Source organism: Anguilla rostrata, chromosome 15 (genome assembly GCF_018555375.3).
Source record: "Anguilla rostrata isolate EN2019 chromosome 15, ASM1855537v3, whole genome shotgun sequence".
Lineage (NCBI taxonomy): Eukaryota > Metazoa > Chordata > Actinopteri > Anguilliformes > Anguillidae > Anguilla > Anguilla rostrata.
Window position 1 is genome coordinate 12,951,448 of NC_057947.1, and position 72,089 is coordinate 13,023,536.

The window sequence follows — 72,089 nt, forward strand, 5'->3', positions numbered from 1 at the left end:
ATCGAGCACGCGTGCATGCGTGTACCAGCCTTTACATGCGAGCGTCTGTGTGGGATCGAGCACGCATGCGTGCGTGTACCAGCCTTTACATGCGAGCGTCTGTGTGGGATCGAGCAGGCGTGCGTGTACCAGCCTTTACATGCGAGCGTCTGTGTGGGATCGAGCACGCGTGCGTGTACCAGCCTTTACATGCGAGCGTCCGTGTGGGATCGAGCACGCGTGCATGCGTGTACCAGCCTTTACATGCGAGCGTCCGTGTGGGAACGGGCCCTTGCAGTCCGTAACCTGTCCTACTTTGTGTCATTCTAACGTTACAGGAATGTGAGGGAACACAAAGGGAGAGAAAGAACCATTTACTCGTGTTCGCTGCCACAAGCACTTTGAAACGCAGAAGAGTGGGGAACCACCAATTCTATTGTTCCCGATGGGTCACCACACACCTTTAAACTACGAGCAACTGTGTTTAGAGGAAAAATAATGTTTTCATAAAATGGAGTAAGTGCTGTTGAAATAGAAAAGACACCTGAATGAAACACGCTGCTTTGAATCGCACCCCCCGCATTGTGATCAGGAATGCCCCGTCACCCCTCCAAACTGCCTGTCACACAATGGAGATTCCAGCCTCATTGTGAGCAGGCTGCCAGTCTTCAGAGAGGCCGGGGCGCGTTAGAATAAAGCGTGCAGAATTAAAATGATGGGGTCAGGACTCTCTATACGGAGAGGTCACCTGTGGAATAACGGACAGTTCTAAGGACTGGCCTCTGTCCCTGCAGGGGAGAGAGAGAAGAGACAGAAAGACTGAGCAAGGGAGAGAGAAAGAGAGAGAGATAGAGATAGAGCGAGTGTGTGTGAGAGAGAGAGTAGGAGAGAGTCGGAGAAAAGAGAGAAACAGAGAGGGAGAGAGAGAAAGAACAAATTATCCCCTCAAGCTCCCATTATTATTTTAATACCATTATTGATAATACAGATATTACTTATGCACTTTGACATTGCAATTTTAATTTTCCTGATTTGAATTTGAATGAGAGAGCGGTAGGGCAAGAACGAGAGCGAGGAAAGGGATCCTTAGCCTTGTAGATGTGAGATTTGCACGTGATTAAACTCTTTCTAAGGTACATTCTACCCTATATTACAGTACACACCTGTCTGTAGGGTACCCTTATGCAGGTCTGTTATGTTATTTACACTGCTAACAGTTTCCCTCCAGTGGCAGCCTGGTAAGAGAGCGCACACACGGGCATCACCTGTTTAGCAGATTCCAGACATGGAATCCAGCACCCAAAGGAGTCAGACTCCACTAACAAGAATCCTGAGTTGGGCCAGGTCCACCAATCAGAGCATGGCATTGTGCCAGGTCCACCAATCAGAGCCATATTGCAACGACACAAAGATCTCAGAGAATAAAGGCAGCCCTCCAGCTCTGGCTGCTGATTTGGCAAGGAGACACGTTTTACATGCTCTTGGATCTTCAAACACAGTTTCCTCCAAGTTGCCAGTTATGTGTGGGATTAAAGGAAGAGAGACTACACCAAGATCACAGCTTCCATAAAATTCTCCTAAATAAGCTTCAATTTAGCAGCAAGCGACCTCCTGACACATACGCTTGGCCCTCTGAATCAATAAACACCCGGCACCCCAGGTGTAGGACACACACACACACACACACACACACCTCTAAACATATGGAACCTCTGATTATTCCTGTGAGAAAGATATATCTCCTACAGCTGTGCCTCATAATGTCTCATCAGGATATGTTAAAAGCCCTATATCATTAAACAATGCTCACTAACATACACACATCGCCAGTCCAACATTCAGACGTGTGTCATTATTAATTATGGATATCACCATTTTCACTGAGGGTCACATTTTTGCACAGAATCGAGCCTGTTTTGTATTCATATTTGTATTTAAACTGCATGAGTGCACATTCCCCGAGAAGCCATCAGGCATTACTTGTGGTCTGCATGTTTGGCCCAAATTTAATGTGTCTGGGGCTCCCCAGCTGCCCCACGACTCTCCTGGATGATGAGCTCATCCCCGGAATGGTGCTGCTAAAATGTGCTCGCAGGGCAAACTCTGCTGAGACGCATATGAAACGCAGGCAGTCGGTGGTAATAAAATCATCGCTAAATCTTTTAATAAAATCATTCTCCATTATGCACAGCTTTTCTGAGGAATTAAAATGCGAAACTATAAAAACCCAGCCATAATTAAATGATTTTTTTGTTTGTTTTGCTTTGTTTTTTGTCAGAGTGCCCTTGATAATCATGAGCTAGCAGAGACTGAGGCTGGAAAATTCACAGCGTCAATCAACTGCAGGACAATTGAATTATTATAAAATGGGCTGTTATGGGCTTTCCACGGTCTTTTCTGACTGTGGAAAATGAGGACATCTGAGCTGAATTCATCCAAAGCCCCTGGCCTGACATCAGGAGGGAGGGGTGGGGAAATCTGAAATCCAGGGATGAGAGATCACACAGGATTACACGGAAACATTATGCAGGACCTCCAAATGATACGTATCATGCCTCTGCTCTGCAGAAGGAACTTCAAGTTCCTGTTGAGACCTCCCCTCAATATGGCAACCCTCCCGCTATCTAGGTGGCTCAGATTACAATTTCGACCTCACACGTCAAGCTCGGAAACAGGCAACAGATTACAGCAGAGGTAACCCTTAAGACCAAAAATATGCAACTTTGATGCAGCAATGCATCATAGACACTTTTAAAAACATGTTGTTATCTTAGCAGGATTATCCAGTCCAAAGCAGACAGGAAGCTGTTCTCCACAGGATTAACACAGCCCACCTCAGTACACTGCTCTCACTGTTACCAACTACAGGGATGCACACGCTGCAAATCATCTGTGAAGGGTACGTGCAGTCGTTTTCCCAGAGTGTGTGAAAGTCTATGCACAGGCATACACATAAGCATGCCACACGCACACATGCATAGATAGTGAAAGAGAGTCGCTGCCCGGGTTTTACTCCTGTCAGATATTAAAAGTGGTCTCACATCTATGAAGCGTGCGTCTCCAATAGGCCAATGCAGGTAGCACTGCTGCCAAACCAAAACAACGTCTTGTTATCTGTGCATCAAACACAATGGATCTCATAACAACAGCAATTATCTCTGAAGATGCTCTCCCTCCTACTGGGCCTGAGAGAGAGGTGCGAATTACAGATAAGGGCAGGGGCGTGGGCCGCTCTCTCTCTCTTCTCTCTCTCTCTCCATTCTCTCCTCCTCCCCCTAACAAAACAAAGGTGGCTCCAATGACATCACCCTCAACTCCAACAGGAAGGAAATGAACACCATGTTATTGTTTTTTTGTTTGTTTGTTTGTTTCCTCTGTAAACTAAGTCATTAAGATGCTGCTACCCCATTAAGTACTTATTGTTCAAGAGTCAAGCCTAGGAAAAAAGAAAAACTGTCAAGTTTTAGCATCAGGATCTCAGCATAAAGAAAGAGTGAAAGAACATGAGGTATAAGCAAAGTTTTTTGGTGAACTATACAATCATGCACACACAGATGTGCTACACAATACATACATACATACTTGAACACAGTACACCACACATAGCACACACATACCCACAGAGCACATTCACACACACACACACACACGCACGCACACATGCACACATGCACACACACACAGGTTCAATGCCTAGACTCTCTTTGTGAGAATTCTTTTCCTCCCAGCTCTGGTCAGTGACTGCCAGACCACCTGGGGGTTCCCCATAAAAGACTGAGCCAGAGGAAACAGCAGGAGGCATGATTATCAAGCCTGGCACACCACAGAGGGGACGTCCCGGCATTTTTCTGGAGTCTACCAAGTCTCCAGCTCCACCATGCTGCCTAACCGGCTTTAACGACCTGTTTGGCCACGCTGGGGAGTACAAAGAGAGTGGAGGGGAACATATCAGCCCCACTGGGAGAAGTTTGTGTCCAAAGAGCAGCTCACCGATTTCCCTGTGAGGCCCACCACCCTGCCCAGACCACTCTTCCTCAAGGATGCCTGGAGATCACAGGGTTAAGAAAGAAAGAGGAGGACAGAGAGAGAGAGAGAGGAGAGGAGGGAAGGGGAGGATGGGGGAGGGGAGGAGGGGGGGCTGGAAGATGAGAAAGAGGGAAGAAAAGACACTCAAGCAAGAGGTAAAGGATTTCGAAAGTGAGGTGAAAACAGGGGAGGTGAGAGGGGGCGCGGAAAGTGGGAGAATGGAGGAAGTTGAGCACTAGTGGTGGGTTTCCATGGTGACTGTTCTTGCACGCGTCTCGCCCCTCCGCTTTTTCATCTTGAGCCCCTTCCTCCTGACATAGAGACCCAGCAGCCCCCACTTTCCCGACAGCGAGACGGTAGCATGCTGCTTTCACACATGGAACACAGAAGCTGTCCAGCAACACTAGTGGACTCTCTGGTTCACACTACAAAATGACTACCAGGCTTCATTCACACATAATCCTTAAATGGTAACATTTTAGTACCTTGCCAGGTAAGGTTAAATGTGTAACAAGGGCTACAGACTTACTTTCAGAGAAACTAGGAATCACTGCCTGAGAAACCAGGAGTCTGAAAGAGTCAGACTCAGTGCAGGAGAAACCAGGAGTCTGAGATTGACAGACATAGTGCCAGAGAAACCAGGAGTCAGAGAGACAGACTCATTGCCAGAGAAACCAGGAGTCTGAGAGACAGACTATGTGCCAGAGAAACCAGGAGTCTGAGATTGACAGACTATGTGCCAGAGAAACCAGGAGTCTGAGATTGACAGACATAGTGCCAGAGAAACCAGCACTCAGACACAGTTGGAGAAAGTAGGAAATAAGGAATCACATGGCTGGTTGCACACACATGGATTAAGCCTAGTGCTGGACTGAAATGGTCTTTCAAGAGTGAATTAATTCAAATTGGCTTACACAAACATGCATAAAATAGTCCTCGATTTAGCCTGGTCTCGATTTAACAAATCCGGTTTTATGGAGAATGAGTAGAGCTACCCCAGGACTAAATGAGGGCTTAAATTAAATCTCTAAGAAAGTGTATTCAGATTAATGTTATTGGTCAATGGCAGTGATAACCATCTGAGGCCAAAGAACGTAAATGCTGATTAGTCCACCATTTTAATTAATCATAGCTAATGGTTTTTATTACACATTCAAAATTCACACTTTTTCTAGTGTTGATGCAGAATCCCTTGTTTAAAATATTTTGACATTCATATTGTTTTTCTAATGTTGTCTAATATTCTCTGTAATTTGTTGGTTTTGATATCTCACTCGAGTTCCACTTAGGCAACACAAAGTATTTACATGGCTAAATAAATTTCAGGGTTTTGTGGAACCTTTCCACTCCTGACCCACTCCTGAGCTATTCCAGATTTCCAGATTAAGGACTGCTCCTAACTTCAGCGGTGTCCATGCAACCAGCACAGAGAGAGACAGAGTAGAGCCACACACGCTGACTATGCAGTAGTTTAGGGCCACAAACAGTTTTATTTATTTATTTTTTATTTTATTTATTTTTATTTTTATTTTATTTTGGGTTTTTTTTTGGACTACTTCAGGGCTACAAAAATGTTCTTGTTTAGGGCTAACAAAACCATACAGCTGGCTCTGAGAAAGAGACACACTTCATTGAAAAGAATTCTCTTGGTTATGAACTGTCACTGTTTGAGGGAAAAAAAATAATTTTCAAGCAAAAAATATGACAATCTGTATTACTCTATTTTTTGCAAGTGTAGTGGACACTACAAAGGTTTGTCATAAAACAAATCTCATAAGATTCAGGTCTGGGTCATCGTAAGTGGGGTGAAAGGTGGTGACAATTCTAGGGGCCCACAGTACAAAAATTCAATTTGTTTTATTAAAAAAGGGCCCTGAACAATAATCTTTCAGAGGGCCCAGAATTCCTAACTATGCCCCTAACTCCAGTCGCCCCAGAGCATGGTAAAATGCAATGAAAAAATTTCAAGAGACAGCATGCAAGCTCATGCCTATTGAAGCAACTAGTTAAAAATACACTTAAGGAAATTTGGAGAGAAAGGAAAATCTAAGTCTGTTCACATTTTCCCTACAGCTGCTTGGTTTGCAGTGTAAGAAAGGTATGAAATATGCAGGAGAGAGAAAAGTAAGAAATAACAAGGGCACAACGGTATTTGGCAAGGGATTACATGAGAAGGGTCTGACATCATTTCCATCTCATTCCTGCAGCAGAGAGCTTAACCCAAGGGAGGATTCTGGGACATTTTCAGACATAAAACTTTTTAACCTTTTTAAATCAAATATTTTCTCAACACATATTTTTATGATTTTGTGTGCATTCTGGGGTTTAGATTCATAATGCTTTTCCATGACTGTCTTTTACTGAAACTACTGTTGTCACAGACTGAATAACCACACAACTAAGGACATTTTTATTCAGAACAATGTGGAACCTGTATACTGTAGTGAAGTAAATACTGGCAAAAACTATAGAATGAATTTGGGCATCTTGCCGTATACTGCATTGTTAATGTGAACAGTTGATACTGCATGTGTTCATTAATATGTGCAAGCATTGTAGTTATGGTGGGTGTCATGCTTCTGGACTATATCATCAGTGTTGCAAAAGGACAGAAGATGTTATCATGGATTTTCCTTAAATAACAATTCAAAAACATTTGAGATAGGGAACATTTTGGAAAAAAAAGGTATTCATTTGAAAAATGTGTTTTTCACAGAAGAGAACTCAACCTTACTCTGACAAAATGGCTTACCTTCTACTCCTCACACACTTGCTTTTAACTTGTGTCAGTTGCCCTTGCAGCTTCTGAGGCTGTTAGCAGTTTAAGGGAGACTGGAATTACTGTATAATAGAATGTGTTAAACGAGTCATGTTCCCTTTAAACATTTAAGAGCTTCAAACATTTAACAGATTCATAGTGAAGTGGCCTTTATCCTTTCAAGGTTACCAGTTATGTTTAATTTGTGCTAAGAGCACCAAATTGTCACTGCTTAACTGATCACTTAACATTTCAATTCACCTGTAAGTAGTAAAAGGCACTGAATTCACCTTATTTTTGATCTATTCAGTGCCGTTTGCTACTTATAGGTGAGTTAAAATGTTAAGTGATCAGTTTAGCAGCAACAGTTTGGTGTTCTTAGCAGAAATTAAACACAACTGGGAGGTTTGTAAAGACACTATGAAAGGGTTGATGCACGCACTTCCATGGAGCGTAATTATGCATGCTGTTCTTTGATAGAATAAAGATCAGCCGCACACTGCTTCCATCGATCAAATCAACAGTCAGGGAGCCATTTATCGATGGACGACCCGCCGCAGCTCCCTCTCTCTCCCGCCAGCGCTCTCATGCTCTCAGCCGATGACACAAAGGAAGTCTGACTGTATTGCAATGCATCGATTCTTCAGCCTCTGTTCAGCCTTATAAGGGCCCCCGACTGGCAGTGCACCAGGTTCTGATTGGCTGGTGGGGGCAAGGGGGTGTTGCTCTCCCGCTGTCTGCTCCTCAGCAAGTCTGTCTGAGAGGGAGGAGTCTGGAGAAGTATCTGTCTACAACAAAGGCATGCCCACACACACACACACACACACCATATATAGCATGTACACATATGCCATACATACACCACACACACACCATATATAGCATGTACACATGTGCCATACACTCCACACACACACACACACATTCACAGGTCTGAGTAACATTAAAACTGTTGAATACAGCAGGTTTCCAGGGCCTGAGAGATCAGCAGACAGAAGGATAGCGTAAAGGCAAAAAAATTGCGTTGGATTATTATAATGAAGCACAGTAAAATGGCGTGGGGGGCGGGGGAACAGAACGCAGTTTGATCTTCATGGTGGCTCGCCCCTGCATGTCGAGGCCTGAGAGACGGGCTCATACATATTGAAACAGTGATTTTACACATGCCAGAGACAGGCTGCACATGTGTGTGCTGAGAGGGGTCTGCCCGGAGCCAGGGGACATATCACCATCCCCGCATAATGGAGAACCCCGCCTGGACTGGCTGACAGACAGACTGATGGATGAGCAGCCGAATGCACTTACATATTCATCTGCCTCTCAGTCCCAAACACCCCCCCCCCCCATCCTTCTATTCACTAACACCAGCTTCTTGAGGGGGTTCCTATTATAAATAGCCTATAGAGGCGCTGTAACATTCACTCACATCTGCTTACCCACAGTGCTAACATGGCTACACTCGTTTCTTTTCACTTTTTCTGATCTACAGGGTGTCTGTGTGTGTGTGTCTGTGTGTGTGTGTCTGTGTGTGCGTGCGTGTGCGGTGTTCAGCCTTGACCGCTGGAAGACACTAGAGGAAACAGTGCTCTGATCCAGCGTGGAGGAGTCTTTGTGTGGACGCTGCAGAGCACGGAGACGCAGTAGATCACAGCAGAAAGCAGCGGAGAGCCGGTGGGAGCCGCTGGGGGGAATCTTATTTGTTTTCCAGTGACAGTCGCAACAGCAGCGCTCCCGCACTGTGATGGAGGGTGGATGTTCCCCGCACATCTAGATTTGCTGCCCTGTGATTGAGTGTAGGCGTGTCCTGAGTTCTAATCAGTTTCACTCCTGTACAGCACGCCTTCTCGACAGCTGGCCTTCAAAGATATACACCTTTAAAGGAAAGCGGCCGTTGAATGACAGATGGCGAAGCAAGTAAAGCGGGTGAGAATATTGGTTGTGTGAAGAGGAGGAGAGAAGGCGCTGTGAGTAAATATTCAGGGTGGCTCATTGTGTGCGGTGCAGGGCTCAGAAATGCTCCTGTGTGTCTCCGTACTTTGGGGTGAAATAAAAATCTCATTAAAGCTGTGAAACTGAAGGTACGGGGTGGGGAGGTCTCTCTCATCTCAGCTTTCCTCCCCCGAATATTAAATCCTCCTCCCCCCTCATCCTTCAGACTTCATCATATTGCTGCCGTAGTTCGGGTGGAGGGGGGCTTTGGGATCAAACGCGGTTCTATCCCTGGAGAGGGGGGTGTCTCGAGAAACAGCGGGATATAAATTGCAATTATGGTTCTCTCATCCTTTCAGTCTACCCTGTTTCACTGCTCCAATCCAGCTTCTCAGAGCAGTAATAATAACAATAATAATCATCATCATCATCATCATCGTCATAATATATTTCATTATATAGTGTGTCCATTTTACAGTGAATATATTTAAGTGCTTTACATGGCAAATCAGTGAATTTTTTAGGGCTATTTTACAAAAAGAAATATCTTTACAAACTGTATAAAGAGAAATACAGATGATCACAAAAACCACAAATAACAGGAGAGAAAGCCTGCATTGCTCAGGAATGCCTTATGACCATGTCACTCGGGAGGGGTCCTCATCTGGGGGGGGGGGTGGGGAGCTTGCGATCAGGTAAGGGGGGCGGTTAATTATGACTTTAATCACAGATGTGCGCATGGTCTCTGGTAGCGCTGCAGGATCACCAGGGACTTCGGGTCTTGGAGAATAAAACAAAAGGCGGTTTTTCTGAGGGGGGGGCTGTGGTGGCAGCCAGGGGCACCAATTCAGAATAAAGAGTGACGGGTCCTCTGATCTCCGCCAGCCTCACGGCCCCCCACGGTGTAATCCACACCCACCCGGTCCCCATGGTAACGGGGGCGGCAGAGGAAGCGTAGCCGCTGATGCACCAGACGCGCTCGTCTCGGTGGATCTGCTATTTGCTCTCCCTTTCTACCTTAGGCTGGCCCCTTTCTTCCACATTTTTATTGAGTCATTAGCGTTAAAGTTTACTCACGCTGCCGCCCCCTGCCTCTTTATCTCTCTGCTGCTGCTGCTGCTTGCTTTGGTCATTATTTTAACCGCATGTTTGTTTTGTACCTTTTTTTAAATCCACAAATTTGTGGATGCTTGGACAAACATTCCTGGACTTGTCACCATAGCTTTTTTCTGACTTACTAACATTTGGACTCTAAGCTAATTCGTATGCGCTTAATGTTTAAAATGACTGCTACGTTTTTCCATTACTGTGAACGTGTCTGCGTGTAAACCAGAACATGAGCTGTTTAGACTTCACAATCACTGCACTGTAGAAGCTGTGAGCAAGACTACACGTGCATGTGCGCGAGCATGAACGTGTGTGAGCATGCCCGCGTGTGTGTATGTTCCACAGTGCCATGCAATACGGGCGTGTCATGCCAAATTTGCTGTTGTAACAGACACGTGAGCAGCTGTGTGTCCCGAGGATGTCAAAGCGTGGAACCAGGCTGTGACTTTGTGTATGTGTGTATCTGAAGTGTGCTCTCTACCATTAGTGCACCAGAACTATGGTCCCCAGACTGGAAGAAAAGTCTGTGCTTATTCATCTTCTGTTTAGCCAGAGCTTACCTACACCAAAATAGCATGCTGACTGCAGGGGTTTCACTGGAAGCTGTGAACTTCAAGTGAAGCCAGTCTGACTATCAGTCTCACCTGTCCCAATCTATCTATCTATCCCTCTGTCTCCTCTTTCTTCCTCCATCTTTCCCTCTTTCTCCCTCTGCCCCGTTCTCATCTGCTCTTCTCCCCTCTAAACCACTCAAACTGTCTTTATCTCTCCCTCTATGACCCATGCCCTCCACGATCATGTGCATTGACTCACACACACACACATGCACATACACACACCCTGCCCACAGTTCCACTGAGAGAGAGGAGGGAAATTAAAATCAGCACACCACCCTCCCATTCTACTCTTACGAAAAACATCCCATCCTCTGCTCCTATCCCTCCTGAAAAACACCCCAGGATTGGAGCTTGAAGGTGATTTTTAATGGTATTTCATGCTGCTTCTTTTTGAGTGCTGAGGCAGTTTCCATTCCTGCTCTTTAGACACCTTTCATTCTTTTATTGGAGAAAGATGAGAACCTGTCAATCTCTCTTCCACCCTGCCACCAGGCTTCTTCCACCCCTCTTTCTTTCTCAGCTATGAATTTCTGCTCTGTTCTTCTGTATCTTCAGCCTTGCACTGCCTCAAAGCCACTGACCCATGTGACCCCTTGACTGCCTCTGAATTGGTCAACAAACTTTGAAGAGTCTCGACTTCCTCTTCTGAAGCACTCCCCCTCCCTCCTCTGTTTAAAATAAAAAAGCTTTTAAAAATTGGAGACATCTTCAGGTGCTTATATGCCAATGAAGGATGGAAGATGCGTGTTTTTAGCAGCTGCAGAGACTGAAAAATCACCACTGTGTACAGATCCGCCCCACCCCCTATCTCCCGGGGCTGTGTGTGGTAGCTCCTCCCATAGAACTCTCTGGAATCATCCTGTCTCACGCCAAGGCCTTATCCAGATCACCACCAAAGCATATCGTCTTTTGGGCACAATGCCCCCCGCCACCCCCTTATCTGCTGCAGGTAACAGGTAAAATGTCAGATAAGCAACCCTTAAATATACCTGCCTGCTTTACACACTCTTTCCACCTGAGGCAAGACCCCCACCCAAGGGCATTGCACACAGATGTAGCATCATGTTCATGTACACATGGAAGAACACCGCGGGAAAACTAAAATTCACTACCTCCATGCACAATAATCCTTTAGCACACACTGCCCATACCCCCCGTTGAGAATTCAGTTCATTGGTTACATTCCAAATTTCAACCCAACCACCCCCCCACCACCACCCCCACCCCCAACCCCACCTCCGCCACTAGCGCTGCATATGCACCCGGGATATTTTCACCCGCTAATTAACCCGAGATATTTTTACCTGCGTCTCACTGGGAGAGAGTGATTGCAATGACAGGTTTCTCATGGGCAGGGCCTGGCTCAGCTGCTGCTGGGTAAACAGCCAGAGGAGCCTGTTCCCACAGTTACGCGCCTCTGATGAGAATTTAATTACCGCTCACTCAGGGACACCCAAGGGTGCAAATCCATCCAAGGGAATTAACTTCCAGAGACATCATTCTTCTACAGACATCAATTCTGAGACATAAGGTCTTAGAGAAGTGAAAGTCGGGATATCAAGATGCTCTCCTTGGCTCTCATTTAATTCATAGTTTCTTGTCTGATTGCCATACACCCAACATGACAAAACAACAGGTTGTGATGTTGGTTAGCATTTTCCTCCTGCCCCTAACCCCTCCAGTTCCCCTCCCTCAGTGCACCCCCACTTCCCTTCCTGATTCAACAGCGAGTGCTGACTGCATCTCCTAACCAAATAAATGTTAAGATGGAGGTTATTATAATGATCAGAGAACCTGCCCACTCCTGCAGTATTATCATATTGAATTTTATGAGGGTAGCAGGGTCTGTTTTCATGAAGCTCGCAGGAATGATCTGGGCCTGTATTCTCAGAGAGTCTCAGAGCAGCAGCACTGATTTAGGATCAGGTTTTACTTGATTGTATCCCAACCTTATCCATTATAAGCTAAAAAGGCAACACTGATCCTAGATCAGCAATAGCATAGGAATGCATACTCAAGAGGGGTACTGGCAGAGAGGAGACTGGCATGGGGATACATATTCAAAACTTACTCTGCTTTTACTCAATACTTACTCAACACTTGCTTCATATTTAGGGCCTGTGACAAAAGCCGGCAGTTCTTCATAATCTGTATAGAAACCCATTTAGAAAAACAGTTAGAACAGCCCATATTAAACACTGAGTGGCAAAATAGATAGCTTGCATGTCTGTAAGCTTCAGCACCAACATGGTGCACTTTGTGATCCCTTCCTACACCTGTATTTACCTGAGACCAATCAATGCCCGAATAGACACAGGTGAAGGTCAAATTAAATGCCTGAGACAGGTGAAACAGCCACACCTCTGAAAGTCTAAAATTACACCCTGCTACCCAGGTGCAATAGAACTAGTGCTAGTTATATTGAGAAGGCCTGCAGATGTTCATTTAAAAGCTATGAAGTCGAGATCCTGATTGGTCAGTACATGGTCATACCTGCAGCTCATTATGAAGGTGTTACCATTTCTGCCAACATTACTCAGACAAACACACACACACACACACACACATACAGCGCCACAAACATAGACACCAAGAGCCTGTCCACAAGGGTTTTATCATGAACTGTATTTGCCCGTGTTGGTCCATTCAACAGAGCAGAGTAAATGAGATAATCAATGTTCCTTTCCTGGGAAAATGAGTGTTGGTTAAGCAAAGGCAGCACTGGCTAATCTAAACAGGACTTAGTGCCTCGGCTGCCTGCAGGTTTTAAACTATGGGTGGGTGAGGCCCAGAGATGGCTCTGCCATGGGAATGTATGTGCCATCTTGTTTTCCTTAACAAAAGCGGTATAAGAATGTGGTATTTGTGCCCTTTAATATCACACAGTTGCATCTCCGCAGTGTCAATATAATGGGGATTCAACCCCATAATGAATATTCATAAATTTGCCTACATTCACATATTTTAAAGAGACACTTTTTTCATCCAAATTTTCAGGTGACCCTATCCTCAAATCAGGTGACCCCACACGGGGTCACAACCCACAGTTTTGGAACCCCTGTCTTATGACATCACAAGGGTAAACTGTTAGTATTTCTAGGACACCACAAAGCTGCTCTGACACAAGGTTGTTAGTGCACTGTTACAGACACCAGGCCTAGAGTGTAATGTGGCCTCTATTGAACCTTGGGGTAAACTCTAATATGCCATGCTCGGGGTAGATGAAGTAAGGCTCCCTGGGGTCCAGAACAGAAATGCATGTGTATGGGAAACATGCCCTAGTTAATAAAGGCCTAGGAGCGAAAGCATTGAAAGATTTACACACCTTAATGGCATGATATTAGATACTTATTGCCACCAAAATATTTTAGAGCAGGACAATATTATGACAAACACCCTCTACACTTGCCCACATAAAGAAGAACCAATGAAAAAGAGAAATAATAATGACAATGTAATATTAAATCCAATTTCAGTTTATTCTTTATTCTCACACACTTTCTCTCAGGTAACATGCACCACTCACTCACTAAATGTGGATCCATCCAGCCCTCTGTTAAAGAAGCCATGATGGGGCTCATCAGAAGAGCTGGTGAGTTTAGCCCTGCTAACGGCACACCCAGTCCCACTCCCCATCACATGGCTCCACTCCACTGACCCTGGAGGAGCACTAGAATGAGTCCAGCGGCTAATTTCCCCTCTCTTCAGCGGGGTTTTTGAAGACTTACGTCCCATCGTCACAACACATTAACCTCTCATTAGTGTTCTTTAATCACTGTGCCAAAGAGCTAATTTGCTGATTTATATTCATATATGCAAAAATATTAGCTCCAGGAATGCAAAACAATGCAAATGGAAAAAATTGCCTTGTTCTTGTGTCTTTTATTTCCGTGGGAATGAATTATAATCTCACTAATTCCACTTTAGTCATGCTCTATAAAGCATTAGAAAATAATGACAAAAATAATAATAATAAGAGCACAACCTGAAGACCAAGATGAAAGGTCCTTCTTTGTTTAGCAGTAATATAGAGCCTGTACGCATAAATTAAAAATAAATACAAATCTGGCTTCTCTCTCGGGCTCTTTAAAAGCCCAGATAAGACCAAGTGCAGTCATCATTGCGAGCTCTAAGGAGCCCTGACACAGAGACTTTTTCTTCTTAATGATGTTTCACACAGTTGAATTTGGTAAGCCTAAGGTCTGGCCTATGTTTTTGACATTTCTCAGCCCCATAATGCCTTTCTGCACTTTCATTGGCACAGCTCTGGTCCTTATGCTGACAAATCCCAGTAACACTCTCCAACAGCAATCAAAAGCCTAGAATCAAGACTAGATACTGAAAGCTCTCTTATACTTGCAGTAAAGAAACAATTGAATATACCAAACTAATCAGAGACACCTGTGAAGCCATTCGTCACAAACATTATGGCACCCTGAAGTGGGAAGGCTATGTATAAAAACACTGTTATTTCTATATGGTGAAACCAAGACGTATTAAAATACCCTGTAATGAAAACTGAGAATCTGCACTTTAACGACTTATGAATTGGTTGATCACGAATGTAAAATTATGGAATACAGAGCAAAATCAAGAAAAAATATGACTTTGTCCCAAACATTATGGAGCTCACTATATATATGCTTGCAATGCAGGAGCTTTTCAAAGTGTATTTGTATGTAGGTTGCCTGCAGATTTTCCACAGTGTGTGATGTTTAAGTATATGACTACCATTGAAAAACTTTTAATCTTCCTTCCCAAAGCAAAGGCTATGCGTACGAGCGTGTGTGGGGGGCTAGAGGGAATATAGATTTGGTGTGTGGTAGTGACTATTTGTTGATCAGAAGATGCAGTTATTTTACAGACAGATTTTTGGTAAGGAAAAATAAGATGTAGGCTCTAGTAAATCTGGATGTGCATACAAGGAAGCAAAAAAAAAAAATAAATTAAAAAAAACTTTAAGTTAATCATTCATTCATTCAGGCTTTTGTTTATTCTTTATTCTAACAGGGCAGAAACATTCATAGCTTTGTTATGTTGGCCACCAAGGTGAAAGGAAGAAAGCAGATAATTAGATAAAGCATCAGGTCCTTAACTTACCATACTGTATCTAATTATCTCATTCTGCACTCTAAGTTTTGAAAAGCACATAACAGCTGCCCCATTGCCAAGTACACAGAAGGTAAACTGAGGACTGCAATCAGGCCGGAAACTGTCTCAAATTTAAGAAGGATTTTTTAAAAATGGTAGCTAAGTTCACTGCTCTTCTCCAGCACAGAAGTTTTAATTAGAGCAGAGCATCAGTCTGGGCCTTCTGCACTGCACACCATGACACAGGGTTGCCTTGGTGACAGCGAGGACCTCATCTATGAGGCGTGTAATTGGCCGTTCCTCTAAATCCTAATGGGGCTAAATTAGAGACCAGCAAAGGCTGGCTTCTGCTCCAGCTTGCTTCCTCCCACCTAAGATATACATTTTTAAAAAACAGCATTTCTCAGTAGAATAAATCACAAAAGCTTGAAGCAAATTATGAAGCTTAAATGTATTTCTGTGAACCGAGGGAAGTGGTCAGGAGTTTGTGATATGAGAGAGAGAGAGACAGAGGGGGGGTGGGGCAGAAGTTTGACCTGTACTTATTTTGAGAGAAATCTGTGGAGTCATTTTGCTTTGAACCAAATCTGTCCATATCTTCAAAACTGTGGCTAAACACAACCCCCAGGCCAATCACAGCAGGGCTGTTCTCTTATCCATTCCAATCACATTTGCCCCAACCATTCCTGTACTTAGAAACACCTGAGTGAGCAGGCCAATTCCCACTTTTTCCCGATGAAAAATGTATGAGTCGAGTGTGTTATGTAATGCTGTTTTAGTGTACCGCACACGACTGTTTAATTGCACTTAAATAGGTGCAGGTGATGCTATGATTTAAATAATTGCAATAGTAAGGTTTCAGGAAATGTTTAGCAAAGTGTACCTGTGAAGGAGTGGGAGTTTTGGGAGACCAACCACGACTGAACAGGGGGTTCTTTAAGCTATTAACCAGAGGTAAAATAGCCATAAAGTCTCAAGAGACAAGGGAAAGGAAAACAATACTCCTTAGGGAGAGTATCCCAAAGAAAAGCTCTACACAACCCACGTACTGGGTAAAAAAAACTAAGCTTAAGGAGTATGAAAATAAAACAAACTGCCGGAGCAGAAAACGGGCAACTCAAAAAACAGACCTCGAACCGAGGCTGAAAAAGTAACACCCTAAAGAAAGAATACTGAGCTTAGATTGTGGCACTACTTGTTGCCAACAATCTAAAAAAGCTAAAGACTGTTGTGCTAATTTTATAGCCACAACAATCCAATATCGCAACTCAATCCTTTACCTTTACCTTTACCTTTACCTTTACCTTTACCTTTACCTTTACCTTTACCTTTACCTTTACCTTTACCTTTACCTTACCTTTACCTTTCTTACCTTTACCTTTACCTTTACCTTTACCTTTACCTTTACCTTTACCTTTACCTTTACTTACCTTTACCTTTACCTCGCTTGACAGAATACCGGCTCTTGTGCAACATAAGTGACACTGAAGCAAAGCTTATCAGCTTGCTTGGGGTTTAAATAGAACGCCAACAGGTGCAAATTGTAAAAAGAAAATTTGCACGTGTATAATTCAATCAACTCAATGGCCGTAATAACTGAAGAAAAGGCGCATGAAAAAACCAATGGCCGTAATAACTGAAGAAAAGGCGCAGAAGGAAAAGAAATGGTGGCATCAGCCAAAACCATGACAGTACCTGGCTAAACAGAAATATCTAGGTCCCTAACTATTGTATCCCATCTGAATGTGCATGATCATATCTTACACTTTTAAATGCTGCTGCTTACTTATGCGATTGAGGATATTTAATTTGTGTGTGTGTGTATGTATGTGTGTGGTGTGTGTGTAAAAAAGAGAGAGAGAGAGAGAGAGAGAGACCATTTCCATATTTCCATAGGAAAAACATTTTATTGAAAAACCATTTCCGCTTGTAACAGACAGGTGGAATGTGTGTCATTATTCACAGCCTTGGTGGGCAGGACTAAAATCCACCTAGAACCCATAACAGACTAAAGAAACCTGGGAGGTTTGTACAACTCAATCATAATACTGTTACTTACAAACTGGGCAAAAAACTTAAACAAATAAAATAAAAAATAAAAACAAATTAAATAAATATTTATGGTACACACCTATGGCACAAATATGCAGCAGTCGGTTTGGCAAGTTTTTTTTTTCTTTTTTAAACCAAATTTCCATGAAACAGTGCAAAAGGGGGGATGGAAGGGTACAGGCTTTCTGATGAGCTCTAGCTAAAATACATAGCAAAAGATTCAAATTTTATACAAAACATCTTACTTAGGAGTTTATAAAAAAAATTGTCAGGTTTCGTTTTCTGTATTTACACAAGCTGGTAACCAAAAAAAGTACATAGTTTTCATGTTGTGTCTCTTGTTTTTCTCTTTTTTTCCACATTGATTTTTTAAAAGGTGAATAAGGCTATCGTAACAACCCAGGTTCAATATACAATACAAACGTTAACGTATATACAATATTTTAACTACAGATGTACGGTGCAAATTTCAGAGTCAAGTGACCAGGGTTGACCATAAGAGCAAGGCATTTTACAAACAGCCTGAAGACGCAATGCCCAGCTAACTATCAACATCATCGTAATATTGCAGCGAATTCCATCATGCTGATAAAACGTCACAGCAGCATCACTAGAATGGTATGTGCTTGCTGGGTAAGGTCTTCAGATTTAAAGAAACTAATAAGATTGTCATATTCTGCCCCAGTTGGACAGGAACCCAACAGCAGTTTTTTTTTTTTCGTTTTTTCGTTTTTCTGTTTCCGTTTTTTCCTTTAGTAATCAACCAGATGCATTTTGTTTCAAACATTTGTTTTTTTTTTCACAGTTTACCTCTTAACTACAGCACACAGTCAAACAAGATACTGAAGGGACCAATTTAGGAAAATAATACCAATTGAAAGCAAAACAATGAACAGTAGGTTCACATAATGAGATTTTCCATCATTACCATAAGAACACTTTTTATATCTTTTTTAATTGCTAAAAACCAAAACACGGATAAAAATTGCATATTTGCAGGTTTTGCAGCCGCAACAGAGGCGCAATTTCAGGTCACAAAAGGCTTTGTTATGTGGTAAGTCATGTTCTCAATGAAGGAATGAGAGAATATGCGCGTCTCTGAATGTGGACGGTAAGCCACGGTGAAATTTTCCACACTCATCCATTCAGTTTCTTCTTTGTTGCTTGTTTTTTAATACAGACAGTCATACAGGTGTGAGGAATAAAATGAAGTTTGCATGACAGATACAAAAATAGCTGTGTTTTGTTTGACATGAGGTGGTAAGTATACACACACACACACACACACACACACACACAACAGGCACACACATGCACACACACACACACACTCACTCATACACATAAACAGGCACACAAGCATAGAAAACTACTAAGGAAAGCCCCACAGGGAATTGTGGGAATTTTTTTTCCAATAATCCCCTGGGAAAGAGTGGGATCAGTGGTCTGTGTGATGCTTTGCTCCTTTCTGACCCTCTGTAGAGCTCAGAGTTCTGTTCTGCCAAGAGACTTTTACATCGACTTTACCTATTCTGGATAAAGGACATGTTTCTGACACCCCCCCTCCCCCTTCTCCAGCTCTGTGTTTAAAAATTCAGCTTAGACATAATGGAGGGCTATTAAATTGTGAATGAAAACTAATGTTAATCATAAAAACCTAGCTTGCATAAATGTGCATTTTCCATAAATTATTTACTTTCATACACACTCAACCTCAAAAAAACGTCACAGGTGCTATGTATCATAAATAGTCATCTTTTTATTTTAATTTTATCTTTTTATTCCTTGTCTGTTCAAATCTCTCCTTTAAAAGGGTACATCAATCTGCAAAGAATGGTGAACATAAAAACAATGTTAATGAGAGCGAGTTTGTGACTGGCTTTCCTGTGCTTTGTGTCGAGCACCTCCCTCTTTGCTCACAGACACACAGACTGCTCAGTACCCTGGGCTATGCTCAGCTAGAGTAGGGCTCCATTCCTCTGTGAGCGAACTGCAGTAAGGCAAGGTTTTAATTAAGGTTACTGCCTGTACCAACAACTCCTACAGATGCCATTCCCCTTCACTTGTAATTGAGTTCTCCAACCACAGGGGGAAAACAATGAGGTCATCTATACAGTATTCCGAAGCCTAACTCAAAACACTTCGTAAGCTTGGATTGGTTGCTTTACGGCAGCATCCAATAAAACGCAGGTCTCACCATCTTGTCGTCCCGCCCCCTGCTCCCAGTGCTTCCTGTACTTAGAGGACAGGTCTGTTCCTCATCTGGTCCAATCAGTTAACGCCCCTCAGGCTTCTTCGCCCACCCCTCTGCGTTTGCAAGCCATGGACACCGTGTCATCGTGACACAGGTCATCTCTGCGTGTCTACACAATGTGTGAATAGCACGTGTATACGAGTGGGACAAATCCATGATAATTTAGAGGTCTAAAAAGAATCTGGATGCGGCAATTGAAATGGGAAGTACATTTATGAAAACATTTCATTAAAAAAACAAAAAAACTTTAAACCTTCAAGTAACAACGGTGAGGAAAACAAATCAACACTAAAAATCAATGGAGGACAGTGGGGATGGGAAGAAAAGAAGGTCCTGAAGCAGTGAAGTGATTAAGAATGAGCAAAAGTGTTTATGGGCGAGAGTGCTTTCCGTGAGACAGGAAGTGTGGAGAGCATGGCGTAAACGTCCAGACGTCACTCTCCGTTTTTATCCTTCCCATCTTAGATTCCCAGAATGTCTCACGAAAAAAAAAACTAAAATGAGTTTGTGGCTAGCCAATCCGCTCATTTCGTTTCTTCCTCTCCGAGTCTTTCTTTCTTTCTCTCTCTCTTTGCCATCCTTTTCCAGGCATAGAGGTGTAGTAGAGTCACTTTCCTTTTTTTGGGGGGAGGGGGGAGTTCAAGAGAGAGGCGACAGGGGCCTCTTTTTCCTCTGCCCTCCCCACGAGCACCCTGTTGTATCCCGGGCGCTGGCCGTGACGCCCAAACAAGCAGGCGCGGGGGAGCACCCCCACACCCACACAGCGGCCCTCCAGGAGCTCTCGCAGACCACCGGATTTACAGTCATCACACTAACCATTATAATAATATTAATAACAATCATAGGAATAATAACAATAATAATAGTGAAACAAGGTGGTCGGCGGCCAGCAGCCCCGGCTGTGTGCCAGTTCAGACCTTGTAGTAGATGTTGGCGGGGCTCTGGGGGGGCATCTCCTGCACGATGTAGACGGGGTGCCCGTAGTCCCCGCTCACCTTCTCGTAGTGCGGGCAGAAGACGCTGTCTGCAGTCCTGAGCGGGATGATGATGTCGCTGGGCTCCGAGCCGTTGTTGTTGCCGCCGGCGCTGCCGCGCTTGGGCGTGGCCAGCGTGCTGAGCGACAGCGTGGTGGAGTGCTGCGGGGAGTGCTTGCGGTGCCGTCTCCTGTACTTCAGAAGCAGCAGCACCAGCATGATGATGATGATGATGAAGATGACGCTGCCCGACGCGATGCCGGCGAACAGCGCCACCTCCGAGCCGATCATGCTGGACGGCTTCCCGCCGTTGCCGCTCGTGTCGCCCCTCTGACGCGCGTCTGCAGGGAGAGAACGAGAGCAGCAAGTGAATATATGACTACTGCAGGGAGAGAAGAGGATAGAGGGAGAGAGGGAGGGAGAGAGAGAGAGGGAAACAGATAGAGGGAGAGAGGGAGGGAGAGAGAGAAAGAGATAGAGGGAGAGAGGGAGGGAGAGAGGAAAGAGGGGAGAGGGAGGAGAGAGAAGAGAAGAGGAGAGAGGGAGGAGAGAGAGGACAGAGGGAGAAGAGAGGAGAGAGAGAAAGAGATAGAGGAGAGGAGGAAGAGGAGGAAAAGAGAGAAAGGGAGAGGGGAGGAGAGAGAGATAGAGGGAAGGAGGAGAGAGAGGGGGAGGGGCAGGGAGACATAAAGGCACCTGATTTTTTTTTGCTCATATCCGTTTTTATATTATGATCATCGTTATGTTTGTATTGTAAACATTATGGCATAGTTAGGTATTTAAAATTTCATATTGTATTCCTTCTTTATATTCTTGGCAGTATGTCTCTAGTTTTCCTGCCAAAATTGAACTGTGATAGAGAGAGAGAGAGTGAGAGAGAGAGAACACAACTCAGTAGAAACAGAGTTGAAAGTAATTGAGTGAGTGAAAGCACATCTCTGCACAGGGAGAGGAGAACAGACAAACCGAGTGAAAGGAATCACTTCTAATGTGGACGACTGGGAAGGAGGTCCTCAACAGAGGATGACCAGAAAGAAATGCACTGTACCATCTCACAGCCCACAACCCATCGCAATTCCTGCACAATAGGTGAGGTCAGCAGGAAAATGGGAGGAGCTCCAGGAAGGCTCACATACAGCGCTCAGTTCCAAGCCCACCCACACTACTGTAACCTTCCTTTACCGCTGTCTATCCATCTCTATGCTACAGGTCACAAAAAGGTTGCCGTTGTCATGGTGAGGCAGCGCTCGAGAAACATTAGTGTGTCTCACCGCTTCTCCCTCAGGGCAAGTTTGGGTTTTGTTTTTGCCTAGTCAAATTCAGCAGCCAAACCTGTTAGGCTTGAATTAAACGTTGGACGTCTTACAAAGATACATTAAAAACCCCAGCGAGAATGTTCGGTCTGAACTCTGGGTCTGAACGCTTGGGGCCATGAGAGGGAATGTTCATGCAGGCATTTACGCAAAGTAAAGACAACCCAGCAGTCTTCCCCCGCACCAGAGCACAGGCTGAATAGTGTTTCCCTCATGAGTCCCCAACCACAGGGTCTGCTGGAGTCCCCTACCCTGTTCCGTTGGTTTTCTTTGTTTTTCAACATTAATTGATCAATTAAAGCAGCTGTTTACACATCACCTTACCGGATTTATGGGAAAAACAAAAGTAGATCCTGTGACTGTCAATGACCAGGGTAGGGGACCCCTGCTCTATGTACTTGGACTAGCCGTTTAAAGGTTAAATGGGGGGGCACAGGGATGTGGCTAGTTACCCACGTGTGCCCACTCAGTGCGGTCCAGCAGCGCAGCAGGCTGGATTAATGATGTGCAGGCTGCACAGGTCAGGGCCTTCCCACTTTTTAGCTCATTTCAGAAATTGAGATTTTATTTCCAAATGTAACTGCAGTTTAATAAAGATAAGAGCTCCATGCAATATGCCAAGAGTACAAGCGCAAGAGCACAAGAAAGTGATTGGAAAGCTTTCCAGAGAAATTCAGCTTTCCACAAAGAAAGGGTGAGACTACAGAGGCGAAAGACTCGTCTCTCTCTCCCACACACACACACACACACACACACTTCATCATCTCCCTTGTCAGGCATGAATAGGTACATAATTAATAAGTGCCCCTCCCCCCCTCTCCAAATGACAGAAAGGACATACCGTGCGTATCCACCTCATTTCCATTACTGATTGGATCCTTCTCCCCTCCCCCTGGGTACTTGGGGGGGTACCTGGTGGGGTACTCTTTGGGTGAAATTGGATCAGTAGCACCTGGAAGAGAGACAAACACTAAATATAGGTCCAGTCATGACAAAGCCATTTGTTACTTCTCTACTATTTTAAACTAATGATGATATCATCATCGTCTTCTGCCTACAGCCTGTCCTGATGTCTATGGTCTCTGGGAAATGCCTCAGTAGTAATTATGTGATTTACTAATAATCGTCATTTTCATTAATTAGCAGAGAAAGTAATTAGAATCCTTTGCCGGCGCCACAGTAAGCCACAGTGCAGAAGTGCGGGTTTCAACATGAGACACAGTAGCATTAATTCTGCACTTTATTAGCATCACACAGAACCGCTACCCAAGAGTAATACCATAATGCAACACTAATAATGGATATAATAAGAGATTTTTTTTAAATAGCTGTTCATTAGTTTGGTGAATTTGTTTTCCTATTCGTATACCTATTTGTATTGTTATCATGTTGTTCACCATCACACTTATCAAAATCAGACTCTGTTCACAGGTCATACTGTTCAGCTGTATAAAATATTAAATATGCATTTATGCATCATAATGGCAGGGTGGTATTGATTATAAACGCACTGGCAGCGGCAGTAAAGCAAGCTCAGTTTCGGGTGAGGTAAGGGCGCGGCTGCGCTCTGCGTCAGGGGTTTAGCTGGAGAGGGGCGGGCCGAGCACTCGATGGGGGGGGGCTGGAGGGGATTGGGCCGGGACAGCTGTCCCAGCTCCAGGGGAGCTGTCCGCATGACATTCCGATTTCAGAGCGGGGAGATGACGGGGGCTGGAGCGGGGTCCGCGCTCAGCGTCAGTCTGTCACGCGGCACAGGAACCCGCCACGCACGCTGTTCCTGTTTCCACACGGCAACCAGCCCTGCCGCCATCTCCCAGAGCGCACCGAGTACTCGCCATGTACCATTTATTAGCATTTGTCTTTATTTCTTGTACCATTACTAACTGCTGTGGTATGCCCTGGCACTGAAGTACAACTCAACTCTGAGAGTGAAGAACACACAAAAAACACGGCAGAGAAAAAGGGGGTAAGAAGAGGTAGAGAGGGTAAGAACAGGGAGGGTAAGAAGAGGTAGAGAGGGTAAGAACAGGGAGGGTAAGAAGAGGCAGACAGGTGCCCGCAGACATGGAGACATCCGGAATAAAGACCTTGACGCTGTACTTACTCTGACCCACTTTCATGACGATCTTCATGGATTTGGTCTTGCACACTCCTCCCTCCTGGTTATCCAGGCCTTCCACGGTGCTGTTAGACGTAGCTGAGAGCAAGAAGGAGAGAAAGAGGATCATGACCACGGGAGACCAGTCAGAATTAAGCAGGAGCGCTGCGGTGGGGGGTGGGGGGTGGGGGGTGGGTGGGGGCACGGGGCTGCGTTTCTAATTAGTGTTACTAATAAAAGACACGCCCGCTATCTGAGTGGCGTCTTCACGGGAGACACGTCTGCACTTGAAGTGACCGCTGGTTTTTTCCACTCCTTTTTATTTACGCATACAGAAATTTGGAGGCGGTTTCTGTTTGCTGGTCGTCCGCCCTGGTGTGGAGGAATCCCTCGGGCAGATCTGCAGCCTCAAACCGGCTTCTCTGACTAATTAAAGAGGTTCCGCATGTATAATTCAGCAGCACCAACTGGGGGGGGGGGTTAAAATCAACACCAGCGCCCCAACTCAACACCCCAGGAACACAACCCCCTGATCATGTGTATAACTACAACACAGGGAAACACACTTCTCAACAGAGTCCAAAGGCACATATTATGTGCATATTGACTGACCAATCGATCAACTGAACGAGTGATTGGCTGATTGGCTGAGAGCCCACTTCACCTCCACCACAGACACAGACAGAGTATATAAGAGAGAGAGAGAGAGAGAGAGAGAGAGAGAGAGAAAGAGGGAGGGTTAAAAGAGTAAACATGGTGAGAGAAATAAGACAGCGACAGAGTTGCAGAGAATGGAACATTTCCTGCCATTAATACCCACTGAAAGACGTGCACTCCACCCAGTTAAAAATCACAAACCCCAGTTACCTCCGCCCAAAAGCCCCACAGACAGATGGCAAATATGTATAAAAAAACAAATATTAGCAAAAAATAGTACAGGTCCCTTTCTTTCTCTCTTTCTCTCTCTCCAACACACACACACACACACACACATACACACCCAATCTCAACTCCTTCCATAGTGTCTCATAGTGTCTAGTGTCTCTCTCTCACAATCTAAGCCAAATTCCAAGTCAGGTGTCTCAGTCTTGCTGTGACGCAACAAAACCATGAATAACACGCAGTAGACTAGTGCTAAGTGAGTCAGCTGGCAGTGATTCACACCAAGTGTTCCGCTTCGTTATGCAGGAGACAGGCGTCCATGACAGGTGACCAGGTGAGTGGCCAAATGCATTATCTAGCATTGCAAAAAAAGACTAATTACACTGTGCAGTGAATCAGGCTGCCAAGCCTTTTCATTGAAGCACATTTACCTTAATAAGTGGCATAATTATTTTACTGACAGTAATGAGCTTTTTTGATGATCAAAAAGAAAATCAAGTGCATAGGAACTGAGGTTCCGTGCCCCCTTCTATTCAAAGGCAGAAAAAAACTTAGCAAAACGTGGGAAATTCTTCAGCAGGTTACCAGCTATTGAATTCTACAACACGCTGGAGAATAATAGGATTTCATTATAGGAGCATTCCCAAGTATGTACCTTGCCGTTTCAAGTCTACATGATTCCGAGACATAAACTGACTTCAATCTGGCCTCTGCGTGCCATGGGGGTCACAGACCGAAAGTGTCATGAATATTTCACTGAAGCTTAGAGGGCAGTAAAGACACAAAAACAAACAGAGCAAACAGAAAGTGTGCCTTAAAATCGGGGACACGCCTCTCCCGCGGGCGCATGTGCATGTCAGGGAGCGGAGAGGAAGTGACACAAACAGCTGCTATGGTGACGTAAGGAAGAGAAGGATTTTTTAAAATTTGGAACACATAAATAACTTAGAATGGCACATACACAAGAGTATTTTCCTTGTACTCTACACGCGTAGCGTGTGGCTCCAGCAAAGTCATCTCCTGTCTTTGGGATGATGTGGGATGATGCAATATTGTGACCCAGCTTTGCGCCGCTGCCCCTAGAGGCCGCAGGGGCCCCACTGCAGCCGATAATCAGTTAGCGAACCATCAGGTCAGTAACACACATCTAATGAGATGCAGGGGCTTAGCTGCCGGCCCGCTGCCAGCGTGCTCTGGCCCACATTTCCCCGTGCGCTATGCTGAGAGGCAGCGCCGCGTGCCCTGCCCTCCCCCTACTGCCCCCACCCCCCACACCAAAGTCCTTTCATCAACCGGAAGAGAATTAAAAAGCAGCTGTTTCTCAGCCATCCCTGTAATCCCCATTAAAAAATCAAGCTCTGTGCTGGCTGGATCCACCCCCCTACCTTTGACAGGTCATTCTATGATGTACAAATGAATGTTAATTGGTGACACAGTGTATACGAAATTAAAATCCCTCCTACAAGCATTGTAGTCTGTCATGTGAATTCTTCCCTTCTCTCTCTCTCTCTCTCTCTCTCTCTCTCTCTTTCTCTCAATCTCTGGACTGAGCTGTATGTAGTTTTTAAGCACATAGTAACACAATCAATGCGCAAAGCTTCTTATAGGCTTTAGATTTTTGTGCGTGCGTGTCTGTATGTGTGTATGTGTGTTTCATTAATCCTTAGAAAAATCTGTTGCAAATTACCAGTTTCCAAACATGCATGACATCCACACAAAGACAAGCACACACAGACACCATTAATGTGCTGGTATGTGACTAGACCTCTGTCTGTAGAGCAGGGGAATGCAGAGACCTATACTACGCCAAGTCCCCACACACACCCGCTCTGTTAGTCCACATAAACACACTCTACCCTAATTCAACACACACTCCCTCCCTGTCAGCACCCATGAACGCACACTACACCAATTCTGCACACACATCCTCTCTGTCAGTACCCATAAACACGCTCTACACCAAGTCTCCACGGACGTCCTCTCTGTCAGGAGCCATAAGCTAATTCAACACACACTCCCTCCCTGTCAGTACCCATGAACGCACTATAAACTAATTCTGCACACACACCCTCTGTCAGTCCCCATAAGCACACTCTACACTATGTCTCCACAGACATTCACCTGAAAACAATATAGTCATGCACATTACCTCAGTTATAAAAACAAAACCAAGTCTCTTGGTTTTTTTTAACTCCATTCCATTCTACATGAAACTGTTGTTGAGGCTTGTAACAGAAGTGTGGTTTTTCATGTCCTGTAGTTTGGGGCGTATTTGGCTGGAAACTTCCGTGTCTCTTTAATCTCTCCTGCCACCAGTAAACCGCACACAGACAGAGGATTTTGTTTTGCGCATCTTCCCACCAACTCTTGCTGCTTAGTGTGAAGACAAGACTTGAAGGAAAGAAAAGCAATGTGAGAAAAGAGAGAGAGAAAAAGAGAAAGATATGGGCAGTGGGGCAGGGGTACTAACATAGAGATAGAGAGCTACTCCAGCCTGAGCGATGGTGAAACGGTAAAGGAACGAGAGCTTTAATGCTCCGTGCCACTTTTCTCTCTGACCACAATCACTCAGACGTCCCCACACATTGTGGAGTTCATTCTCTCATCCACCCTGTCAGTCCCTCCTCCTCCCCAGACCCCGGCCTGCTCGCGCCCTGCACCGCGGCCGGAATTAGCCTATTTGAACACATCTCTCCACCGCTCTCCTCCACACCAGCAGAAGCGTGTGCGGGCAGCGCGGTCCCTGGCACCAGCACAGCAGGGATGCATCACGAAAAAGCCGCGCTCTGAAGGTGACTAACTAGCCTGGGGCGTAGTTCTGACAGGACACCCTGAAGACGGGGCTCACATACACAGCTCTCTAAGGCTGAGACAGAGCTGCTGCCAGGCTGCCGGTGAAGACCCTGCGGCCTTCTGCCCCTCTCAGTCTCCACGCATGTCCAAGAGGAGAGAGGACCCGGGGCTTCAGAGGTGGAACTCCTCCCATTAGGGGAAATCAATGCTAAGATCGGCATCGGGCTGTGTAACTATGTAACTCATGCAAACACCACCACGCCACCCGTATCCACGCCACATTCCGAGTTTGCAGTCTGCCCACCCTGCAAACACGCCACTCCCCACCATCGCTCACAACATCACTCCAACATCTGCAAACTGTGCCAAGACCAACAGTAACAAACCCCACACCAAAGCAAACTACAGCAACGGGGAAAATATGTATGTGTTACAGCCCAGATAGTTCAGCAGCGCTCTACGTTGTTTATGGAATATCCCTGTCAGACATTCGTTAGTTCGCTAATTCAAACCAACCACTCTGCCTTTGTGTGCAAGAACTTAATTAATACACAACCGCAATCCAATAAGGAACTATCACAATAGATGCTTGGTGAATAGGCACATCTGTGGAGAGACAAAGGCAGTAAGCGCACTGTGCACGTGTGCATACAGGACATTATATGATCAAATGTCCATAAAAAATCATCATTTTTTTCCTTTTTTGAGAGGGGTTGGGAGCTGTCACACAGATAACAGCTAATTCTGCACTGTTCCTTGTTTTATTTCACCTCCGTTTTCAAAAATCTGTCCTACATCATGCCAATAGAGCAAAGTGAAAAAGGAAAAGTGAACGATATCAGAGTGAGAGATTGAGAGAATGTGCGTGTAACTGAGCGTGTGTAAAAGCAAAGCAGAGATGAGAGAGCAGTGCTGGAGAGGCAGCTTTCAGTCTCTCATATCACACATCCTCAGGAGCTCACCCCAGAGGAAACATGGAGAACCCAGGAAAATGCACAGCCAATTTCAGGAGCAGAAAAACAGGAGCAGTAGCAGGTGAACAGGAGTAGGTGAACAGGTGTAGGTGAACAGGAGTAGGTGAACAGGTGCAGGGACAGGAGTAGGTGAACAGGATCCGCCTGCTCGTCACGTCTACATGCATATAAGCCATAAAGAGCTGGCCTGTAATAAACCATCTACTGGACATTTTCTCCTGTTTTCCTCTTTGTTTTCTGGGCAGCACCACTGCGGGCTGACAGGGTCTGACAAGCTCTGTGTTCCTATTTCTCACGTCACTGGGAAAGGCCCCTAGTGAGCGCTTCACTGCGCGACATCGCTGAGCTGGTCAGGCAGACAGATCCTCTGCACTTCTGTTCTCTTCCCACATAACAATCCTTCTGTTCTGCACCTTTAGTTTTGGAAGTGTTAAGGCTTTAACAGTCAGACAGCTTATCAGTGTTAAAGAACAAAAACAGGCAGAGTGAGGTGAGTGTGTGTGTGTATGCGTGTGTGCGTGTGTATGCCTCAGTCTATGTGTGAGTGTGTGTGTGTGTGTATGCCTGAGTCTGTGTGTGTGTGTGTGTGTGTATGCCTGAGTCTGTGTGTGTGTGTGTGTGTGTGTGTGTGTATGCCTGAGTCTGTGTGTGTGTGTGTGTGTGTGTGTATGCCTGAGTCTATGTGTGAGTGTGTGTGACAGACCGATGCACTCGGAGTAATGATATTAATGATGTGCTGGCTGACCCCTGATTGGCTGTGGAGGGTGAAAGCATGGTTGCACTATTGGGGTCACCAGTAGGTTAGCGTCATTCAGGGCTGGACACCCTAATGTACTCTGACAGCGGGGGGTGTCAGCTGCTCTCTGTCCCCTCACCCCAAACTCCAAACCACCCCCACCCTGTCTGAGGGAGGGTTTAGCAGGACAGGACATTGCCCAAAAAAAACACAGCATCCACTGTACAGGGGACCATGGCAAGCTGTCCACTTCTTCTCCATTTACCTCCGCTGAGTTTCAGAAAAGCAGTAAATTGACTCCTAATACAATTTACCCCCACAGATGCAGTGTCTCATTCCTAATTTCACAACAGGAACAGCACTATCCCACCTGCTCACTCACTCCGGCTGTCTGTCTGTTTACCTCTCTCTCTCTGTCTCTGTCTGCCTCTGTCTGTCTGTCTCTCTCTCACACACACACACGATGGCTATGCTAGCAGTCACACCAGAGACCATTTACATCAAATAACTCTCTCTTCATGTTCCCAGCCGGGAGCTGTATTACTTCAAACGCTCACGCCAAACTTCCCTCCACAGCGGAGAGCAGCCTTGTGGGTTGTGGGGTTGGGATTGGGTTAAAAACGCCTTTGCCAGGGCGTGCACCCCGATGGTCTGGTAAATAATGCAGCTCAGGAACACACTGTGTAAAAGCAGGCGTGTACAAGAGAGCGTGGAGCGAGATAAACACTCGCACTGCAGTGTCCCAGACCAACACTTACACTGACAACAGAGACAACCAGAAAGGTTCTGCAAACACTTCATTTGACATACCTTGAGACACCAGGAGAGTTTCTGCAGATTTCCTCCAGAACAACAGTATTCAGAACAAAATCATTTTATTTGATTCCACATTTCAGTTAGTGGCATATTTGGATGAAAGTTCTTCTGGATTTACTGGGTTCTCAGATTTTACCAGCATCTGAACAGTTAAAATATTTAATGTGTCTGACCTGGATCAGATCACAGACAGACCCAGTTAATCACACAACAAACCAGTGTGCAGGGCTATGACAATATGTCAAGATCAATAAAGACGGTAGCCTATTTTATTTTCAGTTGGGGGGGGAGGTTAACACGATGTTATGATTTTACCTTTATTCACACCCGGTCCCCTCCCATATGAATTAAGACCACCCACATGTTGTAGCTAACGACTTCTTCTGCACAGAAAAAAAAAATTGTTTGGTCCTGCAGGAGCTCTTACATAAGAGAAGGGAGTTTAATGTGGCTTGTGACCGGCCTGGAGCGACAGCGTACGCTATGCTAACACAAACCGGTCTTCTCCTGTAGTGAATTCCTATGAAGGCTCGGGCCTCTGCCACGGTCACATGCTAACGCAGCGATGCAGCCACAGCGAGCCGCGCACGCCCAGAGGAATGAGCTCCAGGGAGGGAATTAGCATTCCTTTAAAACGGCCGAAACTCCAGAATCTGCAGCTGCTGCACAATCGGATTTCTCCCTTTTAAAGGCAGAATTTTACTTTCACTATCGAATTGGGCTGAAGGTCGGAACAAGAAGAGAAAAAAGACACAGCTCGACAGAGCGAGAGAGAGAGAGAGAGGGGGAGATGTAAAAAGAGAGTATGTGATAGAGAGCTGCGTGCACTGCAAAGGCAGTAAGGGCTGAGTGTGAAAAGCTTGTACAGAAAACAGGGCTGCTGCACCGCGGAACCTCAGCGTGGGGCTGTGGACCTGCAGCACACACCTCCCCGCAGCCGAGGCGCAAGGCCAGAGCTTCCAAAAGAGCCGTTCGTCACATCTCTGCAGTCACATCACTTATTTACTCCTCTTTTTTCAGAAGGGAGGTTGTGAGATAACCAGACAGAGTCTTATTAGGGAATGTCACCCTCAGAAAAGGCAAAATAAATACACTGAGTTCATGAATAATGAACAAGTACACAAAAACAGCCGACGCATGTCTCGCCCCGCAGGCTGGGGACTTTGTTTCAGGTATAAAAGGGAAAAGAAGAGGCCTGTAGCGTGTGTCACGGGGGCTGGGGGGTGGCGGGGGACTAGAAACCCGTCCTTCAGTAACTTTGTTTGTGGAGCTCTCCTGGTGGCCAGGGGCCTCTGATCTGCTGCACAGCCAGAAGAGTGGAGATCAAAGCCTCTCTCCCACTCAGGTTCTGAGAGAGACCACGCAGTTGCTCCACAGTCACACATTTCTTTCCCTCTCTGTTTGTACATCTCCATGTTGGAGAAATTACTAATGTCTCTCCCGAGGTCTGGTTTCAGTTATTTTATAATATGGAAAAAAAATAAAGAAAAATTGCAAACGGTCCCTTAAGAATATAGACATATGTACGTTTTAGCAGCAGGGTTTTCCATTATTTCCATATATTAGTCTCATAAACATTTCTGTCAGTCCTCTGCACAATAAGCAGCAGTTCTCTCCTGCCGAATGTCGCAGTCAATCAGTGATAATCTGTTCCTAATGCTGAAATCCTCACAGATGGCGCAGCCCGCTACACCCCCCACTAACACGCGCAGATGGTCCAGCCCATGTCTTCGTTAGAACAGGGAGGGACGGATGCATAACCACATTACTGCACAAATTGTTAGCTTGCCAACCTGCGAATTGATAGCTTGCAATTCAATGGGAGCAGTGTATAAAAGTTGAAGTCAGATTATAGTCCATTGCAAAAATGACTGAACATGTGTTAAGGCAAATTCAACATAAGAATATTTACATGAATATTCAAGCAGAACATGGACATTAAGTGATATCATTCAGAGCTACCTAAAACTAGATGGCTAGCTAGAATGTTGCTGGTCATATAAGAAATTACTTCCTCCACATCATTTTTTGTAGTTCTCATAATCAGAAAACCCTCATACTGTAGTTGGCACTATCAGCACCGCCTCTTCCTCTCCACCCCCCCCCCCCCCCCCTCTACAAAGCTGAGCGTAACTGAGCTGAGCGTAACAGAGGAGGCAGGTACTCACAGATGATGTAATAGTCCCGCCCTCTGAAGAACTCCAGACCCCATAGGTTCGGGCTGAACTCCTGGAACTTGAGGGTGAACTTGACGTCCTGGTCGGGCTTGACGCAGTTGAGCAGGGGCGTGTCCGCTTTGGTGATGGTGCAGCTCTCCAGCTGCGCCCGCTGCACCATGTACAGCTTGTAATACTCCACCCCCTCCCCCACCCCCCCGTCCACCCGCGGGCACACAATGTCCATCTTGTCCCCGATTTGAGGGTACAACACCAGTCCATATCCGGGTACAAATCTGTGGGCAGAACGGAAAAGAGAGGAAAGAGTTAGTGGGAAGTCACAAAAGCCTGACCTGGGTCAAAGATACTTTTAACTCTTTACATTACATTACATTCATTTATCAGGCATTGAGTGGCTTGCACATGTTTACCCAATCCGTTTAAAGTCCAAGAAATATTTTTTTAAATGCATTCCTGCAGATCCCTGAGAATTTAACACCAAAACACATCAAAAACTAAAATCACAATTACATGTTCAGTTAGGTACTGCAGGGCTTTTTCTGGTACATACGTATTTTAAACAATGATTAGACCCAGGTCTGACTTGTATTATCTGACCTTCATAACTTTTTAAATCTAATTAGAATGCAGGAATATGTAGTACAAAAAGCATAACGTAATTGGCTAATTATTGAATTTATAATTGAATTAATTGTATGTATTCATTTACTTCTGTTAAAACACTTTTCAAAACAATTTTATCAACTTGCATTTATCAAACCATAACCCCTGATGTGTATCTTTTTATTATTATTATAATTTTACTATTATCTTTCTTGCTTCTCTTTGACCTTTGTGCACTGTATTCAAATAAGCAGCGTTCACAAATGAAAATATAACTGCCCAATGAGTTATAACAGCCGAGGTCCGTGAATGGCAACTTGGGAAAGACTTGTTTCTTCCATTTTGTTTGTTTTATTTATTTAAGATATTTAAGATATACAGAACAAAACTCCAAAGAGGTGCTTTTTTCTCTGCTTAAAGCATTTGCTTCATGAAAGCTCAACAATTTAATCAAAAATTAACACTTACCCGTGTACATGTACATTCGTATATTTAATTTGGCTAAATGGCTTGTCATAAACTAGACACTGCAATTACATCATTCAAATGTTCAAAAACCAAGACATAATTTTTCTGAGATATGAAAACAGGAGCAAGCAGAGATTACTCTAAGCATAAGTGTTTGTGCTCAGTCATCTCTGCTCAGATCAGACATTTCTCACTCTGGCTTATTTTTATTTCTGCTCTTAGTGTTAAGCATTGCGTCAAGTGCTTCTGCACTTAATATCCCATCTCTTTCACTTGGGTGGGAGCTGAGTTGGATGAGCTTTGTGCTTAAACGTCTACAGTGTTGCTGTCCTACTCTGTTCTGATGCTTGTAGTTGCCCTGATTATTTGCACTTCGCATTTGCTGCAACAGTCTCGTAAATTGCTTTGGATAAACGTGTACAGGAAATATAAACATCTTCTCATCCTCACAGAGGGGGCAGAGAAAGAGGAGACAGAGGAGAGAGAAGAGAAAGGAGGAGGGAAAGAGAGGGGAAGAGAGGAGAGAGAGAATCAGAGATACTGGAGGAGTCAGAACGAGAGAGAAATATCAGTCTGGTCTTCTGTTGCCCCACAATCCTCTGCTGTTTACCATTTGTTGTTTGCAGTAGACAGGCTCACAACTCATTGCCGTAGACCCACTGGTGCTAAACCTGCACTAAAAACATGCTAAACAGGCTGAACATGCCATGCACATCAAGCATACACTCCACCCCCCCCCACGCCCCCTAGGCCTTTTTCACCTCTGTCCCCAGGGAAGGCCATACTCATAGAAATAACACTACATAAATGTATGCAACATAAATAACTGTGTTTCTTTATGTTTGTTTGCTTGCTCGCCCACTCTGCTACAGAACAGTTCTGGCACAGGGCCCAGTATTTGAACTCTGACCTCCAGGGAAAGACAAGAAGCTGAATCAAGCCTTGGAGGATGATAAAAAAAAGAAATCATAAACAGAAAATAATTTTGAAAAACCCCCATCTCAGAACAAGTGCGAGAGTGTTCTGTGTTGCAGTCCCTTCCAGCATATCTAAACAACTGTTTTGGAGCATACAAATAAACACTAAATATGCCTCTGGTTTCCTTATAATTAACAGGAAATGTATCTGTGGTACTCAAACGTTTGTCTCCCTCAGCAAACAGTAACACGCTCCTTCACACACATACACATGTGCGCACGCACACGGACACACATGCACACAGACACACATGTGCATGCACACATATATACACACACATACACACACAGCCTTTGACCATGCTGCTGAAGCCATTTACCAACATCAGGTCAGCCTGCAATTCTGGGACTACCCTTCATTGTTCAGGAGAGACACTGAGAATCAAGGAGTGAAAGAGAGAGATGATTTCTCTCTCTCTCTCATTTTCTCTCTCTCACTCCCCCTCTCTCCCTGCCTCGCATTTATTTTCCTCCAGACTGATCTGAGCAACTGAATCAATACTAAAAAGGAAAAAAACCACTGTCAGATTACATTATTGAAAACCTCCCACAGCCAGGCCAGCTTTCATTTGTAACTCTCAGGTGGTGAGTGCAATCAGCCCAGACCGCACAACAAAGGCCATCCATTTTTGGCACGATTAAAATAAATGGCGGGTGGCCAAGGTTACTTGCACACCTCCCAGACACACACCATCATTACAGCCATTCTCCTTCACTTCAGCAGGAACACGACGTCTACGCCCAAACACATCCATATCCCATCAGCCATCAGACTGTTGGGCCTTGTTTTCGGGGTCTTGTTGTAAAAAGCCAGACCTGGGGAAACAGCTTTAACCCCTCCTCCTCCCCCCACACTCGGCCCCGCCCCTTCGCTCTCCTCCCTTACGGTGTCCGTCACTCTGCCGCTGGCCAGAGTCGTAAATATTCCTCCGCCAACGCCGGCGAAAAGGCGAGGACTACGCGGCGAGTGCTGCCGGACGATTATCGCCGTCGGGCTCCGTGCTAACGAGCGAACGCCGGCCCCGACGAGCCGTGAGGCCTCGTTACTGCGCGGCGCGCGGGAGGGACAGCCGGGCGGGACACGGCGAGCGGCGCACAGTCTCGCCCGCGGGAGCCGCCATGCTGCGCCACCCGCGATTATGCGCCGTTATTTACAGACTGCACGTCCTCCTAGTGGGCCCAGAAACACATCCCCCATTAAATAACACTCTATTTAACTTTAATGATAATCGATATAACGCTGACAATAGTCTTAAATAATCTCATCTAACTCTTTAAAAACTAAAGAGTAAGTGTCCGTAGTGTTGTTCACACTGTTGTTTTCTGTCGATGTAACGTGTAAATGATTGCTCTGGCAACACCATGCCTCTTAGTGTCAAGAAAGCATATTTCAATTTGAAATGGATTTCGAATTTGACGGGATGTTTTTCCTTCTGAGCCTTTCTGTGAAGCAGACAGCAGACAGGAGGTGACAGCGGTAAACAGGAATTTAATATTTGACTAAAAGGAAGCAGCGCTTCTTTGTGGTCTTTTAACGGGAGAGACAGGGTGACGTGCGCAGAATCCTCCGCCAGGCCGCACTCTGAAATTTAAAAAAGAAACTTGGCGGAAATCTCTCCTGTCAACGCGACGTGCGAGCCGTCAGCTGACCCCGCCCGCCGGGATAAGGTTCAGGTGCTCGGGTATTGCCGCAATGTTTTCCTTCCTCTGATATCTGATGAAAAGCAATCCAGTGTACACAGGTGTGTGAGAAGGAAGAGTGAAAAAGGAATTGAAAGTAATCCCCCCGCTGACATCTGTTTTGTCGTTCACTTAAAGGGTGTTTTTCCCTGGGGCCTCCCGGATAGCATCTAGCTAGCGCGCTGGTCTGCGGTGCTCTGACACACCCGGCGGGGCCGGGGCCGGGGCGGGAGGTGGCCGGGAGCCCTGCGGTGCTCTGACACACCCGGCGGGGCCGGGGCCGGGGCCGGGGCCAGGGCCGGGGCGGGAGGTGCCCGGGAGCCCTGCGGGGCGAGGGGTATTCGCCCACAGCTCCCCCCCTGGAGGAGGGGTTCAGTCAGACCACGGCCCTCTGCTTAGCCGTACGTTAGCGACTCCTCCACGCAGTAAGGCGCCTGCAGTCTGTCTGTGGCAGCTGCGCAGTCCCATGGTACAGCAGTGTCACAGCGCAGCTGACAGACTGCGCAGTCCTGTGGCACAACAGTGTTGCTGCGCTGCAGGTGGACTGCACAGTCCTGTGGTACAGCAGTATTGCTGCGCTGTTGGAGGACTGCGCAGTCATGTGGTACAGCAGTGTCGCTGAGCTGCTCTATTGGACAGGCCTCTGGTCAGCTTTGGTGGCACTGCTGTACTGTGTTTTATTTTCACCGCCCACTCACTTGAACAAATGCGATTACTACACGTCGCTGGACGCTACAGGATGGGCTTCAGTAAACATCGCCACTTCTCCAGCGCCGTCCTTTCACACCACACAGCTCAGTCCTCTCTGTTTGTATTTATCTCTGCTGTGCGCGTAGCCTGGGCTAAGCAAACAAGAAGCACAATGGCGCTCGCCGCATAAGCCCACAACTCTATGCTTCCTCCAGGAGCTCCAGAAAAGACACAGTAGGAGGAAAAGGGGCTCACAGATAAAGGAAGGGCAAAGAACAATAAAAAAAAACTGTTTGACTTTCAATCATCCCTACCTCCGATATGGAGATCTGTCCATTCGGCATTAAGCGAATAAAAGCACAATAAAGGACAAGAGGGCGGAGCAGGGGAAACCCGCCCGTGTCGCCTTGCCTTCTCGCCCGACGGCGGACGAGGGGGTGATCTGAGAGCCCTTTATCCCTCTGTCACCCTATCCCATCCCCAAAACCCTCAGCCAGACTGGCTCTCATCCTCTAATGCAGGCCTTGTGAGGCCTCCTCTGTCTCCACATAACAACCCACGGCCCCCAGGGCCAAACCTCTCCGTATCTCTCTTTCTCTCACTATCACTCTCTCTGTCTCACCCTCTCTCGTATGCAGGCTTGAACCAAAACTTTTATTCTGCATGTTGCCATGGGAACACCCCCTCTCCCCTTCAGCACTCCCTTTTCTGTACATTGTATAAATTGGAAGGATTTAACTTTTCCCCCTAAATCCCTTGTCCTTTTCTTTGTTAAATCCTGCCACCCTCCTTGTGAACTCTGTGAAATGGGGGTGGGGGGGTGGTTAAAAAAAATGTTTGTATTATTATTATAATTATTATTATTATTCATGGTGCAGCCAATCAGCTTACTTTCAGTGTTTTCTCCAGGGGCATAGCTAGCCGCCCTGTCATTCTTTCACATTGGATCTGCATCTCTATTCCCCATTATGGCTACAAAGGGCCAGCATGCAGCATAATCTCCTAATGAAGCCCAGTGCAGCCCCGGCTGATTCCCCAGGAATAAACCATGTAAAGCGGGCCCCACTTTTGTTTCTCAGGGTGAACTACAAAATGGATTACCAGGAGGGGAAATCTTGATTAAGCTCACACACTGCTTCAAGTAAAGCATGTACAACAGCGAGCTTTAAAACTGACTGACTTGGCCCCTCGGTTTTGCATTTTATTCCGTGCTCACAAAAGCACACGAGGTTTCGGAGTCTTTTTCGGCCCATCGGGGTGAACAATGATGACTAGCGGGGCAGGGTGGGCTATTTTTGCAGGATTTGTCCCCTCCAAACAAAAACGAGATAGAGGCCTTATGTTGAACATATTGCCCACATAAACATCAGATTTAATCTACCGGCAAAAAGGCCAGATCTAAAACATGCTAGATTTAAACTCTCTATTGCACGACTAAGGGTCATATGAAATCATAAGAAGTGCAAAGAAAAATTATATAATATATTTAATGCAATTAATGTATTGAAAGATTTTTTTCCACAGAGAAATCTTTGAGGTATAGGACTAACTTTAATTTATTTATTTTAATGAATATACAAGAAGTGTATAAAAAACTCTCACATTTACTGTGTAAATACTACCCATTCAGTCTATTCAAATACAGCTCATGTTTTATAAAATCAATGTTTTGCATGAAAAATTTGTCAGTTTTGAGTTTTTCATAAATATACAAACGAAAAGGAACAACTGTAATCGTGATTATTTGCTAAAAAGGTTTGTGAAAAGACAGACGGACAAATATCTTTCACAGACTATTCTACGATATTTTATTATCCAACTGTTATTTGTTGTGTTTATTTTTATTTTGCGCTGTTAAGGAAGTCTCTCGTTGAATAAAAAAGGAAATCAAAAGCGATCAGACGTTTCTCCGAGCCTCTGTATCCGTACCGCTCCCGTCAAACCACATTCTGCCGGAATTCTCTCATCCGTAAACTATCGGGTCCATCTCGCCTCTTTCCCCGCAGCTAACTGCCTGCAGATCAATGATCTAATTAACCACTTCGAGTACCATCTGATCACACGTCACAGACCGTTATGCCGCCCCTCGCTTACCTCCCCAATTTTTAAACCCGATTTTCTATCTTTTCCAGCCACTTTTGCGCCGTCGACAAGCTTACAACGGTTAATAAACTGTATCTCATCTGTTTAGTATCCGAGAAAAGATCACATTATTGCAGGTTTTAACTTACTTCCAGGTCAAAAACTGCAAAGTATTAGAACGTGTTCATTAACCTAGTCCCAATATCGCGCTTTGTAGAACCGATGGCGTCTTGAATACTCGATGCATAATGCAAAACAGCATCCTCTAATCCACTCCCGTTGTGTTTTCTAAGTTTCGTACGGTATCATGAACGCAGTGGGTTTTTTCCAAGCTGTACTTGCATAGATACTTGCAACATTTTCTTTTAGTCACGGGTAACATGTAAACCAATGTAGGAAATACAATTGATGTGAATAATACGAGTATTCAACAGTGGGAACTTTCGTCGGAAATATTCTCGCCTGACGAGGGTAACTGTCTCCACGGAAAGCCACCAAAGACCACCTGTTAGGCATCCGCATTGCCCCCCGCTGTCACTTGATATTTATTTATGCATTAATGGGTTTTCAAGAAGGGGAAAAAGGAGGAGGCTAACACCCCCTTTCTCCTAAAAAAGAGTATTCTGAATTCGAGAGACAGGCCTGAATTGTTGAACGCGCCCAAGTTTAAATGCGACGACATCAATACAAAAAGGGTAATCCTGAACAGGCCTTTAAAAACATGCAGTATAGCCCAATCCATCATAAAAACTGTGTTATGCGGTTATTTTTAATTAAAATAAAGCTGTATTATAAATTATGACTGCTGATGTGATCATATAAGCCCTACAAATCGGGTTCCCAGCTCAATGGATGTACAAGTTTCGCAGCGCGTGCATTTAACAAATTTCGGACTCAAATGAATGCGTAAAACCTGTTTATTTTGTCCGTATTTGTCATAATAAGCACAGTTCCGTTCCTGATAGTCCTACTATATTACCACTTCCCATGATAAAGGCAAAGCACTCAATAAATGTAAAATCCTAGTTTTTTTTTTTTTTCAGTTGCAATATAATAATCTACAAGTAAACTACAAATTTGTGTTGTCACACGTTAAACAGAATCGTTGTGGCTTTCAAAATACTAAAACAAAAGGTTGATAAAACATCTAAAAGTCACTTCGGGAAATATAATAAAAGTAGGCTAATACAGGTAATATAATTGATAAAAAATTAAAATGACTTTTGGCATTTAATATGATCAATCATAACTAATGTGAAAAGACGTTCCTACTTCTGCTGGGCCTCGTACTTTCATAAATAAGTATTTCATACTTTCATAAATTGTTTATTTGCGTAATGGTCCTAAGGCCATCGCAACAATATTTGAATAACGCAGATATAAAATAACGTGTTATTTGAAATGAAGCACAATTCAGAGGAAATGGAAAGAAAACTGACGTGCAAACTATTGGCTCGGCCTCTCATGGAAACTGTCGTGTGGAACCGTATGTAATAGCCTACTGCTTAACGGACTGTTTATAAAAACAGACTAAACAAAATAAATTAAACAGCAGGGCAAAAAACGTCGAAATGCATAGCATGCAAAACCTGTCCGGTTACCATGGAGGTCATGGCTTTCCTACTCTCCTTTGATACCTTCCAGTGGATTTCCAGTGAAAAAAAAACGTATAGTAAGACAAATATTTTAATGAATTAAGAATTCCAAAGCTTCTGGAAACTAATTTACGCATACTGAATTTAACATATTTAGGAATGTTTTTGTTTCTTTATTCCTTCCTATTTTATGGTAACGTTTGGCAACATCGGTTCGGCATCTAGCTAAGTTTAGCGCAAAATAGCGTACATATTTAAACATGCAAGAATATTTCATTCAGGTTAAATTAAAAGTGCGCGCATACTTGCTTTACTTACTTGGTATTTGTTGTGTTCCAATAGATAGATTCTAAAATGAGCGTCCGGGACAGGTTCACCTTGCACGCAATGAACAAAACTCCAAAATAGTATCTCCACATCGAGTCCCCCATTGTTGTATATACCACGTCTAGTCGCAATCGGAGATTACGGTAATAATGGGAAAAAAATAAAATCACCAAAGAGAATGACTGTGACAAACTGACACACAACCAAACTCTGTAATCCTCTTCCAGATGCAGAAAAATACATCAAATCCCCACAGAGAGACTTGTTCGGATCTCAGTCCCACCACGGCAAACAAGCCGTCGCTATTGCCGAGCGCGCAGTGCTCCTACGCACCAGGATAGCCCCAGGTCTCCTTGCGAATGCAAGAAGGAAAAAAATTAGTGTTTCATTCAGACAAGACAGCGTTAATTCCCCTTAGCGGTCCGATAGGAAGGGGGTACATTCCGTAGAGCGCGGCGACTCACACCGCTGCTGATGTCCTTTCCGGAGAACACATACGCACAATAATCCGCGGTTTGTCCTGAAATCGCCAAGCAAGGAGGTATCAATCCAACTGCATGGGTTCTCCAAGAGTAGCGGGCAGACAGAAGAACGATTCTAATTCATTCCCATAACAAACAATAATGAACTGAAAATGAGATTGTAAAATGAATATAAATAATATGCATAACGAAAAAATAAAAATTAAATAAACCAAATTCAAGTTAAAGTTCTCGTCCCAGGACCGGTTCCAGGAATATGACTGTTGAGAAAGAATCCTCCGAATCCCGTGGAACTGGTTTACTAGATCGCAGAGCACGAAACTGCTACACTAAACCCAGGTTGCGAGTAACTGAGAACCACTGCGAGACAGATTATTTGGTAGCGGTGCCTTTTCAGTTACTCCGCCCACATTGATCCTCATTGGCTAGATCCCGGTAAATCAATGTGAACACTTCAGTCAATCACACTAAACAGGTCTGCAACTACTTTTACAGCAAATAAGCAATGGCGGGAAAAATAGAATGGAGTGCAAATGTATGTGAATTATAGGTTATTGCCCTGTGTACATTCGAGTGATAGCAGTAAAAGAAAAATAATGACGGGGCCAAAGGAGTCAAACAAAATAAGAGAAAATTCCAATGATGACAATTGTGATCATAGGATACACGTCTATTTCACTGGCATTCTACCAGAAAATTGTCTGCTGAAACTCATGAAGAGATAAGGATGATACGGTGAATCAATGTAGGCTATTTGTTTCTCATGTTTCATATTTATATCTACAAGATGAAAACCGGCAGATTCAGGATCAGGCTTTTCTAATTGGGCTTGACTAAGATAACAACGGGTTTATGCAAATAAATACAAAAGAAGCCAGAATATAATACGTTATTTGATTGAACCCAATGGTATTTACCAATAACAAAGCTAGGCTGCTTGCCGTATTTAAACATAGGCTATAGTTAAACGAGCAGTTATTCAACAAATTTCTCCATATTAGGCTAATATAAGTATGTTTTGCATAATGACTGGAAGTTTTGAAAACCAAGAAACCAGACTTTATGCCAATCGATCCATTAAATAAATACGTCGATAAAATGAATTTGATTGGATTTGATATTGTCCTTCAAACGTTTGTATTCCCGAAAGACAACAGCGCACACTAGCGGAAGTGCATGGTACAAATACGCATTTAAGTTTAGATTTTTTATTTTTTTTTACTGCTTTTTGTTCTGATTCCCTATATATACTCAAATGTCGTGGTAGACAAAGGTTTCCTTCATTTGCTGCCTAAATTATATAGTATAGCCTATTTTGTATTTTAATATGAGTTCACATTCATGACAGTCTCCTCATTCCCGTATCAGAATATCTGATTATTACGTGTATTCATAATTAATATTACAAGTATACGAGTAGGCCAGTAGTAGTAGTTGCGGTTGCATTTGCACCAGTAGGCTTATTAGTAGACTAGTTAGTAGTACTGTAGTGGTAATGTTGTCCATGTTGTTGATGATGGTGTTGCTCTGAATTAATTTGCTTATAACCTATAATTGCTTTGAATGTGCTGAGTGTTCATGGTTTAACGAATATTAAATGTGGTTTACGCTTTAATATTTTATTTTGTTAAATTGTCTCACAATTTCATGCGAAGACCTGTTTTTACATATTTTAAGTTATAGGCAAACTTTTTTTCACCTTAACAACCCATATCCTAGTACCTAGCCCACTAAAACTTAAAAGTGACTGGGAAAAACTTGGTGTCAACATTTCGCACGTTTTAAGCAGGCTAATTTAATCAGGTACTTAAGAGCAATTGTGTATTGCGCTGTTAGTTTAGACTAATAGTTGTTATACCACGTTTGAGAGGTAGATACACGGCGTGTGAGTTCCGAATCTCATCACTTCAATACGCACTCCTAGGGGCTGCAATCTTCAGTCCCTGGCCAGAAAGAAATACGCAGTGTAAACTAAATGAATAAACAAAATAATGTAGGCAGGGGCATTGATTAATAATTATTTGCCTAGTGTCCTGTTAAAATAAATGAATACATGTTCTACAGCCAATTGTCTGTCCAATTCTAGTAGCTGTTTATTTTATTTAAATTTAAGTAGGCTACGTATTCATTTTTGTTTTTTTTGTAATCCATAGCCGCACGTTTTGAAAATTCAAAACTTTTTCCACCCACAGCTTTTAGCTACACGGGATAAAGTGCCACGAATACTAAAACATTCTCTTCGTGGAGAGCAGAACAAGGCAACAGTTTTCGAGTCGTCTCAAAAATATATTACTTTCTAAAATAAGCTGTTAACTATCGTTAGTGACTACCTTGTGTGTCCCTCCCTCGCAACAATTCAGCAAGCTTTTAAAGTACGGGAGACGGCAATGTCAGACTGGCAATGAAGTACATTCATTGGAAAGACGTGCAGTGAAGGCAGCCTGCAAAGTCTAAATTCATATTTTATTTAACGAAATGATTTTTAAACTATCGACATTCATTTAAAATGTATCTTAATCAATGATTGCCTAACTGATATTGGCTAGCCTAGGCTACTGTTTATGAATACCAAAATATATGGAAGTAGGCTGTGTTAAATGTACAACAGTTCGTTCACAGTTCATTGTACATTATGCAAGTATAACTAGTAGTGTAGGTTATATAGGTATATTCAGTTGGTTATACCTACTACTACTACTAATAATAATAATAATAATAATAATAATAATACATCAGTAGCCTACTTTTAATGTGTTTTTGTGTTACATTTTCATATATAATTATACAGTTCCCAAAAGTCCAAAAATATATTTTTTTGCGTTTTGCTCAACTTCTGTAAACCTTACATTAAAATGAAACAATTGTAGTTATTGCTTTAAATTGGATCTGGTAACTTCAAACTTTAATGATATTGATTGTTCCAATGGGTTAATTACGTAGGCCTATTTGTGTGAAAATAAGAATGCCTTTCAAAGCTGATAATAGAGTTATCAGAGCTCGCGAGATACATGAAATAGTAAGGACGGGGGACGTTCGTTCATTTTTTACTTTCTGAGGCATGATTTTCAGATTTTCGTGCATATTTTCCCAAACTATCGTAACGTGATAATCCCAAATTAAGTAAAAATTTCAGAAAGAAAATGTTCCTCTAATCAAAATCAAACGGAAATATATAGGCTACCCGTTTTATTTTGATGTAGCGCTTTTAGCGATTGTTTTGTCAGATCCATTCTTGACTTCAGTTGTGTGACTCGATTCCACGTTGTTGTTGGTGTGAAATATGCCTCCCACAGGGATTCAATAGGCTGGAGTCCACTGTATCTTGTGAAGTATTGTGGAAATGCATAAGATACACCCCTGCCGTTCTAACGTATTGCAGTCAGCGAGATATTTTCCACATTTTTTAAGAAAAAATGGGATTATGTTTTACTTACAGATAGCCTAAATTCGTATTCTCTTTAACTTAAGGTCTTTCTTTAATTATCTTTTTTTTTTCTTTTCTTTTCTTTTTTGCGTTATGCAAAAATGTTAAATTGAAGCAATAATGTGGCGTTTTCGCTCTTGAATTGCAAAACGGTGAACAAAGCAAATACCTTCGTTCGTCTTAACCATTGTTGACGGACATGGGGTAGTTCATGTTGAAACAAGGCCTGCAGAGGGATGAAAGTTCTTATCTTCAGTTACATTAAACCTGCCATGTATTATCATACTTTTTAAACTCCTAGGTTACTTCTTAACTCTAACGAATGCTCACAATATGGGACAAATGCTAGAGGCAAGCTATCAACAGGCCACATTTTAGTTGTGTGCAATTTCAAATGATGAGGCCTAAACGCGTTAACATAGACTTATTCATATAATATTTGGTCGCTGAACGTATGTTGCTACACGGATGAGATTCGTACAAATAAAGTTTTGCAACGGCAACGCAATACACATGAAAACAGACCAGAGCAAAAATATCTGTAACGTAGGACGCATCTTGCAGCGCTGCACAGGAATCGATCACTTCAAAACAAAAAAAGACACTGAAGGTGGAAATTGGCTCAGGCTGGACCGGGTGAAGACACTTTCCCTGTAAAATCAGTATTGATTTGACTTTGCTCAAACTGAGTCGATGATCCGGTTTATTTAACACGAGTCAGGAACAGAGTAGGACGCGCGCGCACATGTCACAGAGGCAGCTCCAGCCCCCTGCGAGTACGGGTAGTGAAAACTAGTGAAACACAGCTAAAAACGCCCGTACGCATAGACGCGGCGTAAGAACCAATACGTCTACACGCGGACCAACGGTAATGAGGCGTTGACAGTCGTTTTTATAGCTGGAAGCACCGGTCTCGGTGCGTGCGCTATTTGTCCTGAATAAGAGCATCTGCCAAATGACCAGTAAATGCAGTAAATGCAACCTCGGCTACCATATGTACAGGCTACCATATACCGTGCTTAACCACTGGAACACGAGTGACTGAGCGGAGGCATGGATTAAGAGATTGAACTTAAATAATAATAATAACCCTCAAGTCTTGCGCTGAGAAATACAAGCAGCTATTATTAGTATTGCAGGCGGGTTACACCCAGTAAACCAGTCACAGTACCATCAGGACGCATTCCATGGTTTTTATTGGTGAATTGTACAGTCTCCAGGGTGAAGGAAATAGATCAAACTTTCGACCACAAAAAAATGACTTCCCACCCTCCCCCTCCCACATCAACAACCCCAACCCAACACACACACGTACACTCACACACACATGTACACTCACACACACGCACACACACATACTAAACCCCTCCCAGCAAACATGCAGAAAGTCAATCTTACCTGTACCAGGTCAGCCTTCAGAATCAACATTTTAAAGAGATAATAGTAAATTGTATGGGGAACATTTTTTTTTTTTTTTTTTTTTTTTTAACAGATTCATACACCACCTTACGGACAGCACACGTTCACAGATTCTATAATATTATGCATCACACACAAAGCCTTTTACCTCAAAAGCTATCACCTGTCCAAATGAGGGACACGCAATAGCTCTAAGTCTGCTTGAGGATTTCCCTGGGTCCAAAAATGCATGTGGAGGAAAAAATGTGCAATAAAATATTTGTTCTTTGTTCTTTTTTCACCATCCAGCACGATGGTTAAACAGTTTTAAAAGATGACGGAGCAGATGCTAATGAGCTGAGGTACTGTACACCGATTCGGAAACCAGCTGGTGAGTCTGTCAGATCCTCATGAGTGGGGTAACGGGTGGGCCACACTTCATTGCAGGGAAGCATCCTTTTTTGTTTGAGGCACTGGCCTCTCCCATTACCACAGACCCAGGCTAATCCCCAATCAGCACTCAGAACCTTTATTCACATGACTATGTGTGCTGCTACTCGTCTTGTCTCACTACGGCATGTCCTTGTGTCATTTCACTCCCCCACTTAACTTAGCTTGCTTTACAAAAAGTTTCTGATGAACCACAGTAAGACTGGGTGGAGTCTGAATGGGAGTTTCCTATGCTGACAGTTAAAAATACAACCAAAAAAGAAATTCCAAAATGAATAACAAGAAGAGTGACAGGGTTAGCGTGGTGGACAGTCGGGATTTACGATAGTTACACCTCCTCTTCTGTTCCTTTTCCCCAGAAGAGACTTCTGAGCACAGCCCACAGGAGCAATAACAACAAGCCAGACTTTTCAAGGAACACTTCAACATGAAGCTACCATACGCTGAGCGGGTTCGTCTTTGTCCCTGGGGGGAAGATGGGGTGGGGGTCGGCGGGGGGGCGGGTGGGCCGGCAGGGGAGGGCGCGGTTCACTCGACCGCCTTTAAAGAGAAGGACAGTTTTGGCCGGGACTTCCCTTTCCCCAGGATCATTTTCTGCTCCTCCTTCTGCTGCCGCTGTCTCTCCTGCTCTAATTTCATCCGCTCCTCGTGAATCTTTCTTTGCTCCTCCACTATTTTCAACTGCTCCTCAGCCTGGGACAGAGAAAAAAGCCCAACACACATGCACACGCACGCACACGCACGCACACGGACGCACACGGACGCAAACACACCAAATCAATGTAATACAGGGAAAATGCAAAAATATATATTTATATATAAAAATATAATACTAAACACAATTATTGTTATTACACCTATGTTTTCCAAGGTAGTCTTATCCAGTTATTTTAATAATCTGTACACATGACAAGTAATCCAAACAAGACTATACATTGTTCCCAAGCAAAAACACTCTTTAGTATTAACAATGGCATGCAAGTCCAGGACCATAAGGGCTGATGAGTACACAAAAACCTGTGATAAATGAGAACACAGCTGCACACCCAAGACAGCGGCCCTGCCCTGTGGTTCAGTACAGGTGATGGGCGCTCTATGAGAGCATGACTTCGCAAGAGGTTTCATGCAGACTCCATAGTACAGTGTTTACTTTTCCATTCACCAATACTGCTGACAATTCCAAATAAAAGGGCAGAAATCTATAAATTATGGAGAAAGCACTCACATCTTACAGAACATTAGGAGTGCGTAGAGATGCACAACATTTGCTTTTAAAATAGTTTGAATTACAATTATGTGCAAGAAAAAGATATTAGTTGGGCTATGCCCTTTCTTGCTCTGTGCAAGTGTATTTTCTGAGCAAAATAAAAACCACATAAGTACTTGTTTTACATGAAATTTAATTGTGTAGCATTAGATACAATTGAAATATAACTTAAATAGTTCCCATTTATCTGAAGTAAATTCCGTGCTTTTTACGCACTCCTTATGTTATGCAAATCACAAACGCTTTCTACAAACTGCTATGAACGCTATACTCAACAGGAACTCCATTTTCACATACCAGTTTGGCCTGGGCTTCAGCAATCTTACGGTTATTCTCCTCCAAAATCTTCTCCAGCTCCTCCCTTTTGGATTTTTCTTCCTCCTAGAGGGTGACACGGTGATGTGTTAGACAGGCACAGAGGCGGCCACATGCTGGCCCTGAATACACACACGCGCGCACACACACACACACACAGGCGCGCACACACACACCTCTCCTCCCATGCAGGGAAGCCATAGGAGCAACCCTCCTTCGCAAACGCACAAGCACGCAACATGATCAACGGACTAAAACACTTTATTTTAAAGCAACAAAGAAACATTGTTCTTTTTTTTTTTTTAAAAAGGAAGAAAAAAAAGAATCCCAGAATTATTTCTTTTTTTCCTCCCTCTGATGGAGAGTGAAAAACCCTCCCGTATCCCACACAGGTCTTACAACAGTCACCCTTCCAACCTAACTGCACATTTAAGCATTATATCAAAAAACACAATGCATCTACAGCTGTATAAACAGTTCTATGAATATATATATATATAAATATCAACATGGGTATATTAAAAAAACATTACTAAATCTATGTCTCACTTCTTGTCTTAGAAAACAATCATAAGCAAGAGAAAAGGGTAAAAAATAAAGATTGAATAGTTTGGCTCACCAATGCACGTATACCTACGCATTTTCCTTCACTGTGTTACCTACAACTCCTTTAATCATCATCATCATCAGCATTAAAAGGTGCATATTTACTGTCTTGTTCCGCGTGTCCTGCAGAGAGACAGAGAAGCGCTTCCGTGGCGACCAAACGAGCGCAGCCGCTTCCTCTTTAAAACTGATCTGTGGCGCGTGCTCTCTCGCTCGCTCGCTCACCGTTTATTCCCTTTTTCTTTTCTTTTTTTACAGAAACAACAGTACAGTGCAGTGCAGTGCGGTGCCGGCGGCAGCCAGGCCAGGCCGAGCGCCCAGGACCGCAGGCGAGTGAGCAGGGCAATGGCGTTAAGGAACACAAGTGTCGTGGAAAAAAAATAGCATCAGTCCTAAGGTAAACATTTTCAGGAAATTAAAAAATAAAAAAATCTTTAAAAAAGAAAGATATGCATGGAAAACGGGTTAGTTGCAAACAAAAAAGGGAATAATAATTTTTTTTTTTTATACAAAATTACCACACAAAGTTAATTCAGTGTTGGTACCTTTTTGAAAAGCAAACAGGATGCAGAGTGAGGATTTTGTGTGTGTGTGTGTGTGTGTGTGTGTGTGTGTAGACAGGGATTCAAATGGTGAAATGAATCCCTGGAAAATGCATGGGTGAGTGGCCATGAGGATTACATTTAAATTGTGAAATCAAAATATAACACTGAAAGAGAAAATATCACATTAAAAGCCAGTGTAATTTTGATCTCCATAGCCATGGATAAATCTGCTAGTTTGGGCAAGTCTGAAAAGCCAACTCTCCGCTCCTGTGTCCACTGAATTTGGTTTGATTGGTATATAACTGATTGAATGATCATTCACATTTATAATTCACAACAATGAGCAATGTGTACAGAGCAGGGGGAAAAAATCCCATTTTAAATCCACGAGCACATACATCAAGTGCACTTAAGATGGGCGGAAAACTACGTTTCACAGCTGAAAACTACAGCAAGGGGTATGAATTTATCAGCTTCCCTGTTAAAGCGAATGGCACGCCAGTCATTGGCACTGCGTGTTCAAGGGGTCGTTCATCATCGTTCCCTACCGCACATGACTGAGCGCGTGCGGAACTCGAGGTGGGGCTCCAGCGGACATGTCTGAGTCAGGACACACGAGGCACAGCAGCCAGTGAAACACTGTTATAATGATGCACGTTATGTCCCAGCATGACACTGCAGGACGCACACAGCAGGCCGCAAGGGCAAACCCCTCATACAAAGTGTATCACGCGTAGGAGTGACTGGGCCGGACCCGATTCGTTCAGCAAGTCAAACTCACAGCGCTGCGGGTGTCTGTGGGCTGCAAGGGGGTGCGTTTAAATGGAAGAGCCGGATTAAACAGAGGACCGTGTCTGCGGTGTTAAAAATAAAATACATATTGTGAGAAAAGAGGACAAAGTGTTAGTGAATAATGGAATGTCGAGTTGCAACTTTTTATTTTTATTCGGCACATTAAATAAGAGATCACAATGAGGAGGGGGGACTGGAGGACAGAAGAGGAGAAGGGAGCGGAGAAGTAAAAGGTGGGGGTTGGGTGGGTGGGTGGGTGAGTGGTTGGGCGGGGGGGGGGGGGGGGGTGTAGGGAGTGGAGACACCGACTGAGGATGTCAGTAATTTCGCCATGGCAAAAGTTCCACAAAATTTCCCCTGAGGCCTCAATATAAGAGTAAAACAGCTTCCCTAATGCTCAAAATATCAGCAGCAGGTATGTTAAAACCATGACCACAAAAACAGCATCCAGTCCAAAAAACAAAGTGTCCATAGAGGACACATTGTCACTCAAACTAAACCTAAAGCTACGTTTAATACTTAAGTTTTTTTTAACGTTTTTAAACTTCAGAGTGCTGTTGCTTCCTCCTCTGAGCGTTTCAGACAAAGAAGCAAGACCACGCCCACTTCCACTCGTGCCCCACCCCTCGACTCTGCCCCTTCAGCCAATCCTAATCCCCTGTGAAAGTTTTGCCATGGAGCTCCCTGGGGTGGGGGGTGCCTGCGTTCCCAACGACCAAGCGTTACCTCTCTGGCTTTCTGCGCGGCCAGCTCGGCCTGCCTCTGCTTCTCCAGCTCCTCCAGCAGCTGCCTCTCCATGATGCGCTTGGCCTCCTCCACCCTCCTCAGCACCTCCCGCTCGATCTCGTCCTTCCGCTTCTCCAGCTCCTCCTCCACCCGCTTGGCCACCAGCTCCTCCACCCGACGTGCCGTCTCCTCCTCGATCAGCTTCTCCTCGATCTCCTGCTGGCGGCTGTGGGGAGAGAGGGGAGGCCTGCTCAGTTCACCTTCTTTAAAGTGAACACTCCACAAGAGAACCCCTGGCTTAAAGTGCACACTCACATGGCTTAAAGTGGACAGCCACCTCAACTGAACTGCTCATCTCATCTGATTTAATGTGGACACTTGATTTAGAGGTCAAGACACTTACCAATCCTGAAATCACCCTAGCCCTGTCGGACTTCACAAGTCCTCTCTACACTATATAGGAAAGCACCAAACAGGTTTATAATAAGTACGCACAGGAGAGAATTCACACACAAGGTCTGCTCATAGCTCTGATCATGGACTTCGGTTTTCACCCACGGTAGCAAGGCACTTCTGTACAAATGAGAGTAACAGTGATTTTTTTATCCTATTAAAAGTGAACTCGCTTGGTTGACATCTGTTATTTCAGTGGATTAGCTGCATGTTTCATGGGAGCAATGAAAGTCAATGCAGGACTCAGAGCAGCACTAAACTAGCACCTGGACAACTCACAGTGGAGCAACTGCATCTGAACTTCGACGGTGCAGAGACGACACAGGGCAGCTGAATTAAGGACATCCAGAGGAGGACACTGAGGGGCTGGGACCAAAGGCCAAGCAGCGTCTCCGCTGTGGCTCACAGCTGACAGAGCCCCCCACCCCCACAGGGAGGAGGAAAGGGGGAGGGTAGAGGTAGGCATGCCATATCAGCCCCCACGGCCAGGGGCCACGGCACACACAAAAAGCAGGCCGCCTCGTTTACCCTTAAACAAGTTTAAACTGTTACAGCTGTACTGCCATAAGTGGTGGTCGAAGCCTACCACATGGCTTAGGGCTAAAGACCAGGCAGCCCCTCTTATTTCATTTCCACTTCGTCACAGAGAACCTAGAACTGTATGTTTTTTTATCTCTTATCTGTGAGCCTCTTTTGTCAGGGCATCTGTTTGAAGTGGTGGACAATGCCTCGCGGAACATGACTCTGGTGCGCTTCCGACGGCCGCAAAGTCCACGTCGCTGGGGAAAACGCACCGGCTGTCAATCAGCCCAGAAGCAAAGGTGAACAACGTCCGTCATCTCTCCCCGCTTCCCTTTCCCTCTCCCTCTCTCTGTGCGCTCAAAGTCCCCAAACCCAAATGTGAAAGAGGTGAAATTTTACTGTGGAGAATCCACTTAATTCACACCAACAGTAAAATGTCACTGACCTTTACTCTTCAAGTGAAAGCAAAGAATAAATGTGGTAAATTTGTTAAGATGCTGCTGACAGTTCTGTCACGCCAAGACTAGATAGTTGCGAGAGAACTGAACATCTAAAAGAACACACAACCATGAGACAAGTGGAAGCAACTTTTCAGGCATTCTGTATATTTAAACCAAACATGCAGGCATGAAGTCTTGGAACAAGAAAAATAAATAAGATTAATGCACTTTATGGGAAATGTAAGTGCACTGTGGTGGATGAGAAACAGACCTGGGATTTATGTATGCAAGACGGTGTTAACTCATGTCACAAATAATGCGCTTTGTATTACTTATGAATACTTAGGAATATTCAGGCAAGTCCTCCTTGGTGGATGGTATTAAGTCCAAGGAGAGTTCAACACACCCAGGGATCCCAAATGCCCACCAGCTTACATACATGCCCCATTTGCAAAATAATGAAGGCAAGCTGCCCCAGTAGGCCAGATTTCTGCTGCAGCGTCTGCAGGTTGTGACCTGCCCAGGGGTCCGCTGGGCTCTTGTGGGGCTGCTCTGGTGCTGGGAGGGGCATGCAATGTGACAGTCACTGCTGTCGCAGGTTAAATACTGCAGGCAAATTGCGGTCTGGGAGTTCAGTTTCCCTCATCCACAGGGAAGGGACTTTGGTATCTGCAGCCCAGGGGAGCAGTTTGACCTTCATTATTTCATTCAGCAGGCCACAGAACACAGAGGAGCAGGATGAAGAGGAGGAAGATGTTCGCTTGATCAAACCAGAACAGGGCTTCACTCTGCTTGCTCCAGGGCATTTTAGGCCTTGTCTAAGTTTGTTTCAGAAGTAGGTTACAGTTAGGTTCTGCTGTTCTGTGATGAATCATGGGGTCTGTTGCTTCAGCAAGCGATTTGGGGGATTCCCAGCTGTGCCTTGAAGTTAGCTCAAACCCAAGGCTACAAACTCGTTCCTGTACCATGTATGCTGTGAATGTTGAATGGTGGTACACACAAAGCCGGACATTTCATAAAGGTTTCTTAAATGGCACTTATTGCAAAAAAATATGAGTTTGACAGTTTGATTTGAACCTACAAATTGTGCACAGCCTTTCAAGCAGACACTTAAAACAGGCGTCATGTCAGGAAGAAAGTGTTCAAGAATGCAGTGAGGAGAGTCTTCAAAAACTGCTGCAGTTATATAAGCAACTTATACAGAGCAATGTGGATATAGATTTCCATTTACCGTAACAGAATACAAAAATGGAAGCACCTATTTTCTTTGCGTTGGGGGTGCAAACTATAAGGCCAGGCGGTTTTTATGAACCCAGGTACTACGCCAACCCAGTGACACCAAAAGAGCTGATCTGATTGGTTGGCGCAGCCGGTCCACACTGCAGCAATGGTGTACATGGGGCGTCCTGCGAGCTAAGCTAAAACACGCCGCTGAGGGGGTGTTCAACTTAAGGTTGTTTATCGCTAAACGTCATACAATAAAAAATGATATATAGACTATCCGTTTCTTGTGCCTGTGCATGACCCAAAGAAGTCATAACATTACACTCTCTGAGAAACCCAGCCTTCTCGTCTAACTAACGACAGCTAAACACAATAATTTATAGTAGCTAACCGGGTACATTTTTTATTACTTCTTGTTGTAATGAGGCATTAGATATACGTGTTGTACGTGCAAGTGCAGTATAATTAGATAGCTAGCTCTGAAGTTAAAGTTAGATGCCTGCCTAACTAGCTAACAAACAATCGTTTAGCTAAGAAAATATAGCAATTTTGCCGGGTGGCTAGCTAGCCGATTAGCTTGATTACAACGTATACATTTGTAATGACATTTTAGCAAGTACCTGAGTTAATAACGTGGGTCGAAATTTTAACGCAACATGAATTAGTCAATGCGGATGACCAGCAAGCGAATAATGCATCAGTGATGTAACACGCCGTGGCTAACAAAAGTAACTAGCAAGTTACCCGGATAGCTTGTATCAGACCCTGCCTGGCTGTTGTCGTTTGTGCTTGGGCCTTGTATGGCAAGCTGTGGGTATTAGCAATTGTTTGGATAGCCAACTAGTTCACGCAATGATATTTAGCTAGCATTCTTAATTATTTGGTTTAAAGGCTGGCACGGTAGATGGATGACGAACTGATCAACATGCCTCAGGGTGTTAGGTGACTAAAACCGTAATGATCAATGAATCTGCGCAAAATCGCTGCACCGTTGGCGCAAGATAAGCAGTCGCATAGCCATCAAATGTTAGCTGGCTTGCTAGGGAATTGCTAACTTAGTTCTAGTAACATATGCATAATGCATGGTTAATTATACTTACATCTTCCTCTGTCGCTCCAATTCGACCTTTTTCTCCTCTTCTTCCTTCTTCTGTTTTTCGTCCAGGGCACTCCGCTTGCTCAGCGTCCGACCAAAGATGTCAATTCTTTCAGGGGGCGAGGCGGCTCTCTCCCGTTCCCTCTCCCTCTCCCTGCGGGAGGACGCTGTGGTTGAGCGGGAGCGCGAGCGTGATTCTCGACGCCGGTTCCTCTTTCCTTCTCGGGACTTTGATCGCTTTTTGGACCTCTCTTTGTCCCTCGACCGCGACCGGGAACGGCTTCGTTTCTTATTGTGCTTATTGCTCTTCGAGTGTTTGGAGCGGGAAGAGCTGCGACTCCTGGAACGGCCCATGACCGCTTTTTCAGACCTTAAGTTTTTAATACTCCGTCGCTATGTTTGAACCTTAAATAGCATCGGATTTAGCCTTCAGATGCCCTACTGCTTGGTACGCATATCTCGACTTAAAGCGATGAGAGGCAACGATGTTTATGATGTATACTTGCACAGAAACGTGATTATTTTTGCAAGCCGCTAACTAGTTAGCTACTTCGTTCAAGCAAGATGGCGAATCTTTCCCTTTTCCCAGCATGCTATGCGTTCGGACCTTTCCGACAGTCTTCGAATTGTTGAATCTGGAACTTCGCCGAGTATGCTATTTACTTCGTGCGCGTCAATTAACATTGTAACGGAATGCGTTGTGTGTGTCTGTATTTATTTTCAAGTAGCATCGCAGATGAACAGGTGGAAGTAATTAATTTGAGTTGAACTAAACAAAACATATCCACTCACTAGTTTGTCATATTAAACGCTTCAAAACTTGAGTAAAGCTATACAACTACAAAGTATTTATAAGCATAGTACAGTTTGACTGAGTGTAAAACATTTCATCAGGCAGAGAGAATTGACAATTCATGTTGACGTTACTGGCGCCAAATCTGAATTTTGTCATGATCAGTGACTATTTTAAAATGATCCACAATAAAACAAATGTTAAAATAGCCGCATTAGTACTTAAAATGAAGCCTATTTCATATTTTTGTTTCATAATTAATCTGCTGGTCTTAAAATACACTGTGCTGGAAATGGTCATAGCTATATTAAACATATGACCTTGGCAGAACTAGTAAGGAAAAGGGTTTTCAGTACAGCAAATGTGCTCTCTGTTTGTGTGACTAATCCAGATTAAACTAAAATGACTTCTCGTTTTAGAGTAACAGGATTATCTCAGGTCTAGCACAATACCAGCTCTATCTGAAATGCTGTTATAATGAATGCTATTTAGGGAAATCTCTCCATTCAGTTTTCTGTCATGAATAATTCAATTTTGTTTTCAGATCTTAAAAGAATCACAGGGTTGTACTTCTGCTCCCGTCTGTTACAATGATCTTTTTGTCCCATTTTTAAATGAGTAAAGAAAGCATTTAAAAGGTGAGCTTCAGTGATGTGCACTGGGAGTAAACACTGGCACAACTTGAATGAAGTCTCGCACCTCTCGTGTGACACATTAATAGCTTCAGGTCCTATTTCCTTTTTTTTCTCTAAACATGTACAGAGAAGCTCTTTTTTATGTATATATATATATATATTGCCTTTGGAGTCTTTTACGGGTGTTTGTCAACATAATGACAACAGTTGTGCCAGTGAAAGTCAAGAAAGCCATTATGAGGCTGAGAAATATGAAAAAAATAGAGACATGCCTGACCATAGGCATACCAAAATCAACTGTTTGGGACATCATTAAGAAGAAAGAGAGCACTGGTGTGCTCAGTAATCGCAAAGGGACTGGTATGACCCCAAACACATTGCTAAAGCAACAAAGGAGGTTTCAAAGCCAGAAACAGTAAAATTCTTGACTGGCTCAATCATTCATCCAAAGGATATGTGACAAAGCGCTAAACATGACTACTTTCATTTACATAACATTAATATATCCCAAACATTACGGTGCACTGAAATGGTGGGGGTATGGACATAAAGTGCTCTAATTTCTGCATGGTGAAACCAAAGTGTACAAAAATACCCTTAAATACAAGCTGTGAGCATGCACTTTAACCACTTGTGAATTCTTTGATCACAAATAAAAAATTGTGGACTACAGACATATAAGATCATTTGATCACCCTCTATAGTAGCTGCCTTTTTTAGTTTATGCATACAGCAAGAAAAGACCACACCTTGTCATGTATCTGCAAATACTCATGCAAGCAGAAAGAGTCATGTCTACATTATGTACAGCATGCAGTGCTTGGCTTATCCTACTTTTGGTAACATATCCATATATGCTAAAGACTGATCAATCTACACAGCAACCACTCTAAGCCAATGCCCCTGGCCACTGTGTGACCCTCATTCAAAGCATATTTACGAGGCCATTTATGTCACACGTGTAGTTAAAGCCGAGCACTTCCTGAGTCTGCCCAGTGTGCTGAGCTGAGAACTACTTTTGAGGGTCCTTACACTACAGCCCTATTGAGACAGAGCCACCATTTGCACTTCACTGGGCTAATGGGAAGCCTGGGGGATTTGGAGGTGCCCTGTCGCCAGCCCACTCCAGAGGAAATATATTCTCAAATGGCTGGTGTGGTGAGCGCCGTCTAGCCAAGTAGTGTGTGCTTCTTACTGTTGCTCACGCTGTTAGATTTGTGACTTTCCAACAAAATGAAATTAGATGCAAAAGACTGTGCCCATGTTAGAACCAGTGAGAAAACAAGACAGTGGTCAAGGTGCACAATCAACCAAGTGGTGCACCAATTTTGTATAGTTTTTGGGTCTAGAGCCCTGTGTGAGAACATTTTTTGAAGGATAAAAAATTAACATTAAATAATGGGAATGCAACAGATGTTTGGACAGATAGAGCCCTCAACAGATCTTATATTCTACACAAAATCAGAGAAAGGGTCACAATCCAATCTCTGAGCGAAAGTCCTTTAAATGGAAATTGTCTTCTACCTTTTCATCAGCACGACATCATAGTTTGACATTCAAATTTACCTAAGAATCCAAGGAGAGAACAATCCCCCTTCCATTCGAATTGCAGATATACACCCATTCTATCCTTTTTACTGTTGTATATACTGTGAAAGCTGCTTAATAAAAAAGTGCACAAAATGATATACGTATATGAACAAAATCACAGTGAAGAGTGTAATAAATAAGTCAAACCTGAGAAATACCGGCTATAATGTCACTAACCTGGCATCTGTAAAGCTTTCTGACTGATTTTAAGAGCTTTGCCTGTCACATTAATCTAATTAGCTTCGCTATAAATGTAGACATGCATTACATTTGGGTCTGCCCTTCATAGGCACATTTTGAGAGACATTAAATTGAATGTCTTGCAAATGTCAACAAGCTTTTTTTCTTGTTCATCAGATAATAATATATCAAGATATGTAGATGTAGTCAAAATAATGGAATAAGTTTGACAGCAAATTAATGGTGAATGGTTATCGTTTTGAAACATTCTGTTATCATTGGGAAAAACACATCCTGAGAAGATTGTCCTTCCAGTTAATCCATGCTAATCCAAAGTTTTTGTTTTTCAAGTGTCCAACCATAGTTTTTCACGGTCAGTTTTCAGGTCCTTTGACAAAGCCTCAATATTCTTTTGGGGGTAAAATAGTTTAACACACAGGACCTCTATCTAAAGGGAAGCACATTGTCACATTGTCATGTTGATGTATCAGGATTGTGGTAAAGGATTTATTGAAGGAGAGGGACCTGAAAGAAAGTTTTTTTGGGAGTGCGAGGGGGGCTGGGGATGGGGGTCAGTGGTCACTCCTGGGGGTGGGGGGGGGTGCAAGGCATTCCCTGCAGTGTGTTGTTTAAAGTCCTTTTTCCTTTGGTGGCACTGGCCTGGCTACACATGAGTGACCAAGGTGAAACAGTTCAGATGCCCCTCTGAACTGATGGTTACAAGCATACAACCCCCCCCCCCACACAACACACACCACACACACACGCACACACACTCCCCCACCAAGAATATTGAGCTGAAAATATAAGCATAGAGAACACCACCAGAACAGTTATGACTATAAACATCTTTTATTAAAAGAATTTCCTTTTAGTTCACATGCATACATATGAGAGGAGTTAGCTATGTTTTCAGATCAGTTGCTTTCCTCAGTTGCGGACTGTGGAAATTGTTCTAATGCCAGAGTAAAATCAGCTCTGATAGAGTACTCAAATGGAGTAACTTTGGTCCTTACTGGAGTGATATATACAGTGGTAGACTGTAATGAACATGAAAACTGTGTCTGTGACTATCAGTGATGACCACAGCTTGTCACATATGATATCTTTTAATCTCTAAACAATGTCGCTAATAATCAATGCTATGACTTCCTAGTTATTAAATTCTTAAATTAACATAGATGCTATTAGCAAACATAATAGGTTGCCAGGTCAAACAACTTGCAAAGCCTAACTTACAAGTGCTTGCAGGTAAACTGGGACAGGGTAGTCATATTTAAGGAACGCCTCCAGTCAACTGGGGTAACAATAGTGGTGGCTAAGACAGTGCTTATGCCTTCCAGTTATCCACTCTATAACAGTAATACAACTCTCCAAAGAATAGAATTCTCAATAAGAGCCAAATATCCTTTACTTTTTACCCACAGAGCAAGATAGCTCAGTGTTTTGAACAAATGAGACATTTAGAGTTCATAGAGCTGGTTGAACACTTTTAGTATGTGTAAAAAGAATAGCAATAAATGGGCATAGAAGGTTTTTTGCAGGATGCTGAAGACATGTTGGTATCCACTGAGTAGGAGCCCTGTCTTCATTATGGATCCCACCTACAGAGAGGTAATGAGAGAGTGTGATATTCTGCACAGACAGCCCATAACCTTTCCCTCCTCAGATATTCCATAGATATTCCTCTGTGTTTGATACCTGACTCCAGGTACGGGAGATTTGATCTATTTCAGCGGAGCGATTGTGTTCTCCAGAACAATGGCTTTTGAAGGGCGATCACGGTCAGTTGGATCTGTGGCCCACAGCGGCCGACCGTGAGGGTAGACTTTCACAGTGTGGACAGAGGGACAGGTGACTGTGACTGACTGAAAAGAGAGGTCACAGGTCAGGGCTGCTGTCTTGGAGCATCGCATGTGAAAATTGATCCACCCTCGCATTCTGTTTGCATTTCCATAGGGAGAGGCAGGGCTCTCTTTCAGCCAGTTTATATCTGACGGTTTGTGAAAGAGACGAAAAGAAAAGAAAGCACTGAGGTGGGTAATTAACTTCCCTTGAGCGTATTCATTTATTTGCTTAACTGAAGCACAATAATGAAAAGAGAGTTCTTGTGTAATGTGTGCTCTTTGCGCTGTTTGTGTATATTACCCATCACTGATGAACTGTGTATCCTGTGTATTAAATTATAATTCTCTGAAGATTCAGATGTAATTCTTGAACCCTCTGATCAGCTAGGTAGGTCAGTTGAGAACATTTGTTTCTAGAGTGACATTGTCTTCCTGTGCTCACCATTGACAGATATTCTCAGGCCATTTAGGATGAGACGCATCACTCCTTCTTTTCCCTTTTTTCTTTCCCAGAATGTCTTGAGAAAGGACCGGAACCAGTGGCCAGTTCCTCTCCCAGCTCTGTAAGCTGCACGGTGGGGGGGTGGAGCGCCTGAGAAACTCCAAACAGGAAGAGCACCACATCCATCACGCCTCTAATGTCTGCAAGTCCCAGCGCCCGACTGGACTGCACTGAAACAATGAGAGCATCCTGAGTGGCCGACTCACACTGGAGGAGCGTAAAACTTTGGGAGTCTGGGGGGAGACGTGCCGGCTTGCTCACCCTTTATCGTCGCCCGCATGTTTGCTGGGTGAAGAAATCTGTATCTTTGTACAACAGCCAACCACCACAGTCAAGTGTTGGGAACTGTTTTCTTCAGGAAGCTACTCTAAAGTTTCTCATATATTTGGGTAGTTTAATGGTAGATTGGAGAAATGGGGAAGCTGACAGATACATATTATATACATAAATATATTTATCGCTAATTGATAACATTTCCTGAGATTAATCACAAAACTTGATTTTTTCCCTGACATCTGGTGGGATTGCTTCCACGGTGATTAATTGCTCTGGGAGCAGTTATACCAGACGTTGGGAAAAGATCGTGCTTTTTCAACAATGGCCTTTGTGGAGGGAAACGTTAGCATTTAAACATTTTGCGAAGCATGCCCGTCACCTTATGACACCCCGTGTCCAGTACCCAGTATTTTGGGGTGTTGGGAGACACAGCTGAGTGGAGACAGAGCCTCGATTCTGGGGCCTTGCGTTTGGCAGCTGTGGGGTTCTCAGGCTGACAATGTGGTGGGCGGGGAGAGGCAGGAGGTCTGGGCGTGACTAGGGGCTCGATGATCTTATTAGCAATGATCTTATTAGCTTTCATTGCAGGCCCACTGTCAGACCCCAGAAGACCAAAGTGCGCTCATTTCACGTTGAGTTTGTCAGGGTTAGAGCACTGAAAGACCAGGCTGATGGGAGGACAAAGACAGACAGCTGGGGGCCCCCCGGGCCCCTGCCAGGGAGAAAATCACCCACATCACCCCACCCGGAACCACCCCTCTGTCCCCCCATACACCTGCTCACCCAGAATCCTCTCCCAGCCTGGGTGTCCTCCCACTGATCCTATAGAGCAGCAAGATACTCAACTCCACATCGGTAACACTGAGCATTCTTATGAGATTCTTCAAACCCATACGATACTTAGTTCAGAATTCTTAACACTGAACATTATGTTTCCATGTCATTGAAGCAAAAACATAATACAAACGCAATGAAGATACTCCAGCCTGAATCAGAAGGCAGAACGTCTTTGAGAGGGTCTCTTAATAGTAGGAAGGAACATCAGCATGCGGAGAGGTCTTGTGTTCTCTCTGAGCCTGCTGGTTGATTGCCAGATTCTTGTTACTTAAGTAGCTACACTAATAGCTTTCAAATCACATGAGTTGCTGGTAACATGCTTAGCTGTCTTAGTACGCTATGTTATCTGCTAAGTAACAAGCCATCTAAGCTGATTAGTATACTTTTCTTTGGCTAGCTACTTGGCATCAGCTCTTTTCGCAGTACTTACCTCACTGGGAAAGTTTGCTGAAAGCAAAATACAGATGTGTACAGTATCCTGCTGCAGCACTGTTCATCACTGCATGCACCTAAGAAGAATGCTACTGCACTGACAAGAGCAGTATTCAATGTGCTCTGCCACATTAAGTATTCTATAGGTATAATGGCAGCTTTGAACCACACACAATATCCCTGTTCTCAAACTTGGCATGTTCATATTCCTTTTCTGTATGTGTCACACCGTTTGTTAACCTTTAAGTTGAAATGAGATTCATTGAAATGAATTTAATGCTAGCCTAAATGGAAGTGCCTTGCATATTTCCAGACTTTTGAGACATGGTGTAAAAAAACATGTGGTAAAGATTTTTAATGCCTCTTGGCAGAAGAGTGCATTGGAACTCCTCTGTATGATGTCTGAAACCATCCAAATTGGTGCTCTTTTCAAAATTACATTTAAAAGTAAAAACATGGAGGCAATTAAAATTCTGTATTGTGCAGCGCCAGGAACTTTCTGTTTGCGACTGAAACATTCTCCTGTCCTTAGGAAACAGAAAGAATGAAAGGAATGAAGGAGTTGAACCATCTGTTTGGTCTATCAAATCTTAGACTGTACTCCATGCCACCCGAGGAGGTCCCATTGTCCTGGTGGGTTTCCGGAATGGTGCCATGAATGAATGTAGTTCCATAGAAGGAACCCGATTTGAATGTCAACTTTTCTGATATTGAAATGGCAATGTTTTCCCTAGGGTAAAAGATGTAGGTGTGGGTAAAATAGTTCATTTTAAAGCTGCTAGCTGGGATAACTGAATGTTAGAAAATTCACAAATTTGTGTATGTTCTTTGGAAAGGGCATAACTTTTCCAAAGTGATAAATGAAAAAAAAGTTCCAATTTACTATTTATACAAATTGCACTGCTTACAATCGGGGGAAAAAATCTGCAGATCCCAGCCAGTTTTAAGATGTAGCTATATTTGTAACTGTATCTATTAATTTAGTCAGGACTCAGGACCTTGTCAAGAAATTTCTCATTAAAATAAACAAGTCTACAGAAACCATTTAGAATTTGAAGTCTGTTTCTTCAGTGTCTTGAGTTACTTCCTGTAAAATCTTTATAATTCTGTCTCCGTGCTGAATTTCATTACAAATAGACACCCCTTTGTTTTTTTTTGTTTTTGAGAACCGTTAGATGCATTTTCTGGTTTGTGTGTGTGTGTGTGTGTGTGTGTGGGTGGGTGGGTGGGTGGGGGTGTGTGTCTGTGCAGAGAGAGACACAGAGAAAGAGAGACTGCCATGTTCCCCACTGAGAGGGTAAGTGTGGGCACAAAAAGCCTTCAAATGTGATTCCAACACCACATGTTTGATGGATTATGTAATTAACCAATTCACTTGATTGATACATAGAATCTATCATTTCACCTGTCATCCTGCTCAGTCTGTTTAAATAGCTTCTCTTTTCCCTCTGGGCATGCCCTTTCCTTATGCCATGTGTGTGTGTGTGTGTGTGTGTGTGTGCGCGTACTTGCGTGCGTGTGTGTGCGTGCTTGTGTGTGTGCGTGTGTGTGTGTGTGTGTGTGTGTGTGTGTGTGTGTGTGTGTACTTGCGTGCGTGTGTGTGTGCGCGTGTGTGTGTCTTTGTGTGCGTCCTTGTGTGTGTGTGCGTGTGTGTGTGTGCTTGTGTGTGTGTATGTGTGTGTCCTTGTGTGTGCGTGTGTGTGTGTGTGTATGTGTATGCTCGCACATGCATGTGTGATTGTGTGTGTGTGTGTGCTATCACATTACATATGTTACTACATGTGTACTTGTGAGTGCAATTACATACAACTGTGTGTGAGACAAATGAAATTAAGATATCACAACATGAATGGACTCTCTTTCTCTCCCTCTCTCTCTCTTTCCTGCTCTCCTCATCCATCTGACTGTCAGTCACAAAAACAAAAGTCAAAGCTTCTGCTGGAAGGTCCGTTAGCAGCAGGAGGGAGGGTCGGACTCGGCATGTGGAGAGGTCTTGTGCTGTTTCAGAGCCAGTTGGGCCAGAATGAAGACATTTCACAGGAAGTGTAGGGAAACATAAGGATATGCCAATGAGACTCAAACCCATCTCTCCTGCGGGGGTTTCACAGTGACAGCTCATCTCTCTTATGTGGGCTTCCCCAGAGAAAGCCCAGTGTGTCTGTTCTGTCTGCAATCTACTTTTCCAGGTCAGGCGGATAGACGTAAAAAAAAAATCCAACAAAAATTCTCTGTGCAGCCAATGATGCCTGTAATATCTTTTTTTTCGCAGACAGTGGGAGGAACCACTGAGTTGTGATTGTAGATTTGGGTAAATTATAAGGAATGAAGGCACAGCAACACTGATTACAGGTGTCTGCCGTAATAGAGCCTCATCAATAACAACTGGGGGACGTCCCAACACAAAGACCCCGTCTCGCCATATTACATTCACATGGTCAAAGCACAATATTGTGAGGACTTTCTATGCCCTGCATTCTATTTATATAAGAGGAGGGATGAAGTAGCTTCTTTATCAGTGAAGGCATTTGCCATCTTATGTGAGACTTGTCTGAGGTCAGATCAAGTCTGATGAGATGTTGTAATTTTTTAATACCAGTAAGAATATAAAACTTCTAAAATGTTTGAGATGCACAGATGATACGTAAATGTGCTCAATAGTGCCACCTACAGAGAGCGAGTAGGTGTGTTATAGTGGAGCAGAGCCACAAAGTTCTGCTCACAGCTGCCCGGGATGGCCCACTCATCTCAGTAACTGCAAATTACTGACAATTGAGAACAATTTATTTCCTCCAAAATTCAGAACAGCTCTCCTATTTCATATGACTGCACATTTTGGTTACATGACAGTTGGTTCACGTTTCATAAAATTTTTTTGTGCATTTACATCTGAGCATTTTCAAATATTGTCTGAGTAACAAAAACACATTTGACCCAGGTCTGGGCCTACAAAAGCTACAGCTATAATAGAGGCCTCTTTTCGTGAAGGCTTTTCTCTATAGCAGGAACCTGAGCAGCCAAGGCAAAAGGGGTGGGGGGAGGGTGTAATTACAGCTATTGTGTCCCCCCCCGCCCCTCCATGGTACAAATGTCCGATAAGCATCACGCTGCGGCTGAGTGATGCCCAGTCGTTTGTTTTTCATTTCTGACTGCAGAGGCTTGATGGCAGACTGATATCAACTGCCCTCTTTATACAGGACTGTGACTCTCCCCCCCACCCCCACCACCAGATCGCACTCTCCGATAGCATTCCAAAATAATGTGTTTCATTCATGACAGTAGAGCTTTGATGGCAGGCTCTGATACCAGCCACTCTCTTTTTACAGCATTGCGACCCCACCACACCTCACTGGCAGATCGCACTCTTCGATAGCGTTTGAAAAACCGTACGATGACAAGAATAAACAGATCTCTTGGGGAGGAAAAAACAGAATCATGCAATGCTTACAAAACACATATTGGCTTTTTTTGTTAATATGTTTTTTTGTTTGTTTTTTTTCAAGACGGAAGCTTTCACCGGAATATTCCAGAACCTTCCTGCTCTGACAAGATCAGCGCAGAGCTGATAGGCCAGGGAACGCAAGGCAGATGCAGACGTGAAGCAGATCAAAGGCTGCAGGAGGAACTGCGCCAGTTAAATGCTCAGATTGTCCAATGCTGAGAACACATTGCTGGCTCCGGCTCCAGAGGCGTAACAGCCACCCGGAAGTCATTGTTCTTTTCTTCTTTTTTTAAAACCCGAGAACAAAGACCCATGTGAAAGCAGAGCTTGCCAGTTGCCAGAGATGCCAAGACCTTATCAGATTTTGACTGCAGGCCTGTCCTTGGTGGCTCCTTGACCTTCAGACACATTGGCACAAACGCAAAAATCTACGGCAGGGTAGATTTGCGGTATTTTACAGCGCAGACAGGCTATGCAAATCTAGCCCCAGATTACCCCTTTTAGTTTCCCTCTGTAGTTTCCCACACCTGACGGTGAAACTGAGCACACAGAAAATATGTCAGTAATAATAATATCAATATACAGTTTCACCTCAACACTGTATTGTGCATCCAGTCCTACAAGTGAAAACACAGCCGGACAAGGATGCCATGCAAAGATAACAGTCTACATGTCCAAGCATTACATCCACATATATAACCTGCGCCAGCTTTTTGCAGCAAAAATATAAATCAGAGTATTATTTAAAAACACACGCACTGGGGTGTCTCGTGGCGCAGCCTGTAGAGCACTGTCCACATGCTCATTACAAGCCGCGACGTCGGCGGTTCGAGTCCGACTTTGTCGCATGTCTCTCCCTCACTCTTTCCTCGTTCTTCCTGTCTCTCTCTACACTGTCCTGTCCAATAAAGCTGAAAAGCCCATAAAAATAATCTCATGGAAGAGCGGTGTCATATCCCTCTAGCAGAACTCCAGACTATACTCAACAATACACACCTATTGTACTCTTACCTGTCCTAACAGCTGATTCGGAGCCTGCCATTCTTTCCTGTTGTTTGTTTAATATAGTTTTCAGTTCATGAGTGTAGTTTATTTCTTGTTTGTAAGACTTGGTTTAATATTCAGTTGCGTTGTTGAAAAGTTGTCAGTTGAGTCTGCATTTCTTTGCACTTGCTGTCTCTCTTGGTACTATACTTCACTCTCTGGGGAAGAACTGAATTTTGACCTCTGATCTCTGTACTTTTGTTTGCATTTTAAGTTTCTCTGGGTCGAAGCTTTAGCTAAATACAAGTAAATTAAAATAAATTCAGGCCACACTGGGCCCACAATACCCTATTCAAATTTTCATTCCCTCCCTGTAAGTATGAACATATATAATAAACATTTTTATGCAAGAGACCCAGTGTGAATCTCTGAATACAGAATTCAAATACGCTAGTTCATGGGAAATCCCTAGAGGGACAGAGGAAGGCCTATGATGTCTAAAGCTCGCCCCCCTGGGTGACCCTCGAGACCGCGGGACAGGAGACGATGCAGTGACCTGGTCTTCCCTGTCACTTCCACTTCCCTGGGGGGGGGGGTCACCTGGGGGTGACTGATCACCCCCTTCCCCCCAGTGAACCCGCGCCAGCCTGCATTCCCACAGCCCTGTCTCCCCAGGCCAGATAACGCCCAAATCGGGGGACGAGCACAGAGGCAGCCAGGTCTGGCTGTTGTTTACCGCAGTAGCGAGAATATTTCAGCCATTATCTCTGCCAGCCGGGCGAATGCCCTGAAACCCTGCAGGTGGGGTTCACCATCTGCTAAAACTGTCCCCACCCCCGCCCCCTCCCCTCCCAAGGCCTGACAGAATCAACCTGAAAATGAATGCCACTGTTTTCTGTAGGTCAGCTCAGCGCTTATCCCTGCTAGCGTACTGCGTTTGACCTTTACTTTACACAAATACTGCATGAGTACAACCACACAAATAAATAAGTATTTGTTTCAGATGGGGAAAAGGGTAAAAAAAAAAAAGTTTTTCATAAGATTAGTAATAATGCGGATACAGTCGTATGGGAGAGGGGATGGGAGGCGAATCTTCAGCCATTTTTGCCCATGGCTTGGGAAAGCCGCTGTTTGTCACTCACTGTCTTCCATTGGCAGAGTGGGTAATGAGGGGTAGTATTTAACCCCCTGTGTGTGGAGGGTGAACTTTCACCGTGCCCTCGGGCTGTGTCGTTTGGCGAGTCTCCCCAGACCACACTTGTATCATTGTGCCAGAGACAGAGGCAGGTGATAAAGAGACTGGGCTAAGACCCCACTCGTGCATAGGGACAGTACTGAAGCTGATTCTGCTGGGAGGTACATGTTATCTTTGCTGCTGTCAGACTGAAATGAGTAAAGCCACCCAGCCTGTACTATTTTCTTCTTGGTGCACAAAAAAGTGCAGTAAAATGATGAGCTTTCACTGGAAAAGCAACCTGGATTCATCGTATTGCTTAATCACCCTAAAACATGTCCTCTGTCTTCCAAAATGGACAATGGATAGAACAATCATTGATTGCATTTGTGTTGCTTTCTCGTGTTTTTTTGCTTGTGCATCCGATGCTTGGTTCTTTAATCCTGTGATTCTGCAGCCCAGTGAGCATAAATCTGGGCGGTTTCTGCGTTAGAGCATTTTTACAGGGTCACAGGTGTGATCAATGGCAAACTGATCAATATTCCTTCCCCAGATTAAGACTGATCAGGGTGAGTCCCTCATCAGTCATGTGACCTTTCTCAAAACCCATAATGTCTTTCACCCCTTGTTCTGCAAAGTAAGGCCCTCGGGGCAATGGGACTCCAGGATGGCCAAAAACAGAGAGAGAAAGAGAGAGCGAGAGAGAGCGAGAGAGAGAGAGAGAGAGAGAGCGATGTCTTCTCCCATGTGGAGCAGTGTACATCTCATTTCCTCTCTGACAGTGGCCTTTAACTCACTTCTCAGACAGGACAAAACACAAACTCAACAACATCCTGCCTGGCAGCGTCCCCAGAATGATACCCCTCCTTATCTGTGTGACCGTGCTCGTACGTGGCCAGCTATACTATGGAGTCTGTCCTGGTGAACAGGGAACCAGGGAAGAATTGCATCAGGTTTAATCCCAAAAGAACCCACAGAAAGACTGCACTCAGATAGAGACCCCAAACTGCATGCAGAGAGAACCCATACATGCAGAACCCACTTTACACAGAGAGAACCTGAACATGCAGAACCCACATTACACAGAGAGAACCAGCACTTTACATGAATCGAGAACCCACACTACACAGACGGAGAACCCATATCCCTTATATTGATTGGCAGATTCCACCAAACACAGAATATATAAATTCAAGTTATAGGCACAATCTCACTGACACACGTACACCTATACACATATACTAACATACATGAAAGTATATGCACATCCACTCAATCATGACGACACATACAGATTTTTACATACAGGCCCAAACACATCCACTCGTACACAGACATACAGTACTTTTGTATACCTATGACTAACACACTAACATTTGTACATGTACAGACATACACATTCACATGCACACCACATCTACATATGCACATACATGCGCTTTTACATGCACAGACACACAAACACACAACGCATTCACTGTTTATCTCAGGCTCCCCTGTGTGATGTAATGCTTTGTGGCCTGTGGTAGGAGTGCTTGTACACATGGAGAAAACAAAGTCCATTGTCATCCCTGCAGTCACCCCTTGATCAAGATGTTATTTTCATTAGCGGGGGCATTCTAAAAGGGAAAGAGACAGTCAAGAGACAGGGAGGCACACACACACACACACACACTCACACACAGAGTGGGTGTTCCTAGAGCTAAACAATGGCTTCAAATTTAGAAACCTCTGGGAAAAAGAATACAAATGCACTGTCCATCCCAAAGCGACGGAGTTACGCCCAGCCCTCTGCTTCCTGTGCACCCCATGCAGTGTGCAGCATTGTAGGACGTTAACCCTTTCCCAGGGCAGGGGGGGAGGGGGTGCAGTGTGACCCATGCTAAAAATCACAGGAATGCACAGGGGGGTTTATGGTCACCTCTATGCTGACCATCATTTTTAATTATTCTTCTCCTACATGGACATGGCTGATGAAAACAGGCCAGTTTACAGTGGTTACATTGAGAAGTGTATTCTGCTTTTTTCCCTTAAATTAACTGAATGATTAATATGTTTATACCCAGGTGAGGCTATTCCGTTCACTTTCTTCATGCTTTGTATGTCTCCCCCACTCAAAAAGCTAAGCTGTGACATTGTGGATCCTTCTTTTTCCAGCAAACAAATATATCATCGTCTGTGCATCATTGGCTTAACATTGTCATTTTGTTTAAATCCCTCAAAAAAGTGCACAATTTTTTTTTTGGAAACTTTTTCTTGATGATCTCATGTCGCAAGTTTGCTGGCTGGAAAGGGATTGATCAATAATGTCTAATGTATTATTAACATCAACCATTTATTCATTTGCCAAGTTTTTCACACTACAGATCACATTCCCCACCCAACTGAAGTTTATTGACCAAAATCTGATTCTGTAGCCTTCCATCCTGACTGCAGTCGATGCCAGTTGAATGTGATTAATCAATTTATACATCACAGAGAAAGAGCTGACAAGAAGGTGTAGCAAACCAACCAAACATCTACATTTCCTTTAGGGTAATCAGACACCCGGTGTGCACTGCACTTTCTGACAATAATGGTCACTCTGGGCTTGTGAAAAAACAATGTGATGACTTCATGAATTAGTGTTTCAGGTTATATTTCACTGTTTATAAAAGGAGAAACTTATGGTTCCCAGACGGCAGTGTGAAAGCGTCCCACGTGGTCCTGACACAAGGATTTATGGGTTCAAATCCCAGGTGGGAGAAAGTACAAGAGGTATAGCCTTCGGGCAGAGAACCCTAACCACCTTAAACTTGAAATCCAAACTCCTAAAAACCAGCCCCAGAGCTCACTGGGTCATTCCGCAGCCCTTCTTATACACATGAGAATGTGGCGAGAGTTGTAGAGCTTTTGCAGGCACGTAATATCAGCAGCGAAAAGAGGTGCAGGTCTCTCTCCGTCCTTATTATTCAGACCTGACCCCAGTGTTTTATTCAGAGAATGTCATGCAGGCGTCACAATCTGTAATAGTTTTTCACAACGTGACCTTTAGCGTTCAGCTACAACATGTAACCTTTCAAATCCAGACACAAACACTTTATATCAAAAGTTTGGGACTTAACCCTTAGCATGTTTTTTAAATACATATTACGGTGTGCATGTCAGTGTGAATGTACATGAGCATTCATGTGTGCATGTGTATCTGTGTATCTGTATATTTGCATTAGCATCTGTATGCAAGTACATGTGTTACATATGTGCATGTGTGTGTGTGTCTGTTTGTATGTTTGTGTGTGTGTGTGTTTGAGTGTTTGTGTGTGTGTGTGTGTGTGTGTGTGTGTGTGTGTGTGTATGCAAGTGTGTGTGTGCGTGTGTGTGTGTGGGAAAAGGAGTTTGCCATTGGCTCCAAGGTTGGCTCCCCTTCATGACTTCACCTTTTTCTCAGCCTTCTCTGACAATATAACTTCCTGTGCAGCAGCAGGACACAGCCTATTTTAGTGAACAATGTTCTTCCTCTGCGACGCAAGGAGTGACGTGGAGTCTTCTGTCTTAGCTTTGGTGTGCCTACCTCTAAAACTTTTCTCACTGTCTATCTCTCACAGGTACAAACACAGAAGTACTCACACGCACACACGTACACGCACGCACGCATACACGCGCACATACACACCAACTCTATGAATAATGTATCATTTGTTCAATTTTTTTAATTCCATGTTCCTCTGGCATCATCTTTGTCCTGAGCAGTTAGCAGACACAGAGAACTTGCTTGTGTGTGTGTGTGTGTGTGTGTGTGTGTGTGTGTGTGTGCATGCGTGTGCATGTGTGCAAGCTGGTGTGTGCACGCGTTTGTGTGTGTGTGCATGTGTGAGCGTGCGTGTGCGTGCATGTGTGTGTGCATGTAGGTGAAAATGTGTGTTGTCTGTGTGTGAATGTTAGTATGTGTGTGTGGAGTCTAGTTGAATGTGAGTGTGAGTCTGTGTGGAATCTGGGAGTCTGTCAGTTGAGGGGGGAGGCATCACCCCTGTGTGGAGTATCACTTTGTTCTCCACCCCCTGCGGTGATGTCACCATCTGTTAGCATGCTACCTGGCTGTCTGTCGGTGAGCTCCTCCACCAGCCCCATTCTAATGTGCGACATACTGGTGATGATGATGATGATGATGAGGAGGAGGTGGGGTCACAGGCAGGCAGTCTGACAGCTTCATCTGACACTCGATTGAGGACAGATGGCCCCTACTATTCCATCTCAGCCACCCCCCCCACACACACACACACACACACGCGCCTGTCCCTCCTCCTAGCCTCCCTGCTCCTCAACATCTGCCTGCATTATGCCATTAGGAGATATTCACAGCTCTCTCTCATGGTAGGGCAGCTCACAGTTTACAGACTTTAACATTTTTACATAGTATCCGTTTATCCATGAATACACACAAAAACAATTCAGGTTAAATACCTTTAAGGGCACAACAGCAGTGACCCACCTCGGAATCAAACCTGGAGCCTTTGATCATTACAGCACTGTTATAAACAAAAATATAGGTACCATGAGCTGTGCACACTAGTCTTCTTGAGACTCAAACTGCTTTATGCAGCCTCTCCTTTGTTACTATGGTACCTTTTAAAGATATCCAAACATCCCTGCTGAATAATTTATTTTTATGCTTTATATGTAATT

At 44.0% G+C, this 72,089-nt stretch overlaps 2 protein-coding genes across 3 annotated transcripts; both read right to left on the bottom strand.

Moving 5' to 3' along the window:
- Positions 1 to 17,394: 17,394 nt before the first annotated feature.
- Positions 17,395 to 41,815, bottom strand: LOC135240670 (ephrin-B2a-like). The gene is made up of 5 exons (XM_064310479.1): positions 40,990 to 41,815; positions 32,568 to 32,851; positions 24,205 to 24,297; positions 22,942 to 23,052; positions 17,395 to 21,128 (listed from the first exon to the last, which is right to left on the bottom strand). Exons 1-5 carry the CDS (start codon positions 41,100 to 41,102, stop codon positions 20,725 to 20,727), a joined length of 1,005 nt encoding a protein of 334 aa, XP_064166549.1. The 5' UTR covers positions 41,103 to 41,815; the 3' UTR covers positions 17,395 to 20,724.
- Positions 41,816 to 46,083: 4,268 nt separating this feature from the next.
- Positions 46,084 to 55,372, bottom strand: LOC135240342 (arginine and glutamate-rich protein 1). Of its 2 annotated transcripts, none has more exons than XM_064309698.1 (4): positions 54,743 to 55,367; positions 51,004 to 51,229; positions 48,317 to 48,400; positions 46,084 to 47,445 (listed from the first exon to the last, which is right to left on the bottom strand). In XM_064309698.1, exons 1-4 carry the CDS (start codon positions 55,090 to 55,092, stop codon positions 47,281 to 47,283), a joined length of 825 nt encoding a protein of 274 aa, XP_064165768.1. In that variant the 5' UTR covers positions 55,093 to 55,367; the 3' UTR covers positions 46,084 to 47,280. The 2 variants fall into 2 exon arrangements, 1 of the variants encoding a protein (XP_064165768.1); XR_010325657.1 differs by having other exon boundaries at positions 47,343 to 47,445; positions 49,046 to 51,229; positions 54,743 to 55,372.
- Positions 55,373 to 72,089: the final 16,717 nt, after the last annotated feature.

What these genes read in the sequence shown, in the direction of transcription:
- LOC135240342 (XM_064309698.1), bottom strand. Translation starts at nt 55,092, where the DNA reads ATGGGCCGTTCCAGGAGTCGCAGCTCTTCCCGCTCCAAACACTCGAAG. An exon ending in CCGCGCAGAAAGCCAGAGAG is followed by an intron (nt 48,401 to 51,003) that starts GTAACGCTTGGT and finishes GTCACCCTCTAG; the next exon opens with GAGGAAGAAAAATCCAAAAG. An exon ending in CTGAAGCCCAGGCCAAACTG is followed by an intron (nt 47,446 to 48,316) that starts GTATGTGAAAAT and finishes TCTCTGTCCCAG; the next exon opens with GCTGAGGAGCAGTTGAAAAT.
- LOC135240670 (XM_064310479.1), bottom strand. Translation starts at nt 41,102, where the DNA reads ATGGGGGACTCGATGTGGAGATACTATTTTGGAGTTTTGTTCATTGCG. An exon ending in TGGAACACAACAAATACCAA is followed by an intron (nt 32,852 to 40,989) that starts GTAAGTAAAGCA and finishes TTCTGCCCACAG; the next exon opens with ATTTGTACCCGGATATGGAC. An exon ending in GCGGGACTATTACATCATCT is followed by an intron (nt 24,298 to 32,567) that starts GTGAGTACCTGC and finishes TCTTGCTCTCAG; the next exon opens with CTACGTCTAACAGCACCGTG.